The sequence below is a fragment of the Grampus griseus genome, assembly GCF_964374135.1.
Source record: "Grampus griseus genome assembly, chromosome: 16".
Lineage (NCBI taxonomy): Eukaryota > Metazoa > Chordata > Mammalia > Artiodactyla > Delphinidae > Grampus > Grampus griseus.
The window spans coordinates 35,999,137-36,070,060 of record NC_139010.1 but is presented as its reverse complement, the minus strand read 5'-3'; the positions used below and the strand labels follow the sequence as shown (position 1 = coordinate 36,070,060).

The window sequence follows — 70,924 nt, the reverse complement described above, 5'->3', positions numbered from 1 at the left end:
GCGGTCCACAGAAAACTTGGTGGAGTGTGGATTCTGTAAAGAGCGAGGGGCAGGCTGGGCCTTGGGGAGGGACCCAGGGCCCTCACCTGCTCTGCTTCCTGAAAGGGGGTCTTCACCGTCCTCCCTTCATCACACGAACTCTGCTCTCAGGGCTGAGATGCACACTTCAGGGCACTCAGTCCTCCCGGCCCCCAGGGTCCCGCTTCCTAGGGCTCTGGGCTTCCCCTCCCTCTCCCTCAGTCCAGCAAAGACGTTCCCTTCCAGCAGGCCCTCAGCTCTTTTCTCAGCTAGACTGGAAAACAACGGGGCCCAGCTCGGGGCTAAGCTCTGGCCTGGAGTTTCCAGCAGGCAGAAATGTCAGCAGAGTTCTCTAACCTAGAGGAGGTGAGGGCTGAGAGCCATAGTGACAGAGAGAGCCTTCGGGATCTTCCAACCCCTCCATTAAGTGACTGGGGGTCAGTCAGCAGCATCTGGGTAGGGGGTTGGGGCGGTCAGATGGGGACAGGGGACAATCCTCAATCTGAAGAGGGGTGACTGTGTGTCAGGAGCTGTTGTTGGAGCTGGACACGTATTTAATCCTCGCAACTATCCAATGAGGATGCGCTTTCGACTTGCCCATTTTACACAGGAGGAAACTGAGCTGGGAAAGTCATACAATGACGGAAGCCCCATGCGTGGGAAGTGGTGGAGTCTTTCCAGAACCCGTGGAGCCCAGGGGCTTTCTCCAGAACCGGTGTCTCTAGCCACTGAGCTATACTGCCTTGAAAATGGTGAGTGCAAGTGATTAACTGTGGAGAGCAGAGAAGATGCTGCAGAAACAGCAGCCATGGGAAGGAGGGCAGTGGGTTCCGGAGGAGTCCAGGGAAAGGCAGGAGGTGTGGGGAGGGGTCTCCGCCTCCGACAGGGTGGGATGGATGGACAAGGGTAGGGTGGAGGTGTCACAGCTCTGCTCATTCTGAGAGTTGCCCCTTCTGCCTTTTTTCCGATTGACACTTCTAGGCTCAGACAAGTTTCTTTTACTTGGTGTGTGTGCAAAGTGCCCAGGCCATCTTCTGGGGGAGGGGTTGGTAGGGGGAGAGCTGAGGGTCCTGAGATCTGGGGAGAGGGAGGCAGGTCAACTCAGAGGGAGCCAGGATGGGCCAGTCAGGGGAAGATGGCTTCCTCTCAGGCCAGTCTTAGGTCCCCACCTATTCATCCCACACCTGCATTTACTGAGACCTTTTTGGGTGGGATGCACCATCTCTGACAATCTTTGGGAATAGCTGAGGCACTGACCTAAGGGCTTTAGTGATGGAGATGGGGGCTGTCCAGGTGTCCCTGCTAGCCCAGGCCTCTGGTTATTTCCTGTGTGTCCCACCTTACCTTCAGGAAGTAGGTGACACTCCCTCCAGAACCTGTGTCCCTGTCCACTGCACGGACCTTGGCAATACTGCTCCCAGCAAGTGTGTCCTGAGGGGTCACAGCCACAGAAAGTCAGTCCCAGGGGCAGTGACAGATGCTCGGGGAACTGGGGTCTGGGGGCACGGAAAGGTGTAGTCAGGGAAGTGAGGGGTGAAAAAGAGGTGAAAGGTGGTGATTGACCCAGGGAGCATCCAATAGGAGGAGGGGCCTTGATGGAGCAGACACACTGGAGTCAGAGCGGGGTCAGGAAAGGGCAGAGGGAAGGAGGAACAAACAGACATCCTCCCCCTGAGAACGGCTCCAAATAGACAAAGGCTTTAAATATGAAGTGACTGTAAACAGTTAACAAACACAGACATATTCCGTATCACCAGGGATCACACACGTGCAGCTTAGAGCCAGCGCAAATATCTTTCTCCTACTGAATTAGCAGACATTTAAAACTCCCAGAATGGCCAGTGTCGGCCAGGAACCAGGAGACAAACCCTTTCTCACATCCTAGGGGAAAGGCAAACAGGTACCATTCTGGAAAATCAATCTGGCAACACCTCACAGGCACCCAGGCTTTGACCCAGCAATGTCAAATCATTCCAATTAGAGAAAGGAACTTTTATGCTCAGAGTCTGTTGTTTGGTGTTTCTTATGACGGCAAAAACTTAAAGTATCTTTAATATCCAAACATAAAGGAACAGTTCAGTAAATGCTGGAATATGCACTCAAGGAAAGCTATTAAAATCTTAGTTACCGCAACTTTACAATTACTGAGGAAAATTCTTATGTTATAAATTCAGTGAAAAATAGAATACAGAAAGCACATGTTTAGTATAGTCAAAACTATGTAAAATAAAGAGAAAGCAAGAACCTATGATCATGAAAATGATGAGGAGGAAATACCCCCAAATTTAACAATGTTGTCTCAAGCTGGAGGGATTAAGGGTGGTTTCTGAAACTCTTTTTTCCCTACTTTTCTGTACAATTCACATTTTCACGATAAGAGTACATTATAGGGAATTCCCTGATGGTCCAGTGGTTAGGACTTGGCATTTTCACTGCAGGGGGCGAGGGTGCCCCCCAAAAAAGAAAGTGCATTATAATTCTAATGGAAAATGGTCAATGAACATTCCTTTGGAATAAAAATGTGAGGGGCTGGCAACAGAGGTGGCAGGAGGACACAGAGGGGAGGGGTCTCCAGAGGGTAGTGAGTGATGGAGAGGGCTCTTCACTCCAATGCCTGGTCCCCTTGGCCAGGTCACAGGGCAGCCCAGAGGCCTGGGGCGGGAGTGCATCGACCCTGCCTGGTGGCCCCTTGCTCACCTCGGGAACCTGGACAATGTAGGGCTCCTGGATGAACCTGGGTGCCTCGTCATTGGCATCCGTCACCAGGATAGTGACTTTTTCCGCCACCTGAGAAGGGGCAAAGGGGACAGGTGTTGGAGCATTGAGACCTTCCGGGTGATAAAGGGACAATGGCCTCTAACACCCTAGGTGTATGTCTCTGCCCCCTCCTTCCCCCTCCCTTCCACTCCCTCCCTCCTTCCTTCCCTCTTTTATTCATTCATGCAGCACATACTGTTAAGGAACTACTCGGTGCCAAGCACTGTGCTCCATGCTGGAGACAGAAGACACAGTCTGATGGTGTGAACTTTGCAGGGTGGAGTGGTGGGCAAATAGCAACATATGAAAGAACAGTCGTGATGTCATTCAGGGCGGCAACCACAACAGGCTGGGCGCTGGGGGCTGGGGCCTGCACCACATGCCTCTGGGGGCACCGTGTGCCCCAGCCTCGGCAAAGGCACCAGTTTAGGGGGCTACATCCAGAGGCCCAGAGAAGAGGCATCTGACCCAGCCTGCGGTGGCTGACAGCAGGGAGGCCTCACAGAGGTGTGAGAAGTAAGGTCTGCAGCACTTTGTCAGGTGAGAGGGGAAGAGGAGGAAGGTGTGTCAGGAAGAAGCAGCAACACGGGCAAAGGCAGAGCGAAGCACATACGTGGGTTTAGAGCGCAGAAGCAGATTTAGGGCTACGCGGCTGGGGGGGTGAATGTGGGAGAGAAGGCGGGTGAGTCTGACGGTGCTCTGAATGGCAGTCTGGAGCTTGGACTCCACCCTGAGGGCAGTGGAGGCCAGCTGCTAGCGCTTTCTGAGCTGGGATCTGTGGCCAGGCCTTGCACTGCACAGTGATGGCTCCAGATGTGGATTGAGGTCGGGGAGCCTTGGAGGGAGGGGAGCCCCCAGGATTATCCGGGAAGCAGTGATGAGGGCTGGGCGAAAGTGGCAGCTGTGGGGAAGGAGGGGAGGAAGGAGGGGTCGGGTGCCCAGGTGTTCAGCTTGGGTGACGGTGCAGAGCCAGGAGCCAGGCGGGAGGAGATGGATGGGCAAGCAGGTTTGAGGAGACACTGCTTGAGGAATGTGGGTGTGCTCTCCCTCCCTTCCTTCCCCTCTCTCCTATGAGCACATTGGGGCAGATCTTGCTGGACCTCAGCTCGGGTTTGCTGGGAGCCCTGCCCCGCGTGCTGCCAGGGGCTGGCTGGAGTGTGTACTCACCAGATTCAGGCCGTCGGAAATGCTGACAATGGCTTCAATCTCGTCCTCCCTCTGTGAAGCACAAGGACAAAGTGTCCAGGAGTCTGAGGCACCATAAGGACCCCTGGAGGCTGGGTGCAGCAGAGGAGGCCCGGGCATTTCAAGGGAGCCCTGGAGCAGGGCGGAGTGGCTGAAAGCTGCCTCTGGCCATGCTTGAGACCTTATTTTGGGGCTTGGCCCATCAGGGGTTCTCATAAACCCAGAGGGTGGACATGCCAACAGAAAATGTACCCCTGTCAGAATGAGAGATGCTAACGAGTGTGCTGGAGGACCCAGGAAGAGGTTATTAATCCATTTAAAATTTTTCCTCGTTTTGCCCCTTATCTCTCCCTCGACTCTCCATATTCTACAGTTCCTCAGAGGTCCAGGTCTGTGGTGTCTCAAGCTCTCCCCTTGACACGGTGGGTGTCGAGGTTCCCACGTCCCGTAGGGTGACAGGGAGGGGGGAACAGTTTCACCTCCTCTGCTGTGTCCCCCAGCTGTCTCTGGGACCCACCCTTCCCTTTCTCTGCACTGGTGGAGTCTGCCATTGGATCAGAACTGGCAGCATCCCGCGGCTGAGGTCCAGGTACCTGGTCCACCAGCCTGGTGTGGGATCTCACAAGGGAAACATAGCCCATGCCCTGTCACCCGCAGGTTCAGAGGGCACAGAGGGGGAGGAGTTTTAGCAAACTCAGAGCCGCTTTCTAAACCAGTCTTTCCAGCCCTGATCCGCTGGCTGTTTTCTGTGATTTATGGGAGCTCTCCAAGGATGCTCTCTAGGGCACCTTCCCGCCCACAGAGCTCTGTCTACATGCCTGGCAGGCAATGTTCCTCACAGGTCCCCATACCTCTCTGTCCAGCTCTTCAATCAGGGTTATGTTTCCAAAATTGGGGTCAACCGAAAAGACACTTCTAGCGCTGGGGTCAAAGCTGATGTGGTAGGAGACGGGGTCTCCCTCGGGGTCTGTTCCATTCAGGGTGTACACATGAGAGCCTGGAAAGAGACAGTTGAGCGCTCACTGCTGGCCCCGTCCCAGCTGACTGCTTCCTACTCTTTTTCTTTATTCTTCACGACTATCAGATGGCTGTTAGTACCTGCCACTTTACAGACTGTAATCTAGAATACGAATTACAGAGGGCTTCAGGGCTGCTGGGTCTAACTCTAGGGTCTCTGCCTGGAAATGACTCCTGTCCCAGGAACCAAGACTGGGGATGCGGGATGAGGGAAAAGGGAGGAGCCTTAAGGTGGAGGGGTGACCCACGGGCAGCACTGTTCCCCATGCTTGGATTATTCAGGGAACTCTGAGCAAGTGCTTCCTGTACACTGCAGTGGTCCTTTTGCTCAGGGTTCCCAGACCAGGTGATGGAGAGGAAGTGTGAACCTCCCTCCTTCTCCCGCTCCTCTCCCTGCAGATGCCACTGAGTTCATTGTTCTGGGGCCATTTTAAAGCCTAGAGCCCTGGGGCTCTGGCACGTTAGTACTTTGCTCAAGGTCACGCAGTGGGTAAAGGCCCCAGCGCTGAGGACTGCCGCCTGCCCCTGGGGCCGGCCCCGTCTCTGGGCTCGGCGCCTGGGTCTCCAGGACGGGCCCAGCTTAGGTGTCCACGGCCGCCCGTGCCCTCCTTTCCTGCAACTGCCCCAGGGGATTCAGAGCGCTAACAGGATGTCCCGGGAGTCACGGGTTCGGTCTCTATGTCCAGGGGAACGTGGGCCGCCCCTCCGGGAGACCTACGTGGGGCAGACGCCAGGCGTGCTCACCCACAGGAGTGTCCTCCGGGAGGCTGAAGAGGGCCATGTTTCCGTTGGTGCTGCCCACCCCGTTGTCGAAAAAGTAGGGGGCGAAGTTGGCCTGGGCTAGGAAGAGAACACAGAACAGAGGACACCCGAACACGCGCAGGGACAGCTCGGCACCGGCGTGGTCGCGCGTCTGGCCCACCCGCGGGCAGGCAAGGGCTCCCGTCCCAGAGCCCAGCGCGCCCACCGGGGCCCTCGGCCACCTCCTCCCGTGGGCTCCGGCTGGGCTCGGCTTGTCAGGGACACGCACCATCTGGGCGTTTGGAACTCAGGCAGCGGCCAGTCTCAGCCCCATCAATGGGCAGACTAGGAAGCCTCGCCCAGAGAGGGGCAGTGCCCTGGTCAAGGTCACACGAGGAGTGAAAACACCCTCCCACAGCCCTCGGGGCAGCTGCCAAACCTCCGACTGCGCTTCTGAAGAAGCGGAGAGCAGCGAGAATCCCCTTTCCCCAGTCCGTGTCCCCGTCCCCCATCCCGAGCCCCATTCTGGAAATGAACGGTCCAGAACTGTCCCTGGGTCCACCCGGCTGGCGCCAGCACCCACCCCTCGTCCCTACCGGGGCCCGCGGGGCCTGCGGCCACTCACCCAGGCGGTGGAACAGCAGCCCCAGGGCCAGGACGACCCGCAGGCCGCGCCCCATGTCTCCGCGGGCGGGTCTTGCTGCTCCCCGCAGCAGAGGCCGGGCGCCGGAGCACGGAGCATGCCCTGGGCCCGCGACGAGTGCAGAGACGGGGTGGGGGTGGGGTGGGGGCGGCGGCGGGAGGCGGGCGTGGGCGGGAGCGCCGAAAGGTGCGGAGGGCGCTAAGCGGATGACACGGCTCGGATCGGCGCCCCTGGAGCGCTCCCGCCCGCAGCGGAACGAGACCAATTAGTGGGTGCAGAGCTGAGGGGACCCGCTACCAGCAGCGGGCGGGGGTGGGGGCCGGGAAGGCATTCCTCTGTGCTACCGCGACCTCTGCCCCCAGGTCTGGAGCGCAGGAGCCAAGGGGACCCCAGGGCCGCAGGGCACTGGAAAACTGGGACTTTTTCCAGGTCTGCAAATCCTGGTAGGGCTGGGCTCCACTGGAGTTTTCCCTTCTTATGAACTTCCTCTGTGACTGTCAGGGAGTTTGCCGCTCTCTTTGAACCTGACTGTAAAACAGCGGTAGGGCACGGGCGCAACCTCAGCGCGGAAGGATCCCTCCCACTAGTCTCTAGGAGAAATGAGGGCGGGGCAGAAAGGGGGTGGGTGGGCTCTGGGAAGGGCATGGCCTGAAAAATCCAAATCGACTCCAGGGATGTGGCCCTGAAGGCTTTGGGGGTGAGCTTTGCGGTTGGGAAAGGGGCAGATGGTGAGGGTTTATCAGGACCACCTCTCTGAGATCTCAACCCATTCCTGTCCTGCCCGCCCCCAGGCCAGGCTAGCTCTCCCAGAGGGTCCGATTACTAGTCTGGTCACTAGTGGGGGTCCACGTGTGTTGTGGGCAGCAGAGAGGGCCTTCAAGTCTCTAGTAAGGTGGAAGCAGAGATTGCCAGGCAGCAGGCTAGCCTCCCTCCCCATCTGCAGTGCCCAGTTGTGACCATGGAGAAGCAGCAGACCCACGCACGCCTCGCAAGGAAGGGCGAACTGTTTGAAAGCAGATTCAGGCCCCATGATGGCACAGACTTGCTAACAGAGCTGGCCAACACAGGTATGGACTGTCCCAGGAGGGGTGAGCTTCCCATCCCTGGAAGACGTTTAGGCAAGCGAGGCGCTGCTATGGGGGCCCCGGGTGCTGACAGCTGGGAGAAACACTTAAGCTCAGGAGCCTTCCTGGTTGCTGATAAGTTTCCCCGGGCTGGACCTTCACTCTCTTGCTCAGACACCAGCATCTGGTTGAAGAAGCAGCCTGTTCTCCTTATATTCACAGGGTGTACAGGGCGGACACTTCAGGCCCGAGCTTGGTCACTCTCAAGGATATCCTTGGGAGGGTGTGGCCACAGACAGAGAAGACCCCTTTGTGTGCTCCCCAGAGAGGCTGGGGTCCCAACATTTCCTCCCCAAGCGCGTTCACAGGAGTAGAGCATCCCCCATCCCCCAGGCCAGTCCCCCGCCATCTACTGTTAGCGAGAGTTAGGGATTCAGGCCAAGGAGAAGATGAATGAGCAGTCCCAGAGTGTTTGGCAATTTTCAGGCCCAATTAACCAAAACCCTTCATGTTGAATCCCCTCGGGCTTGGCCCTATCACTGAAAAGGTGCACTTTATTTATTTTTTGAAAAGGTATAACAGTTATTTTTATTTTATTTTATTTATTGAAGTATAGTTGATGTACAATATTACATAAGTTACAGGTGTACAATATAGTGATTCAAAATGTTTAGAGGTTATACTCCATTTATAGTTATTATAAAATATTAGCTACTTTCCCTGTCTTGTACAATATATCCTTGTAGCTTATTTTATACTTAATAGTTCATACCTCTTAATTCCTTACCCCTACATTGCCCCTCTCCCCTCCCCTCTCCCCACTGGTAACCTCTAGTTTGTTCTCCGTATCTGTGAGTCTGCTGGAAAGATGCGCTTTAACTTGCACAGACATTCCTGCATCATTCGTGTTACAAAATGCTGGGACAAAGCTAGGGCAAGCATTCCCTGTGTGCTACACAGAGATGAGGAGACTGCGGCTCTCTGTAGATCACCCAGTGAGCTGGAGGCACAGACAGGGTTTCCTGGGGCAAGTGTCAATGTGCTGAGAAAAGCCGGCTCTCCCTGTGTCCCATCTGCCCATCTCCTCACCAGTGGTTGTGGTGCTTTTGACTCCTTTCTCCTCAGTTCACTCAGTCAACAGACTTGTACTGGAGAGGGATAGAGAAGGAGTACCCCACATGCCGTGTGTGTGTGTGTGTGTGTGTGTGTGTGTGTGTGTGTGTGTGTGTGTGTGTGTGTGTGCTGTGATTGTCCCTGCTTTCGAAAGGAAGAAGTTAAAGCACAGAAAGGGTAAGTCACTTGCCCAGGCTCACACAGCCAGTGAGGGAAAGAGTCTGGATTCACACCCAGTTTGGCCTGGCTGTAAAAATAGTTGAAACTCTTTCCATGGCAGAGGAAGATGACCGTGAAGCTCCTGAAGCTTCAGCTCCTGAGCCCCTTTCTCACACGTCCTTCCAGAGCCCTAATTTTGTATTTGTAGTTTATATTCTTCTGTCCCCCTTCAGTTGTACAGGTTCAGATCTCTTACAGTGACTAGCGGCCTGGTTTGCCTGGGACTGAGGGGATTTCCGGGGTACTGGACTTTCAATGCTAAAACCATTAAAGTTTGACTTAAACGGGAATGAGTTAGTCACTCTAGACCGGCCCCTGTCCTCAAACAAAGCATCTGAGAACGTAAAAAAACAGCAGCTCTTTATGGAGGTTCTCACCATGATCTTGACCTTGTGGTGCTGAGGGTCTGGAAACTGCCTGGAGGGCTCAGTTTCTCATAGCTGGGAAGGAAAGTCCCACCTGCCATGAGACATGGGGCTTGGCCCTCACTCAAAGACCCCGGGCAGTCTCGGGCACACCTGTCACCTTGTCCTCCACGGGCCCGTCACCCCTGCATGGTGACAAGCTCCCTCTCCCCTGGGCCTCCTCACCATGGCACCTGCTGTGAAATACCAACTCAGGTCATCTCTAGGTCAGGTTCCGAGAGCTCTTCCTCAGGTAGATGTAAAACAGCTGGTCCCGCTGTTAGAAATTGGGAATTCGAGTGCCAGCTGCCAGACTGGGCATGCACGTGTGTTCTAGCCCCATGTGCCAGCATGTCACCCCAGGCTCTTGTGACCTCTTTGATCATATCTGATCTGAGCGTGCTAACCCGCGGTGCCTTTGCCCACATACATGCACGCACATTCGCACAGCTGCCCGAAAACACACGAGTTCTAGTCCCATTTGCAGACCCATCTGTGCACACATGCGTGCACAGCCAGCGGATCGCTCACATCTCCTCATTTAAACACGCATGCCCAGGTCACGTGTGTGCACCTGCACTAGGGGAGTTTGGGCAAGGAGCGCTCTCAGCTCTTTCTGTTGCTGAGCAGCAGAGGCCTGCTTTCGGGCTCATGTTCCTAATGACTCTGATCTAGGAGGGGGATAGGGTTGGTCTCCAGCACCCTGCTACTGCCCCAGCTGTCTGGGATGAGACCATCTGGCAGACTAACGTCTGCCCTGGAACTTGGCATCCTGAGCTGTTCTGTTCAGTTGCCGAGTTCCAACAAAATGACTGCTCATGACAGGGAAGCCGTAGTCCAGGATGGGGTTTGGTACTGAGCATGAAGGCATAGGGTCAGGGGATGTACCTTCTCTGGACACGACTGTGAGGTCCCACCTATCCCAGCCCAGGTGAGGTCCTGAGGACTGTCCTCTACAGGTCTGGGTCAGGTATACCCACCTGGCTGGAATTTGGGAGTCCCTCCCTACAGCAGTGGGCTCTGTGGGGCTGAGGAGTCCTGGACATTATCTACTCTGAAATGTGGCCACTCTCTGACCCCTTGCTGTGTCCAGGCCAGGTATAAGGTGGCTGCCTCAGTGTCCTTTGACATGGGGATGGCATTCTTCCTCTTATCTGTCTAAGGCCCGACTTGTTCCCCTAACTGAGAGACTCTGCAGGAATCTGGGGCTGCCACCTAGTCCCCCAGTCTCCATCTAGCTGGAACTAGTACCCACTTGCTGGGATTCCTGTGTCTTAATGCTGGCTCTTGGTCACTGTGGCATTCACACAGGTGGGCAGAAACTCCAGTCCTGGCGTTGCCTATTTTCACCCTATAGCCGTCTCCTTTGCTATCTCAGCCTGCCAGATGGCTGAGCCTGGGTAGGGGACATTCCCAAGAATGTCTTCTCCTCCAGAGAGTAGTATGCTTCTGTCCCCAGACAGAACTGGTCCTTACTTGGGACCTTGACAGGCCCTTAAAAGAATTTAGTGCTGTAATCTGTCTGCTTTGGTGTCTCCCCCAGAGTGCCGTGAATCATTTAGGGGAGAGACCATGTTTCATGCATAGGTTGCTTCAGTATCCACATAGGTCCTGTCCCACAATAGATCCTTGATGAGCAGCTGTTGACTCGCTGAATGATGACTGAATAAATGAATGAATGAAGAGACACCTGACAGTGTCATACGTCTTGGTTCCTGGTCCTAGTCAACAACTGGCCCTCTTCAGGCCTTTGACATTCTCCCTCCCCCTCCACGCATCCATAAATGGGTAGGCTGAAGTAGCCAAAGGGTATACACTGAAATGCCTGCTGAGCCAGGCAGGATGTGGAAAGGTGTGAAATGGCTGAGGGAAAGGCAATAGGGAGTGGTGGGAACTACTGCACACGTGTAAGCGTCCATATCTATAGCGTATTTAAACGTTGAGTTGAACAAGTGAAATGGTGGCATTTTGACGTGGAAAAGGTCTGACATCTTGTAATTTGATAAATTCCACCCTCTGGTTCATACTTTGCAAATCCTGAGGGTCAGGGCAGTTTGACAGATTAAACAGCAGATGAACCAAAGACCTCTTCCAGTGATGGAGCTGTTGATAACAAGCCTACCACCTGCCTCTGGACCGGGCCACATGTTACCAGACTGCTTGTAAACAGGCAAGGTCCAACCACCACTTGGGAAACCAGACTAGATACCTAGACACACCCATATCCTAGAAGTTTTATGATGCTTCCACTGCAGGGCAAGTGGCTCTGGAGTCAGTTGGAGGGAGTCACATGTGGGGTCCTGCGTGAACATTAACCAGCTGGGACTCTAGAAAGTGGTTTACCCTGGACAGTTGGCCCAGAGATAAGCTCAGAGATGAGTCAGCAGAGTGGGTGGGCACACAGGGCTGTAAAATGCGTGTGGTTTCCAACAGGAGGTTCTGTGATAGCTGGGGATGGAACTGGTCCCGGACGACCTAGTCTTTTTTTTTTTTTTAATTTTACTTTAATACATACATAATTTTATTGCAAAGATGTGATCAATAAAATGTTTTTCAAACACAAAAAGTATTACATTTGGATAACATTTTATGGGGAACTGGAACATAAATATAAGTTATAAAAGAGCAGTGTAGAATTACCGAATGTTAAAGAGCTCATTCATATAATTTTTTTTGAATTTTATTTTATTTATTTTTTATACAGCAGGTTCTCCACCATCCCTGCCCGCTACTTTCCCCCTTGGTGTCCATACGTCTGTTCTCTACATCTGTGTCTCTGTTTCTGCCATGCAAACCGGTTCATCTGTACCATTTTTCTAGGTTCTGCATATATGCATTAATATACGATATTTGTTTTTCTCTTTCTGACTTACTTCACTCTGTACCTGAAGACCTAGTCTTGAACGGGGGTGGAGAGGGGGAGAGTTCTGGATCCGTTTAGTTTGGTGGAAACAGATCTGGGATGACAGTTCGGCTTCTATTTCAGAGCCAGACATTTCTCATTTCCTCTCCCTAACAGCCCTCTGTGACAGGCAGTCTTGGCCTCATTTTCCAGATGGGGAACCTGAGACTCTGAGAGGTCGTCTGACCTCCCTGATGTCATACAGTCAGCCATCACCTGAACCCAAGTCCGTCTGGGAAGCCTGTGCTCTGTCAACTACACTAGGGGTCCCACCAAGTCAGGGAGTGTGGGCCCCTTCAGTTACCATGGAGACTGCACACTTTCTCTAGCGACACTACTGTAACCTGCCAGTGTGTTTAGATTCTTCAAGGAGTCAATTAAGGCAACAGAAGAATTCCAGTTTTATAACGTAAAGTCACTTCCAGATGTCTGGGTTTTCTTTGTATCCTCTTAGGGTCCCTGTGAGCCTTGAATAGCCTTATTCATAAGACTTTCCCTGTCAACTCAATACCCTTTGAGGGTTAAGTTCTTCCATCAAGTTTAAAAGCCCGTGTCACAAGTTCTGGAGAGGGCATCCCACAGGTGAGCGTGGGAAGGAGAGTGTTTGGCATTTGGACAGCGTTCGGCTCTGCATGGGCACCTCTGTTTGCTTGGGAATTGGTCTCAGTCTTTCCCTTGCTCCTCAGAGGAAGGACAGGTGGGGCAGGGTGGGCGGGCAGGTGCAGGGTCCTCAGCTCCTTTCTGTGCCTCCCACTTTTGGCCTGGGCTGTTCTGAGGGCTGGTGTCCCTGGAAGCCACTCTGGGTCACTGTCCATCTGGCCCAAGGCTGGTCTCTTTCTGGCACTCACCTCCCCCAGGCCAGTGGCTCAGAGCTGCAGGGACTGCATTCCTGCCCCTCAGAGACAGCCTCCTCCCAAGGGCCAGGTTGTGTCTTCCTTTTATTTGCGTACCTTAAATGACTTCCCTAGTGCGCCCTCAAAGATGCCAGGACTTCTGCGGTCGTGCTTTCCTGAGGAATTGTTGGCCTTCGAATTGTTCCTCCTGTTGACTCTCGAGCACGCGTGTTTAGTTTCGTGTGAGTGTTTTCTTTATCTTCTCTTGGGTACGGTGGAGTGCGGTGGAGCGGAGAGGAGATGGGTGAGGGACGAGGATCTGGAATGGCCAGCTCCCCCATTGCTGGGTGGCGAGGGGTTCACCTTGCAAGAGAGTTCCTGGTGAGAGTCCCACACAGCGCAGGAAATGTCCACTGTGGACTTGGCCCCCAGCCCATACACTTACAGAGCCTCAAGGCTGCTCCACTGCTGTTCAGAAGCCCCTGGAATCCCTCCCCTGTGTCCCTCCCCTGCTGTTCTGCCTTCGTTCCAGCTCATTCCATCTCTTCCTGATGGTCCTTCCTACCTGCGTTCTCTCCTGCTCACAGACAGCTCTGGCTCTCCATCATCCTCAGGATAAGCTCTAAATATCTGATAACGTTTGGGTGCTCTCATGGCCCCAGACTGAAAACTCCACTTACCTTTTGTCCCGCGATTTTGCTGTCCAGTTGCTAGATTCTTCTCAAACACTCAAGCCTTTACCCCTGCTTCACCCTAACACACACACACACACACACACACACACGAACACACACACACACACACACACACACACACACACCCATTCTCCCGCTGGGACTCTCCCATAACTCAGTGCAAGCATAAGCTCCTCCTCTTTTCACGTCCATTCCCGTGCCTGGTCCTCTGTTCTTGCCTCACAACTGCGTGACGATTTCTCTGCCCTCGAGGACCATATTTGCTCAGCTCTGAGCCTCACAGCTAGCACCGTCTGACCATTACCTACCCCCAGGAATGGGTGACTGAGTGAGTGAGTGAATGAGCTCGCAAATGAAGTTCCTGGAAGGAAGGCAAAGGTCTGTCCTAGGACAAGGTAGGGACTTTGAGCTTGCCCTAGGACCGCTGTCCCCATTGCCCAGGGCCAGGGAAGCTCTGCCTATCAGCCTCGCACCTGGTGGGCCTGGACTTCTCAGACGTGCCTGTGGGATGACGTGGGGAGGGCCTTCTCACCTTGCCGGGAGAATCAGATTAGAAGGCATTTACTGAGGGATAAGCCTCTTAGACCTGGGCCATCTGTTCCCTCTGAGCCTTCTCTCCGCAGTTCTGTGTTCACTTGGGCATAAACACTCCCCTAGGGTGGGGGGCAGGGAAGGCAGGGGCTTCCCGGAACCAAGCTCCTCTGTGTGCCAGGCCCCTTGTGGGCATTTTACAGCTGTCTACTTGCCGGAGCCTCATGTTAACCCTCTGAATAGGTCCTGGACTCTCCATCTTACAGACAAGGGAAACTGACTTGCCCAGGTCACACGAAAATCCTGGGGAGGACTGGGGTTTGAGTCCTGGTGCGTCGGACCAAGACCCTTGCTCTTGTCACTATTCCTCTCTCCCCTCTTTTGCTGGTTAGGGTGTGCTGTGAGGAAGGCGTGGCCTGCAGGAGAGACCTCAGGGTGTGGGGTTTCCTCTAGTAGAAAGCTGTGGCTCAGGCCCTACCACCAATTTTCTCAAGCAACCATGTGCCCTGCATTTTGTTTATTTATTTACAATTTGTTTCTTTGAGCGTTCTTTCCAGCAGATTCACATCGGGAAGTCAGGAAGGGGTTCCTTCAGGAGCCACGGGATGTGGGGCTTAGGTGTACTATCTCAGGACAGATGAACCTCTGCGTGGCTGGTTGGCTGCTCTTGGGCTCCTGTTACCCTGCACCCTAGCAGGCTCAGAAGTCTCCAGATTTGTAGCTGCCACAGGTCACGGTGGAGTCTTGACTGTCAGCGTTCAAGGCTCCAGGTGGAGACTGAGGCCAGGTGGGCTGAACCTGGCACACAATAACTCTGAAGGTTGGTGGCATGATTGAGACCAGGATCTGGAGTTCTGGAACTTTCCCAGGGCCTTTGCTGCCCGACACGAAGCCCTCCAACGTCCCAGCTCACTGCCATGAAGGTTGAAAGGGGTTAGTGAAGCCCATTGATGCCTTCCTTGTATGTTTTGTCTCGCTGGATTTTATATCTCTGAGCCAGCATGAGTCCAGAGGGGCTAAGTTACTTGTCCAGGGCCACACAACAAGACAGGCATTCCAGGACTTTGACCTTTGAATCCATGTGGTGGTTTTCAGAAGATTCTGGTTCTGGCTTTTCTAAAAGGCAGCATGAGCACAGTCCAACATGGCAGGCAAGAAATGTTGTGTTTAAGAGAAGAGGCTCAGGTTCATGGGCAGAGGCTTTGTCATCAGCCCCAACTTTGAGGGGAGTATTCTGGGGGAACCTAAGTCTTCTGGGTGTCTAAGGCACTGAGCATGAGGGTCTCGGCTATATGGAGCCTGTTTTGGGGAGCACTACACCTGTGGGAGTGCCCCAGGCACCACCCAAGAGTGGGGCTTTGGCTTGAACTTGCATGGTCTGCAGCTTCTCACATGGTGTCCTGGGAAGGAGCAGTGGGCAGACAAGACCAGACAAGAGGCAGAGAGGCAGACAGAGTCAAGGTGGGGGAGAGGGGAAAATACAGTTAAGATTAATTTTTAGATACAAATATTTTAAAAAAAAAATTAAAGCAAGAGTCAGATCTTACACTCCTTCCTGGACGCCCAGAGGGGGCTTTTCATTGCAAACATGACCAGCCCAGGCTATTTCTATCCCAGCAGGCAGTAATCTGATTTACAGGCAGAAGATGGAGAGAAGGTAGTTTACCTGTTCAACTGTCTCTGTCAAGATCAGAGTCCACTAAAGTTGAGGGGTCTGGAAGCCCTGTTTCTGATGGCGGTGGTGGGAGGGTTCACCCACACCTACTTGCAGGCCCTTGGACCCTCAGGCTGTCTCCTCCCTGTCTCAGGCAATATGTGTCTCATCTTCTGACAAACCAGTCCCATTTATGGGAGGCATAATCCATAAGGAAAAAAAAACCTGCATGCATTAAGCTAGTCTTCATAGTTTTTTTTTTGTTTTTTTTTTTTTAAGATTTTTTGATGTGGACCATTTTTAAAGTCTTTTATTGAATTTGTTACAATATGGCTTCTGTTTTATGTTTTGGTTTTTGGCCACGAGGCATGTGGCTTCTTAGCTCCCCGACCGGGGATCGAACCGGCACCCCCTGCATTGGAAGGCCAAGTCTTAACCACTGGACTGCCAGGGAAGTCCCCATAGTTTTTTATTAAGGTAATTAATTAATTAATTAATTAATTAATTTTTTGACTGCCTTAGGTCTTTGCTGCTGCACCCGGGCTTTCTTTAGTTGTGGTGAGTGAGGGCTACTCTTGGTTGTGGTGCGCAGGCTTCTCGTTACGGTGGCTTCTCTTGTTGCAGAGCATGGGCTTTAGGTGCACAGGCTTCAGTAATTGTGGCTCGCCGGCTCGGTAGTTGTGGCGCACGGGCTTAGTTGCTCCACAGCATGTGGGATCTTCCTGGAGCAGGGCTTGAACCCGTGTCCCCTGCATTGGCAGGTGGATTCTTAACCACTGCGCCACCAGGGAAGCTCCGTAGTTTTTGTTATCTATCTATTTATTTTGGATGCACTGGGTCTTTGCTGTGTGCAGGCTTTCTCTAGTTGCAGTGAGTCGGGGCTACTCTTTGTTGTGGTGTGTGGGCTTCTCATTGCAATGGCTTCTCTTGTTGTGGAGCACAAGCTCTAGGTGTGCGGGCTTCAGTAGTTGTGGCACGGGCTCAGTAGTTGTGGCCCGCCGGCTCTAGAGTGCAGGCTCAGTAGTTGTGGTGCACGGACTTAGTTGCTCCACAGCATGTGGGATCTTCCCAAACCAGGGCTCGAACCCGTGTCCCCTGCATTGGCAGGCGATTCTCAACCACTGCGCCACCAGGGAAGTCCCCATAGTTTTGTTTTTAATAGCACAAAAAAATTCTGGAAACAATCTGAATATCCTATGGTAGAGAAATGGTTAATTAGTAAATGGTACCTAGTGATGATGGAAATGTTTAACAGAGATAAAACCGTGTGATTATGAAGACTATATAGCATCATGAAGAAAAATGCTTACAATGCAATGTTAATTTTAAAAATTAAAAAATGAGGTACAATAAAAATAAAACTAGGTAAGTATGTTTGTATAAAAAAAAGGAAACACAAATGAATGAGGAGGGTTATTAAATTATGGTAATGAAATTCTTCTTTTTCCTGTTTTCGTTTCTGGATTATTATTATATGCAAGGTGGTATGATTGTTAAGAACATAGAATCTGGAGCCAGATTATTTGGATTCAAAGCCCAGCTCTGCCACTTACTTACCCACCCTAGCTGGGTGACCTTCAACAAGTTACTAAACCTCTCTGTGCTTTGACACCTCATCTGTAAAAATGAGGATAGCAAAAGTATCTAGGATTATTGTGAGGATTAAATGAGTTAGCAGATGTAAGTGCTGCACAGTAATTGCTATATAATCACTAGCTATATGAAAAATAAATTTAATTATCATAATTCATCCATAGCTTCATCTCTTAATCATAAATAAGTGCTAATATTGGTGTAATTTTCTCTTTTTCTTCCTATTTGAAAGTGCTTTTGCCTTTCCATAGTGATAACCATAGTAATATACACTGTAAACTACTCCTTTCTATTAGTATCATATTGTGAGAGTTTTCCACCAGCATTTTTGACGGAGAACCATGATTTCCTGATCACTGTTTCCCCTCCACCCCCTGTCCCCACCCTCAGGCCCCAAGATTCTCTTCTGTGGCTCCTACAATAAATACTGCAGTTAACTGACTGCAAATATGGGTGCAGTTCTCCACCCTCCCTTTGCAATGTGACTTTGCAGCTTCTCTCATCATGATAAGGGGTCTATTTCCCTGCTGCTTGAATCTGGCCTGGTGACTTGCTTTGACCAAGAGAATGCAGTGGAGATGAAGGTGGACCAGTTCTGAGGCCTGAAGAGGCCTTAGGTACTTCCACTCACATAGGAGGAGCCCTGCAGCCCCAGGTAGACAAGTCTGAGTTTGCCTGTTGGAGGATGAGACACCATGTGGAAGAGAGTCCATTTGCCCAACTGAGACCATCCTAGCTTCAGACCACCAACCCCCAAACATGTGAGAGAGCCCAGCCAAGCTCAGCAGAAGTGCCTGTCCAACCCTTGGAAGAATGAGTGAGCCCAGCCAAGACGAGAAGAACCATTCAACTGACCTGTTGACACATGGAAAATGATAACTACTTATTGTTTTGGGCCATTGAAGTTGGAGGTGTTTTGTTATGCAGCCGTGGCTGACAGGTATAATCACAAGGAGCAAGACTGCTGATCTGAGTCCCTCTGATTGGTCCACTGGGCAGTATGGGCCGGGCACCCTCTCCACCTCCTCCTTTCCTGCATCCATTGTACTGAGCCCTTGTGTCCACCCTGCTACCACCCAAAGTTGCCAAAATTCTCAAGTCATCACACTCGTGGTCCTCAGTGGGTAACCTTTGTCTCTGCAGTCTGGGCTCCTTTCTGAAGACAGTGGCAACCCCACGGTGGGGAAGAAGTCTCTCTGTGTCCCTTTCAGCCCCTGTCTCCCACTATGGGTCAAGTCATTTTGCTGGGCTTCAAAGCAGCGAGGGTGGCACGGAGCTCTCAGGCCTCGGGAAGTCTGTGGGATAGGCAGGCACACTCTCAGACTCGAGGGACCCTCCCACAAGGCCGCCCCAGCCTTCCCCAGGAGCTCCCTCTCACTCACAGCTTCAGGACACATGGATGGAGGGCAGCTTGACAGAGTCCCCAGGGTCACAGAACTTCCCAGCTGGTGGGGTCTAGACAGCTGTCAGTCTGACCCCAGCCTAAACCTGGGGTTCCTCAAGTGCTAACAGAATCAACAAATTGAACATTCCTTTTAAAAGTGCTGCCATATAGATTGCTACAAACTTTTCAAATGCTTTATAGAAAGCCCTCTTTTAGTAAATTGGTAAATGTGGTAAGTTCAGCAAATTGGCCACTCAGCACATTGATTTTTGACAATGGTTTTGTCAAATTGACCCAGAGTCCTGTGCCCGCCTCTTCCTGTCACTGCCACGGTCCTAGAAGAGCACATAGGTAAAAGCCATGCTCAGGAAAGATGCCTTAGATTGGAGGGTAGGTGATATTGTCCTGCGTGTGTCACAGCTGGTGATGTCAGCTCAGGGACATCCTCCAGGCTGCCCCAGGTTACCTTCTCTTTTGACAGACATGCGCAGACACTCCTATGTCAGTGAACTGGGATAGAGAGGCTGAATTCCCAGAGCCTGTCACACCCAGTGTCCCTGCTGTTGATTCCACAGCATTGAGTGAGCCCCAGGGTCAGCCCTGGAAGATGGCGAGTGGAACCTCCAAGCCTGGGCAAGCTCAGACTTCCTCCACAGCCACGGGAGGGCAAGTTTATGGGGTAGCTGGTGCCAGGCCAATGCCTGGCTTTATAGTCATGACCCCATGGACAATGAGGTAATAGACTCTATGAAAATATAGAGTCCATTATTATACCCTTTCACAGGTGAGGAGACTGAGGCTTAGCAGAGCTGGGGTACCTGCTCAAGGGCGCACAGCTAGCCAGTGGTGGAGCTGAGATTCCAACCCAGATGGAACTTTCCTTCCAGAAAGTATGCAGTCTCCCTTGGGCACGCACATGTCTTCATAAGCGTGATGCTGGAAAGTTCTCTCTCTGGAGGACAGCGTTTGTTGCAGTGGAAGGAGGAAGACAGATCCAAGTTCCTGGCTCTGCCTCATAGTCTTTCTGAGCCTCAGTTTCCCAATCTGTAAAGTGGTGACCGTGCTTCCCCAGGGTGGTTCCAAGCATTTAAATGAGACCGCATGACAGGGACCTAGTAAAAATGTTTTTTGCTCTTCTTGTTCTAAGTTGTTTGCAAATTCCTGCAATGGAATTTAAAAGACATATACACTACAAGAAATCCAGACTCAGCATGGGAGCCATGCACTTAGATTATCCTAAAGTCTTGTGTGACTGAAAAAAGAGCTGCCATTGTACTGTGCACAAGGAGTTAACCCAGCTGTTTCCTATGAACCGTGTGGGCTTGTCTGTGCGTGTGTACATGTGTGCGCACGCACCATGCATCCTTAACTTCTTTTATGTTTATTGTGATGAAAGAAATTTTCACAGGGAGTTCCCTGGTGGCCTAGTGGTTAGGATTCTGGGCTTTCACTGTCGTGGTCTGGGTTCAATCCCTGACCGGCGGACTGAGATCCCACAAGCTGTGCAGCGTGGCCAAAAACTAAAATTTTTTTCACATATTGAGAAATAGGGAAGTCATTCTGGCTTATACGCGAGTTAACTTGAATTTTATGCTGACTAAAATAGCCTGTGTGTGGCCTTATCAAACATACATTGTACATCTGCTTTGAATAGTAAAAGGGCACATTGACCAGAAGTAAAGAATGTCCATGTTTAAAATATAGATTAAATGCCCCTCTTCCTGGGATGCCAGGGCTGGTACTCCTTTGATTAGCATTCCTTCCCAGGTGCCAAGGTCATACTGAGTCGCTGTGTACATGCTGGTCTGTTCTTTTTTTTTTGAAACCTTGAAGAAATGCAACCCTGACTTTTTAATGTTCTTTGCTCTGACAAGATAAAAAACTGCTGAAAACCCTGCTTCTCCACATTTTCTCAGAGTAATCTGGGAGGCGGGCTTCTGGGCTAGTCCTCAGTTTGGCTCAAATCAAACTATTTTCTATTCTTATTATTGATTGTTTATTGATTATCTTCATCGACAAGGGCCTCTGAGCAAGTCCATCCTGGGGAGGGGTTGCAGGGTCTGAGCATACCCTGCCCCTCCCTATGGGGAAGGACTCACACACCTCCTCCTCCAGGCTGGAGCCTCCGGGGAGAGCAGAGCTGCAGTCAGCCAGCCCCGGCCGGGCGTCACACTGGGGCTCAGTGTGTGAGAAGTGGTTATTTTTACCCGGTCCCAGCGGGATGTGAGGCCAGTCTCAAAGGAGGGGCTGTCAGCTTCTCCAGAGAAGTGGCCCGAGGCTGAGCCGTGCAGCCTGCCTCCCTCCCTCTGCTTCACACCCAGGCCCCCACCCGCCCCCAGCTTGGTGCACAGGACTCTTGGTAGCTGGGAGGGGTGTGGGAGCTCGGCTCTGATCACAGGTTCCCTGGGCCACCGCCCCAGAGGAGCCAGCAGGACTGGGGCCTTCTCCGACTTCTGAGAAGTGGCCTTAGGCTGCAGGGGCCGGGGGAGGGGGGGGGAGTGGGGGGGGGCAGGCAGGCAGGAACCCTGGGTTTGTGTCAGGCCTGGCTTGCTTTTGCCATGGGAGCTCTGCCAGGCCCAGGCTCTAGGACCCTCCTACCAAAGGCCAGCAGAGGTCCAGCTGTCCTAACCTTGCACCCCGGGTCAGGCAACTCCCATGCGTCAGCCTGCCCCTGGCCTGGTGCCCCAGTCCTGGGAGCTGGGTGCCTGCAGCCCTCTGCTGGCCCGTCTCCCTCACTCCCCAGTCCCCTCCGGCCTTGGAGGAGAGGGCAGCCTTGCTCTTCGAGCCCTCACCCTGGCAGGGAGCCCGGATCTGCACCTCTAGCCTGGCGCCTTGGACGGGCGCTGCTTGCCCACAGCTCTGGGACTCCCTGGACCTGTGTGCCCCATCCCCTCTGGTCACCCTGCCTCACGTGCCAGCTCACTCATGAGGTCAGCCCTGCCTTGGTTCGTAGCTTCCGTGAGTGCCTCCAGACTCCCCCCACCCCACCCCTCTTGCCCATTTCCTGCCTGCTCGCCTGCTGCTTCCCCTGCCTGCCCTGTCCCCTCCACACTCCGGGTGCCAGTTCCTTGTCTTTCTTCAGGTCGCACAAATGTCACCTGCTTTGATGCCTCCCACCCAGGGTAGGGGTCTTCCCCATCCCATTTTCTAATTGCATCCTGTTCTTTCCCTTGTGGGAATGTATTCAGTTCAAGGTGATTAATTGTTGACTTTTGTGGGGGGGGTCAGTTTCCCCCACTAGACGGGAAGCTCAGTGAGGGTGAGATCAGGTCTCTTTGTGGCCCTTCCGCAAAAGTGCCTGATGTCCCCCAGGCACGGGGGCCAGGGGGTGCATACACGGCCTGTCTCACGGCCTCCCCAGAGCTTCTCCTTACACCTGGGCAGGTGCGTGGTGCTTACCTTTCCGGGTCATCACGTCAGGGCCAGGAACTCGGGGACAGCAGGGCTTGCCTTTCCCGGGCTTGGCAGGATGACTCAGATGCTTTCTCCCTGAGGGCAGACACAGGAACAGAGACCCTCTCTTAGCGTGCTTGGGGATGCCAGGGACTGGGTCTGTGCAAGAGTGACAGGAGGGAACTTCAACTCCCAAGGCTGAGGGCTCAGGAATGTTTATTCAAGGAAACTCAGGATGGGCCAGGCTACAGGAGGGCCCGTGGGAAGAGTGGGCCTTGAGGTGATCTATTTTCCGTAAATAAAAAAGTCAGGGCTTCCCTGGTGGCGCAGTGGTTGGGAGTCCGCCTGCCGGTGCAGGGGACGCGGGTTCGTGCCCCGGTCCGGGAGGGTCCCACATGCCGGGGAGAGGCAGGGCCCGTGAGCCTGGGCTGCTGGGCCTGCGCGTTGTGCTCCACAACGGGAGAGACCACAGCAGGGAGAGGCCCGCGTACCGCAAAAAAAAAAAAAAAAAGTCAGTGTGGGGAGATACTCTGCCTCCAGAATACGTCTTCCTCGTGTCCCTGTCCGAGTAGCAGTTCAGCACCGTCACTCAGAAGTGTCTACGCCTTTTGACACTATGTACACACATGATTTTTACCATATACTTAAAATAGTGCAAAGTTGTGACTCACTTGAATGTCTAAACATGTAAATTCATCACAGCACATTCACCTGATGGCAAGTTATACCTAAAAATATTAGTGAAATAACACCACTTTGGGGAATCTGCTGGATATGCTCCTAAATGGATAGGAAACTTAACGAGGAAAGGTATTCATCTTCATTGAATTGTCATTAAGGTAACATTGGCAACCTCTCACTTTTCCGACAGAAGAGGTCTGATAAATTGCATTGCTATAGACTGTGTTTATGAGGAACTCTAATCACTGTTTTCCATGTTGTATATGTGGCAATGTTCATTGCAGAAACTTTAGAAAACAAATACTTTCTATAATCCTACCGTGCAGACAGAGATGGTTGTTGTTGACATTCTGGTATAAATGCTTCCAGATTTCAATCATAAGTATTTTTGGTGACTATAATAATATAGTGATCAATAAAAGAGATACGAGATTGAACACACAGAGGGTTTTCAATTACAAAGATGCTTGTATGCACACCGAAAAGAAATAAACAAAATGTTGAACATGGCCATTCTTGAGTCATGAAACTATGGGTGTTTTTCCCTCCATATTTATTTCTATATCCCCAAACTCCAATAAATGTTAAAATAACCATAATTGCTAAAACAAACAAACAAAAAAAAGTAGGCAGTTTTTAGAGGGTTAGGCAAGAGTAAAAGCTAAAAATATTCAGCGATCTGAATTGAGAAAGACAGAAGAGCTAAATACTCATATCCACGGAAGGGCAAGGGCTGTCTCCCCCAGTTCCAAATGCACACGAACATGCCCCCCACCACATACTCTCATCCCATCTGTCTGCCACAGGTGTTCTTTGTGCGTGAGATTTGGGGGTGTTCAGACTCAGATGGTCTACTAGTTAATTTATTCATTCACTCAACACAGATCGTGCCCCAAGCTTCATGCACGTGTAATAGAGCGGCTCCAGAACTTCCGGCAAGGGAGGACTTCGGTGCATGAAGCAATCTAGCTGGCAGGTTGTGTGTCCGAGTGGTCAGCACACTGCTTTTACTTAGTTTTTGTGTGTGTGTGTCTGGGGAGCTGGGGCTGTGGATGGAGATGGCAGGGGTTTAAAACTCCCGAGCCACCCCCGGTGCTGCCACTGTGGATAGAGGTGCTGTACAGGTTCAGGGGTGACAGCCCGTCTTTCAGGGCCCAGCACTGCCTGTGAGGGCCTGCCCTCCAACATTTCCTGATTCCAATCTTCCCAGACATGGGAATCCCTGTTCAGGGACCAGCACCTTGGGCGGGGGAGGGGGATAGTCCTACCTTCTGCGGAGACGACGGACAAGCAGAGAAGCAAGATGCAGAGTAGGCTGGCGAGGGCTAGAAACCTCATGGTGGCCGGGTGGGAACGTCACGTCCCGGGGAAGCCGCTGTGCCACAGAAGTCCTCCCTTGGGGCCACCGGGGACCTTTATAGAGTGGCAGAGAGAGAGGTGTTTCCTGGTGGGCAGGGCACCAGCAGCCTTGGAATTCTCATAAAGGGTAGAGTCAGCCCCTCCCAGGAGGAAAAAACCCTCAGCTTTTCGAGAAGTTGAGAGCATTTCATGAACTGTAAAACAGAAAGCTATAAATGCCCAGCCCCAGGAAGGAGCTCCCGACAATGGCCTCAGAAAGCTCCTGGCAGGGAAGAGCCACTTCTCAGGGTTGAATATTAACTTTTAGTGTCAGTATTCATTCCATCAAATACAGATTTTCCTGTTCATTCCTTAGATGTGGCAGGGAGGCCCATAAAACCCCTTGCAAAGCCTCAGGGAAGAGTCTTGAGCAGTGAATGAAAAATAGGGAGCACACTGCTAGGAATCAGATGACCTGGGTTTGAGTCCTGGCTCTGCCACATATCCGCAGTGTGTCCTTGAATTTGACGTTGAATAGCTTTGAATCTGCTTCCCGTCTGTGAAATGGGCACAGTGCTCTCTTTCCCACAAACCTGAACGAGGACATGTGTGAGGAGCCGCCTGCGACATGGCAGATGCTTGTACGGCTGGAAAGGAGGTGGACCAGCGGCTGCACCTTGATGGGCGTTTAAGACGGTGATGAAGCAAAAGAACATGTCAGGTACAGAATCAAACTGAGCCAAGATGTGGAGAAAGAGAACATCCTACAACGGCAAGCATGGGGGAAAGTCGGCTAATGGTGCAGGAGCCTCAGGAATCACCGTATCCATTGGACACACACCATGGGCTAGGCTGTGCACCTGGCCCCAGGGACACAGAAGACACTGCCTGGCTGGTCTCAGGGAGCTTCTCGTGGTGGAGGCAGTCATGCAGACACACAGAATTTGCATCTTCCCTTGAAATATTATGTCCATCTTGTCCTTTCAGAAGTGTGCCCTTCTAACCAAAGAGCTGGTTCCCAGCCTCGAAGGGTAAGTGGGAAGATGATAGTATCAGGTTCAACACTCTAGGATCATCCTGGCTCCCGGCAGTCAATTCAGACAGTCCCCACTGCCCGGAACTGGCTCTATTCTCTTGCTAGAGATTAGAGATTCAGGATACATCACATGCTCAGACAGCTTGGTGAGCAAACTGTTTGCCAGGGGATATTTTGACAGTCAGCCTGTATGCTTTCATGTGTTCCCAAGAACCTTAAAACCAATCCACACAAAGAAACTGGTTGGGGCGCTTAAGGACCAAAATGTCATACTGTGTTAGTCACCTGCCCAGCCCTGGCCTGATTCCCTTTCCAGGCTGCATTCTGAATCCTGCTCTCTGTGGTGAGCGGGCAGGGGCCATGGCAGACGGTGTGGTCAGGAAGACCCAAGGGGTCTACCAAGGACAGCTCCAGAGCTGGGGCCCAGGAAATGCTTGAGGCGTGGCCATTGTACGAAGGAGCGTCGAGAAGAGGATGGGACTTGTCTTGAGTCTCCATCCGTCAGCCCTCATGCTGTTTTTTCTTAGATTGCTTGTTATAGGTTCCTAAACCCAGCAAACTTTCCCAAAGATGCTTCCTGAGATTACAACCATGACCCACATCAAGGACTATTACCACTATTTTCTGGGGTCATTTAGGGTGCCCCCACTGAGTTCTCTGGGCAACAGCCTACCTTTGGCTGCCACTCACTCGTTACCTGCTGTAACAGGTACTCTTTGGATTGGCATGGCTCCTTCTTCCTTTTGGCAAGCCATCATCAGAGGGGAAAAGAACGAGGTACTTGGGCAGAGGGGGCAGGGATTGGGCCGCATATTCAAGCTGAACTCTACCTGCTTAGCAGTGGTGCAGAAATTAGGAGAGAGTCCCAGGCTAGTGAAGAGAGAGATTCGTTAGGAAACACAGTCAAACAAAGCCAGGGCTTGGGTAATTTTCCCAGAACCCTCAGCCACAGAGTCAGAAATAGACTCTGTTAGGTTAGGTTCTCAGTACAGCTAGGTTCTGTACTGCTAGGTTCGGTTCGGTTCTCAGTACAGCTTTTTGGGGGGCACTGAACAGCTAAGAACAGGAAGAACTTGTAATCTCAGGGGTCTGTTCCTTACACACTCACACATACAACTCACGGATTTGCAGGTATTCCCAGGACGACGTGTTTAATGGGAAGAGCAGATTCAGAGGTCAGAATTCGACCTGCTTTTTAAATGCTTCTAAAAAATTACTGAAGCCATCTATGATGCATTAATTTGAATAACACAGGGTATTAAGTATAAGTTCCATCCAAAACCCCCCTCCCCAGAGACAATCCCTGTTCACAGATTTTCACCTGCTTTTTTAACATTTCAAAGATAACTGTCAACTTCTTACTTTAAAAAAGGAAGAAACACCTCTGGCTCTTTAGAATATTTGAAATCTCATGTTGAGCTGAGAGAGGTGAAAATGAGAAGCATTTTAACAGGAACACCTGTTAGTTTTAAGCACATGCAGTTTGGGTACAAAAATAATCAAGTTTGAGGCTTTGAATCATTTCCAGAGATGATTTTTGAACACTTGGCAATCTTCCTGAGAAAAAAGTCTCCAGAGACACACCTAACACACACGGGAATTTACAAGGAAGAAAAAAATTTTCAAGTCAAATCTGTGATTTCTAAGGTCAATTAGGAAAATGCCTGGAGTTCTTTATGGTTAGAGCATTTTGACCCATGTCCCTCCTTCACTCTTGGCCACCATGCTCTTCTTTAAGGCTGTTATATGGGCCCTGTGATTGATCAGAAATGACTCTCCATCCTTTATTTGCTCAGGAAATTGCAGATCAGTTTATAATAGAGGGGCCAGCATCTGGTGTGATCCTTCAGTTGTCTTCTCATTTAATTCTCCTCCCACCTCAGGGATGCAGGCGTTTCATTTCCATCTTACAACAAGGGAAAGGGAAGTTTTCCTTCACCTAAGTATGTTATGGCAACTTCTCACCTGGAACCAGGTGTGTTTGCCGCCAAACCAGAGGTTCTTTCCTGACAGTGGTACCGTTAGAACTCATGAGTAGTTGAAAAGAATCCACTACACTTAAGTTTAGCTTACACACTACCCTCAAATTGTACCAAAACCTGACAACTTCCTCTATTTTTTACAATGAATTTGAACTTCCTCATAAGCCTCCAACCCACTGGATCTCGCCTGCCTCTGGGTGTCCCGCTGCTGGGGACAAGGCTGGTAAATTCAGGGTCTGTTGCCTCCACTTTCACCCTTGCTGGTCCCCTAGGTACTCAGTGATGCTGTGAATCCACCCACTGTTACTCATGCCTCCTTCCCCACTGGTGTGGGCTACCCTGCCTCACCATGGTGGCTGCCAGCAGGCCTGCAGGCTCCTCCATGGGCATGTGCCACAATGTGACCTTCTCTTCCACACCACAAAGGCACCTGGGGAGGCTAGAAGGCACTGTGTTCTATCCTGTGGCCACCCCATGCTGGTGCTGGAACACCTGTGAAGCCACCATCTCTGAGTCCCTAAAGGGAATAGTCCCTTGGCTTTCTGCTCTCTCTCTGGAGTCCCTGGCCTTTTGCCTCCACCCCTTCACGTCCACCCCATGGTCTTAGCCTGGAGTAGGGGACTCAGGACGCTTGCTTTCTATTTCTGTCTCCCTTACTCCCCTACAGTCATGAAAAGCACAGGCTCTATAGCCACATGATGCAGGTTCTCAGCAGAACACTTGGCAATCTTTAGCTGTGTGACCCTGGACAAGTTGCTCAACTTCTCTGTTCCTCAGTTTCTCTCCTCCTCAGTAAAACAGTAACTGAAGTTGGAGAGGAAGAGATCCCTTTGATGAAAGTGAATGCTAAAGCATCGTGCCCTATGAAAAGAAGTTTTTGTTATATTAGGCAGTCAGTTGTCAGCAGTGGGGAGCATAGCTTTCCCTCCCTTTTTTAATAACCTGTCTCCAAGAAATACCAATTCCCCAGTTGTGCTCAAGGATGTATGACGCTTCTTTAACGTGGAATGATGACTGTCTTTTCTTGCCACGATTTGGGGCAAAGAAGAAATAAACACTGAAATTCAGGTCTAAAGGACTGATAGCAGACTCACCCACACGTGTGGATTTTGATGGAGAAGGGTGAGAGGACCAGCAAAGCAAGTGCCACTGACTTGGGCAATGGGGAGGAGGGAGGATGCCAAGGTTTCCGGCTTTTGCCAGCGTTTGGAGCTGGAGAACGGCAGGTGGGGTTGGGATGGATCCTGTTTGTCAGTGTCTGTTGCGTGCTTTGCAGGTTTGGCAGCAGGCTTCCCAGAGGAGAGGTGTCCCCTTCCCTTACTCTTGCCCCACTCCTGGAAGCACTAGGACCAGGCGGATGCGCAAGGTGCTGACAGAGCCCTGCCATCCTGGGCTAAACTTCAACCCTGATGTCACTGCAGACACAGCACCTCAGGGCTAAAAGGGCCTTGAAGGTTCTGGGTTCAGTTCCACTCAGAGGTGAGATGGTGCCAAAGGCCACAGGGTGGAGAGAGTTTCTGCTTTCCCACTAAGTTCCTAAAATCTGAAAAGCTTCTTTTGAGGTGTTCAATGTATTTTCTCTCCATATGGACTTACTTTTCTAAAAAACTACTTATGGGCAGATATAATATACTGAAAAAGATACTGAACACCCCATTTCCCTTCCAAATGCCCATTTTTTCTGCCACTCAGAAATAACAAGAGTGAAAATCTTGTCATAATTTCTCCAACTTTGTTTTTCTTTCTTTTTTTGGCCGTGCCAAACAGCATGAGGGATCTTAGTTCCCTGACCAGGGTTCGAACCCGTGCCCCCTGCAGAGGAAACGTGGATTCCTAACCATGGGACCGCTAAGGAATCCCCCAACTTCTTTTTAAATACGTCTTCTACTTAAATGAGGTAGGTGACCATACTTCTTTTCTGAGGCACCCAGTATAAGGGTGACATAATTTGTGAGCACACAAGTAGAGTCACAAACACATTTGGTTTGCAGGCGGAGAAGGCTGGGTTCTCTGCAAAGTAGGTCCAGATGCTTCCCATGATGCTTTGCGGGAAGGCTGCCCCGGACATGCCCCTTCCCACCAAAGCTGGGAGCCCCCTCCAGCCCCCAGCCTTTCTGTGCTGGTGTGTGTAGGACACCTGTGTTCCTGTGGGCACTCAGCATAGTGAAACTGCCCCCTTTCTCTGAACTCTTGTAGTGAGTAGTCTCCATAATGCTTTTGTAGTTTCTCAATAATCACTTCACAACTACCTTAGGTCATTTATTGCTGTTTCTCATATTTTAGCAACATGGTACCAAATAGAGTGCCTATCTCTTGACCTGATCTCTTAAAAAAAGTGACTTGTAAAGATTAATGCTGTTATGGGGGTAGGAAAAGGGATGGACTGGAAATTTGGGGTTGGTAGATGCAAACTATTACATGTAGAATGGATAAACAACAAGGCCCTAATGTACAGCACAGGGTATTATATTCAATACCTTGTGATAAACCATAATGGAAAAGCATATAAAAAAACTGTATATAGGTGTATAACTGAGTCACTTTGCTGTACAAAGTGACACATTATAAATCAACTATACAGCAAAAAAAAAAAAAAAAAAAAAAAAATTAATGCTGCTGTGTTCAGGCACAAAATTCCCCACCAACAGTAAGGGTTTCTGTCTCCAGCATTCCCTGCTCAAAGGTCAGCAGGGCCAACGGCCCTCTCTCACTATGAGATCTCTCCTGGCCACCACCCACTGCCTCTGCCCATCTGATGCTGTCTTCTAGCTGACAAGCTCCCAGCCAGGCTGTGACAACAGGGTGAAAAGGGTCTCATTCACCCTGGTTTCTCCCCACAGTTGGTGCTAAGAGTTCATTCCTTCAAGGAGTACTGAACTGAACCAAGTCGTTAATCCCTTTTATGAACAGCCAGATCACGCCAAACCACAAAATCTTTCTCTCTCAACTTCTACTGGCATTCCTGTTTGGGAGTCATTCTGCATTGCTGGGAAATCAGTCCAATTCAACCTGTATGAAGTACGTAACTGGGTGGGGCTAGGTTGTGGAAGATTCTCTCTGAATCATCAGATACCAGTTCCTACAGGACAATGAACTATTAGAAATGGAAAACAAATCATTGAAAAATGCCATTATTTCTTCAATTCTAAGATGCCACTGATTTAAAGATACGCTGTTTAGTTTGGTGGAAAAAAATCATGAAATGGAACACACATTTCAGAAATGAAGTCTGACAAATACTGCATCTTAGAACAGGTAGCATGACTAATGAGCTAATAAAGACACGACACCCTTCCTAGGAGATCAGATGATGTTTCAGAAAATGAGAAATGGATTTTTTTTTTTTTTTGCCTAAAGCCCATCAATTTGCATGTCTCCACTCTTCCCTTGAGTGATGTGAGGAAAAAACCCCAGTGGTATGTTAACAGTAGCCAAAGAAATAGTGATTTTTCTTCTGTTATCATTTAAGTCCTATTATAATATTTTAACTTATATTCACATTTTATATTGAAGTCTTCACTGTCTTAGCAAAATCAGAAAAAGTGCTATAATAAAATGCTGTCATTAAAAAAAATAAACAAAAAAACCCCCTTTATTTTCTAGATAAGCCTTTGCCTGATACCACTGTTGAAATTATATCATTTTGTGTTGTGTGTATATCATCCCAACATAAGGATATAAACTTTGTGTGCTAAAACGTGACTGACAACAACAGGACCGGTAAGATTTCACTCTAAGATCACACTGTACAGGGGCTACGGTAGAGAAGGGAACACACAGAAGTTTCATAGATCTTTCTTAGGAAAAAACCCTTCAAAACCAGCCAGCAACAGCAGCTAAAACTTACATAGCGTTTACTAAGTGCCTGCACATTTCACCTTAACCCTGAGGTAGGTTCTGTATCATCTTCATCTTACAGATAAGGAAATGGGCACAGAGAGGTTAAGTCATTTGCCAAAGGTCACGTAAGGAATAAGTGGAAGAGCTGGGGTTCAGATAAATGCAGTCTAGCTGTAAGGACCATAGTTATAATCATACCATACTCTATGTACTACATCAGTAAGGGATTAAGTTGCTTTCTTGAACAAATCTCCTATTCAATAACATGCATATGGTTCAGCTGGAAAAATTACAGACCAATCACCATCTGGCTAGAACCATTATTATTTCAGAAATAGGCATCCTATGTAACTTGAGGTGGGGAGAATAGTTATTTATGGATTACTGTAGTAAATATTTGTCAAAACACCAACTATCTCAATAATCATACACTTATTTCATTCATAAGAACTTCCAAAAATAACTCTTCTGTATCAAAAAACTTATAAATGGCACAAGAGAGTTAAATAATGGCCTATGGAGGAAAGGAGAATTCTGCTAGGGGAAACTCTAGTGAAGCATTTTCTCCATTACAATTTTGATCGATATAGTTCACGAAAGAAGCCTCGCTTTGCCGCCTTCTTTTTTTAAATAAATTTATTTATTTAATTTATTTATTTTTGGCTGCGTTGGGTCTTCGTTGCTGTGCGCAGGCTTTCTCTAGTTGCAGCGAGCGGGGGCCACTCTTCGTCGAGGTGCACAGGCTTCTCATTGCGGTGGCTTCTCTTGTTGCGGAGCATGGGCTCTAGGCACACGGGCTCAGTAGTTGTGGCTTGCGGGCTCTAGAGCGCAGGCTCAGTAGCTGTGGTGCACGGGCTTAGTTGCTCCGCGGCATGTGGGATCTTCCCAGACCAGGGCTCGAACCCGTGTCCCCTGCATTGGCAGGTGGATTCCTAACCACTGCACCACCAGGGAAGCCCTGCCTTCCTTTTTTTAGTGATTCCTCTGAGAGGGAATGCAAGAAACTAAATCTGAGGGGGAAAACTGCTTTCATAATCTCAAGTGTAAACCACGAATAGGCTTTTCTGATATAAAAGTTAAAGCCTGAAGAGATAAGAAAGGCAAGCATTTATTCCTTTAAACATTTCAATAAATTTGCAAAAATATTCAGCAACTATGCACATATTGTTTGTATACTTAAAATGCAACAATTTTCCTGCTTCGAATATTATTTTCCTGAGTGTTTTAAGGATATTTTGTTCTACTAGACGATTCAAAAGTAAGACTTACACACACACATAATATATGTAACAGGAATTCTCCACATGATTAGCATCGTGGACTCTCCTAACAGTGTCAAACAATGAGAAGCCAAACATGATCACATCCACGTCGTAAGGAGAGCCTGGAGAATCACCTATGTCTTTGTTTTCTGCTCAGTGCTTCTGATAAGTTCAGCAGATGTACAGCCATGACTTGTTTCCAAACATCCAGACCCCCTCACTGGCTCACCACAATTACACAAGTGCTAAGTTCTAAGTATTCAAAGAAAGACTGCAGGTGTCGCTTTACTTCTCTCTGGTCCCTTTACCAAACCCCTACATCACTTATGACATTACTTGCTAATATTCTGCAATCCAAAATGAAAAATGCACGTATACAAGTTTGCTAAATTTCACTTAACCAAATAAATTTAAAAATAGATAAAATACTTAAATTCCTGCAACACAAAACTTGGTTTTCATATTCATTAGAACATTTTAGAATTACTCAAACACAAGAATTGAAAATGTGTGTGCTATTTGGAAGAGAACTACTGAATTTATTCTCCAGAAGAAAAAGCAGACCTGAAGCATCACATTACTGGAACACCTGAAACATGTTGACAAGTTCTTATCTTCTAAACTTCAACGAAAGCTGCTTGCACAAACTATTTAAAGAATATCTGCCCCTATTAAACAAGCCAGATGTATTAAGGAAGTCAGAAGCTGAGTCACTTCATTTCTTTCTGTTGCCTCCAGTTGCTAGAATACTGGCAACTCGCATAAATATGTTTAATGTATCCATGTAGATTCCCAGCATCCTAGGAAAGAAATTATGCCTGTTAAGTATGATGTAATTCTCGTAACAATGACAAAAACTATTTCGTAATGTAGGAGAGAAGAAAGCGCAACACTGATTATTTGTCCCAGGTATATGAAATGGAAATTTTAAAAAAGACGCCAACTAAGGAAGTCCTAGACTAGAAAACTATCAAGATTTTTCTTTTGGCAGATTAATCTTTTAAGTGTTAAAGGGCAGTTTTAAAAATCATTATATTCTCTGACACTCTACTATGAGTACAGTATCTTGCTTTTAAAAAAAAAGAAATGGGTGATAGACAATGAAATAATCAGAATAAAAACCAAAGAAACACCTTCACAAAAATGTGTCAGACACAAGTCTGGCATTTTAAAATATAACACACTCCCTCAATGCCTCCCCTGATTACCCCCAAAAAACCTGCCACAAATCTGTGAGCATTATAGCAATGTTTAAAAAAATCATTACATTAAGTTTTAAAGAAATAAAAATAAATTACTTTAAAAAATGTGGTAGACACCATGAAACTCAAGGAAATTACTTAAATAAAATAACCTACTTTGGTGGAGAGGCCAAGGAAAGGAAAAAGCATTATTGTACAACACAACATCAGCTACAGTTGAATATCTCCAAAATGGAATTTTCAATTTTTAATAAAAAATTAAAAATTGAAGTGTTTCCAATTTTTAATAGGCTTTTCTATTAAAAATTTCAATTATGTACACTTTCCAAAAATAACACTTGACTAATACATCTTTTCTTCAGTTTTAAAGTCTGTTAAATATAAATTACACACACGCAAAATTAATTGACCAACAAAAGCACTATAAGGCTAATTAACAAAATAGGTAAAATACTCTGAATCAATTGAATATATACCTAATTATTACACTTAGTTGCAATATAATCAAATGTTCTGTGTATACATAGCTTACTAAGGAAAGAGAACAGACCAAATAATAACAGAAATAAAATAGTAAAATTCAACAAAGTCATTGTTGCAGGTTGAACTCAAAAGATATGTTCAAGTCCTAATCTGTGGTACCTGTGAATGTGACGTTACTTGGGAATAGGGTCTTTGCGATTATAATTAAGATGTGAGTTAAGAAGAGGTAATACTGGAGAAGGGTGAGCCTTAATTCAATATGGCATCATTATAAGAGACAGAGATACAGGGAGAACATCATATGAGGACAGGAGTAAAGATTACAGTGATATATCTACAAGCCAAGGAATGCCAAGGATGGCTGGCCATGACAAGAAGCTAGGAGAGAGGCATGGAGGAGATTCTCCCCTAGGGCCCTCAGAAGGTACCAACCCTGATGATACCTTGATTTCAGACTTCTGGACTCTGGAACTATGAGAGAATAAATTTCTGTTGTTTTAAATCAGCCAGTTTATATAATTTGTTATAGCAGTCCTTGGAAACTAACACAGTCATAAAACAAAACAGGCCAAAGCAACACAAATGTCCTTATGCAACAAAGAAAAGACATTAAAGGCTACTTACGAATTGATGGGATCATATTTTTGAACTCCATACACTGGTACTACTTCTGCACGCTTGATTACTTTCTGTGTATCATACAGAAGAAACATGCTGAAAAGAACTAATCCACCATAAATTGCCACCGAGTACAGCGTGGCGCCAGCCACAGTGGTAGGTGGAAGAAACATAGATCCTGAAATCAAAATGGGGAAAAAAAGTTTTTCTGGGAAAAAGTATTTTTCTGTAACTGGATTTACAATCAGCATCACTTAAAAAAGTTTTCTTCTTTGGCATGTTGCACAGATAAGGAAACATCCGAGTATGTGCTCTAATTTTACATACATTCAGTTCAAAACCCATTATACTCATTCTTGCAATGGGTCACTTGCCCACATTATAGGAAAGTTCCTGCATCAGAGCAATTTTCATGTTCTCCAGACCAACTTTCCCATTTTACATGTATTTGGTAAAACCAATAATAATGGTTTGCCATGATGCCAAACGAGCAAATCCAGTCAAATTAGCATATATGTTTTAACCAACTTTTAAAAATGACACTTACTAAATTCTCTCCATTAGGATACCTGAGTATGTCAGATGATTTTAGGACATCATGAACCAAGAACCAAGCGTCAAAGCACAGTGGCTTACCTAGTGAGGACACAAAGACGACACCCAGGCCCACGCCCAGGGGTGCTCCCATGTTCAAAAACTTCTCACTGGGTGCACACATGGCCACAGTGGAGAGGCCTCCCACAACACCAGCTGTGTACCATGCAGCTCTGAGGAGAAGAGGCCCCCCTAATATCGTCAGAGGAGCCACCACTGCACCCATCACACCTGGAGAAAGAGCAAGCAGGCAGTTAAATATTTACTAAACAACAACCAAAAGGAAAATGCTTCTTCTAACATGCCATCTGAACATATTGTAGCTTATAGTTAAACAATGTGATTACAAAAAGTCTTCTCCTTATTTAGGTGACGCTACCTCAAAACCCCACAACTAAAACTTGTACCTATCCAAATTCTAAATCACAACTAACACGATTCCTAGTCAATCAGTCAAAACTCACACAAGTAAAAACACTAATCTAGAGTTTTAGTAACTATGTCAAATTCAGTGTAGTTCATTATTTGGATCTGAGTCTACCAATAGTCTTTATAACAATATTCACATTTGGAAGAACTGAGATGAAAGGCTTAAAATAACTGAAGGTCAAATCTACTGTGCTGAAAGAGAACACAGTAAAAGGAAAGACTAAGTATATGATGCTAATCTTAAAGTAGGAACTTCACGGACAGATGCTGCTGTTACCTTGCGTAATAGGGAATGTAATCACAGCTTGGAAAAAAGCAATTTTAGTTGTTAGATATTTATAAACATGTCCACCCAAAGTATAGTAACAATAATTTCATTAGCAAAGGTAAATAGAAATCTTTTATTTAAAAAAAAACAGATCTCAGATAAGGCATTCTTTCCGTATTGAGTAGAACAAGCTATACCCTTTTCTTTTTTTTTTTTTTTGGGCAGTACCATGTGACTTGTGGGATCTTCGTTCCCCGACCAAGGATTGAACCTGGGTCCCCTGCAGTGGAAGCATAGAGTCCTAACCACTAGACAGCCAGGGAATTCTCAACTATACCCTTTTCTTAAACATTAAATGTGCATAGTTGAACTCATGGAATAAGCACAGAGCTACCTTCACACTGAAATTTTAATACCAGTGTGTCTCTTGAGACTAACATTTCTAGATCAAGTAATAGGGCATATTTTATCATATGATGATGAAAAATTAAAAAATTTTTGGCTCTAGGAAAGACATCGGATAGAAATTCGTCTGTATGACATTTCTATCAGAATTCCTATCAGTTTTGCAACTGACAGCAAAATTTTAAGAAAAACTTTCAAGGAGATTATTGAGATTTTTTCCAGTGATACTGATAGAAATCTTAAATGGCAATAGATGTTTGCTGCTTAAGGACAAATCAATTACAAAACTAATAAGAATAGCTCAACATTATTATTGTGAATGAAAACTGCCCTTCAGGAAATTAGTACATCCACTGGGGAAAACAAGTATGAAGGTTCCTCAAAAAATAAACACAACTATCATATGATCCAGCAATCTCAATTCTGGGTTTATAAGCAGAGGAACTGAAATCAGGATATGAAAACAACCCAAGTGTTTGTCAATGGATGGATGGATAAAGAAGATGCGGTATATATAAACAATGGAATATTATTCAGACTCAAAAAAGAATGAAATGTTGCACTTCTTGACAATACAGATGGATCTTGAGGGCATTATGCTAAGTGAAATAAGTCGGACAGAGAAAGACAAATATCGTATGATCTCACTTATACATGGAATCTAAAAAAGTCAAACAGAGAAACAGAGCATAGTGGTGGTTACTACGGGCTGGGGGGAGACGAAAATGCGGAGATACCTGTCAAGGGGTACAAGCTTCCAGTTATGATTAACAAGTTTGAGGACGTAATGTACATCATGATTACAGCTAATAATACCACATCATAAATGCTGCTAAGAGAGTAGATCTTAAATGTTCTCATCATAAAAAAGATACGGTAAATACGAAATGAAGGTTAATGCTATGGTAGTAATCATTTTGTAATATACAAATGTGTCAAATCAACATGTTGTATGCCTTAAACTTATACAACATCATGTATCAGTTATATCTCAATAAAGCAGGGAGAAAACACAGAAGAGACTAGCTTTCAGCGAGCGTTTCAGTAATTCTTGCACAGTATCACTTAGGCCTGATTGAGACCACAGCTGTGTCCACAAGGTATTAAACATCTGTATGAAAAATGAAAATAGAATGCATTGGGATGTTTATCCTGGGTCAAAACCTGGCTTTGATGTCTCTTTGACTCTGTGAGTGGTTGCCCTTAGGTCATCCACTTTGGATTAAAGGGGTCTGAAACTCCATCATGCCAGTGAATGAAGAATTAGACAGAGAGTTGGACTTTAAGAAATAACATTAGGGGCTTCCCTGGTGGCACAGTGGTTAAGAATCCACCTGCCAGTGCAGGAGACATGGGTTCGAGCCCTAGTCCAGGAATATCCCACATGCTGCGGAGCAACTAAGCCCGTGTGCCACAACTGCTGAGCCTGCGCTCTAGAAGCCACAAGCCACAACTACTGAGGCTGCGTGCCACAACTACTGAAGCCCATGTGCCTAGAGCCCATGTTCCGCAACAAGAGAAGCCACTGCAATGAGAAGCCCGCACACCACAACGAAGAGCAGCCCCCACTTATCGCAACTAGAGAAAAGCCTGCGCATAGCAACGAAGGCCCAATGCAGCCAAAAATAAATAAATAAATAGTAAGTTTATGGGAAAAAAAGAAAAGAAAAAAAGAGAAATAACATTGGGGGTGTCAGTCTTGATTTTGGCACTTCCTGCTGTGTGACTTCACCCAGCCTCAGCTTCCTCATCCATGAACATATGGACAGGCTAATGCCTGCACACACAGCTTCCCAAGATGTTTATGAAGAATAAAGCAAATTCTGAAAACAAATTAAAAAAAGAAAAAAATGGCATTCATACTGCGCAAGAAAGGGTTAACAGAGCAGACCTAAGCCTACCTTTACCGAGACCTGCTTGCAAGGTTAGTCCTTGGCTGGCATCTGAGAACTTGGCACTGGAACCATTCTCTAACCTTAGGGTTAGACTATTTATGCAAAAAATGAGTTATGCTGAATGCCTGCTTTCCTTCTGGGAGTCTGGATTTTGGTAGTTGCTAGGAGGGTCCCTAAATGGTCAGCCCCCAATAAAAACCTTGGGTGCTGAGTCTCTAATGGGCTTCCCTGGGCAGAAACATCGTACATGTTACTGCACATTTCGCATTCTTGCCGTGTGCCCTCAAAGGGGGGAGACAGCACTGAAAGCCTGTGTGTGGATTTCTCCACACTCTAGACTTTGCCTGTATCTTTCTCCCTTTCTGATCCTGTTGTGTATCCTTTCACTGTAATAAACCTTAGCTCTGAGTATAACTATATGCTGAGTCCTGTGACTCCATCTAACAAACTGCTGAATGAATGGGTGGCCTTGGGGACTGCCCTCCAACACACATAAAACACCCAGAACTGGGCTTCCCTGGTGGCGCAGTGGTTGAGAGTCCACCTGCTGATGCAGGGGACACGGGTTTGTGCCCCGGTCTGGGAAGATCCCACATGCCGCGGAGCGGCTAGGCCCGTGAGCCATGGCCGCTAAGCCTGCGCGTCCGGAGCCTGTGCTCCGCAACGGGAGAGGCAACAGTGAGAGGCCTGCGTACCACACACAAAAAAAAACAACCAAAAAAAACCTCCCAAAAACCACCCAGAACTTAAGTAATTTATATGTTACAATAATATCAGATAAGAAGAGGTTTTCTAAGCAACACAGGTAGAAAGGCTTACTTATTCTAGCTCGAATTAAAACTACATAGCTACTTTAATTCAACAAGTGGATCTACTATTTATCAGAGATAAAATGACACTGAACCTGTTTATTCAAGGAAACAGTGTCTAAAATGGGAAACAGGTGTAGAACTCTATTTACTGGCTAAGACGTTGAATAATCCTTGAATATTTATATGGCACTAAGAGATATTAAATTTTATAGCAAATGCACACACTACGTTTTAAGTAATTTTTTTCTTAAAAGCATGTTACTGGTATTAGAAGAAAATATTGGGACCATCGCCCTCCCAACCACAAAAGTTCTGTCTTGTAAAGGTCCATGGAAAATATCTATGGTTGAATTACCTAAGACCTAATGGAAGAGAGGCTTGAAAACCAAGGCTGGGAAGTCATGCTCTCTCACATTCACCAAAACAAAGCCAGCACATGAAGAATACAAATGATGTATTTCACACTGGAAATTCATCATACTGGGTACCCCAAAACTAATTTCCATTTATTAACCCACGTTAAAAACATTTCAGTCTGTCTCCCTGGAATTTTCATGGAAATGCTTATAAAATTTCTCTTGGCTTGTGGTAAAGATCATGCATCTAGAGCATTTTTGTTTCTGCATCTGGTGTTCTTTACTCAACCCAGAGGCACAATACCCTGGGATACTTGCAATGGAAAATACTTTATGTAAACTTTAAAATATTTGTCTTTCCATAATTAAGGAAAATATTACATATACCTAAAGGAATATTAATACTGTTCCGCAATACCAGGGTTGGACAGCCTCTGTCCTGCCCACAGTAACTTTGTGCCAAAAACTATCTACTGACCCAGCTAACCGCATCACACACGGAAGTGAATTTCCAAAGATCTTTTTGACTGCTTTCTTCTTCCCAATGCTCCACTGCAAAAACCTCTGCTCCTATTCTTTCACACATCTTACGTCCTCCTTCTCTGGTAGAGACCCCCAGTTTCTTATTTTTCTAAAGATATACAACAAGAACAATTCTCAAGTGATGTGTATCAGATCTGAAATCCTCCTGGTATTAGACAAAATACATAAAAGGAAATCTCTGCATATACTAGACTGTCACCAGAGGCAAGTGTAATACTGGGGCTGTCCATGGTCTTAGTATCAGAATCATTAACTTTCCAGAGTGGAGATCTGGCAATAATACTACCAGGAATAAGTGCAGAAAACCGTAAGTATTTAGCAGACATGAGGCTTAATTAAATTGTGTACTGTGAAGAGCCATCAAAAAAGGCAGTATTTAAGATTGTTTAACAACAATTGTAAAACAGAACATACCAGAATGTAGTAACCAAGCAAGATGCTTTGGGCCTGGGCTCTGGTCATATGATATCGACTGGACCAGCATTCCAGCTCCAATCATGGCTGCAAAGGTTGCACCAATTGTCTGAAAGACATGTATTACTAAGAAAAATTGATCCTTATACAACAACAAAGTAGAAACTCACAGGTTCCAAGTCCAGTTAGTCCCTCCAATAAACCATGTTTAAAAAGATGAAGGATAATAAACAGAATCCTATATTTTTCTAGCACATTAAAAGGCCTTGTGCTTATTTCAGTTTGGTCAAATTAGCAAGAGCACCCCCTACTATCATACATAAAGTTTTCCAGACAACTTTAAGTGAATGAGTAGAGCTCTGGAAGATAACATCATCTTTAAAAAATTTTATTCTTGTTAGACAAAGGTATAACAAAACCCCTTTAAAAATCCCAGAATAATTATTTTTAATTATATTTATTTTGGTATAGCACAAGTAACATTAAAAAAGTTAGTCATGATACACCAATTAGAATATATATATATATATATATATATCTCACATTGTCTCAAACTCTATATTTGCTAAATGAAAACCTGAAAAAAAGCAGCACATGGAAAAGATGAGAAATAAGATTCTACATTTCTATCCTCCCAATTTTCTGGCTGAATTGGCCCTCATCTCCTTTCTTTGTCTATCTTCGATTATCCATTGTTATACATTTAAATATTCCTTGTGCATAACAAGGAAGAAATGTTTGTAATGAAAGATGATAATCAATCTTCAGGAAATTTAAAGCAGAAATTGCAAACTTGCAGCCCTTGGGCAAGATCAGGCAGCAGATGTTTTGTTTGGCCAACTATTCAAAAAACAATTGAGCGAGAACGCATTTAGTTGGAAGGCTTTCTCTAGATGCCAAAATCCCACGTGACATACCAGGCCTGCCTCACTCATCTGCATTATGTCTAACCCATGGGCATCTGAACGGTCAGCCTCTGAGGTAAAGTACAGGTAAACATAACAGCTGTTTTTGCTGAGAATGCGAAAGCCTTCACTCAAAACACAGAAAAGCACGCTGGGTTCTACTTCACCACCTTCCAATGGAGAAACAATTACTAAAAGCTACTTCATCTATCTCTATGCAAAGCATTTTCAGGATATTTAACACAATTATATATTTTTCTTTTAAAGTCCTTCATCATCCAGGTTCATTTTTTGCCTTTTACCTTCCCATACTCTACACTCCAGGTACACTGAACTGGTAGGCTGCGAACATGCCCCAGTTTCACACCTCTTTAATTTTGTTTATTGTGCCTAAAAATACCTCCTTCCTATCTGGTTGACATATTCAAGGATTACCTCTTTGCCTGAAAAGTTTTTCTGGTAGTTACCCTGGCTGTAATAAGCAGTGTCAGATGTCTCTACTCTGTTCCAAAAGCACTTGGTACAAACTTTGACATTATCTGTGTGTATGTCTGTCACCTCCCAAAGGCTTCTTCCTCTCTGTAGCACCTGTCTGGCTTTCTAAACTATTTTACTTAAGCAGCCCTAAAGGCAGGTGAGACTGATCTTATGCCCACAAGCACCTGAGAATATGGCCCAAGCACAAAACCTCCTTGAAGTCTTATTTTAGGGGCTAAACTCTTTTGTATATTTTAATCTTTCATGTTTGCTTTATTACAAAAGCATTGCTTTAAACTGTTTACCTCTGATTAAAACTGACATACCTGATGAGAATGCAACAAGTTGATTCTGTGCCTTCAATAACCTCTAGGCTAGGAGATTCATGACACCCATCTGAGAAGCAAGACCCTAATACTGAAGTGTCTAAATGGCTACACAACTGAAATGGTTCTCCTTTTGGAAAGTACAGAATAGTGGAAACATTACAGATTTGGAAGTCATAGGGATCTGGGTTGCCCATGGGAAGAATCAGTGGGAATTTGCTGTGGGAAGTGTGTGTTATATAAACTTTCCCATCTCCCATTCCCTTCCAGTCTCACACTCGATGCTCTAGTTTGCATTACCATCATTTTAGACCTTGAAAAGGCACAGCTGGTACACTTGCTTCCCGTCTCTTCCACATTACTTCTTAAAGCTCAAATACAAATCATACTTTTGCTGCCCTAGTATCTGCAATGGCCTCTAACCGCTTAGGTGCTCTCCTCAGCTCGGCAATCAAACACACCCTTTCTAATTGTGTCTTCTTCACACTCCAGACCTCAAACACTTAAACTTCACTTGAATGGGATTATAAAGTCACTTGTAATGACTACCTCCTCTCCTTTGCCCAAGCTGTTTTTTTTTCGCAAAACTCGACTACCCTGTCCTCTCCTACTAAAATAAAAAAATGCTAGTAAAACAACAAATGCTCAAGAAACTCTCACTGAATATAAAACCTTATATAGGGTCAAGAAAAGTTCAGAATAGTGCCAGCACTATTCTACTCCTAGTAGTATAGAGTGCTTGGGTTTTTGTGACAGCTATTCTCCACTGACCTCCAAGATGGATTTTTTTTTTAACATCTTTATTGGAGTATAATTGCTTTACAATGGTGTATTAGTTGCTGCTGTATAACAAAGTGAATCAGCTATATGTACACATATATCCCCATAACTCTTCCCTCTTGCGTCTCCGTCCCACCCTCCCTATCCCACCCCTCTAGGTGGTCACAAAGCACCAAGCTGATCTGATCTCCCTGTGCTATGCGGCTCCTTCCCACTAGCTATCTATTTTACGTTTGGTAGTGTATATATGTCCATGCCACTCTCTCACTTCGTCCCAGCTTACCCTTCCCCCTCCCCGTCCATTCTCTGCGTCTGCGTCTTTATTCCTGTCCTGCCCCTAAGTTCTTCAGAACCGTTTTTTTTTCTTTTAGATTCCATATGTGTTAGCATACGGTATTTGTTTTTCTCTTTCTGACTCACTCTGTCTGACAGACTCTAGGTCCATCCACCTCACTACAAATAACTCAATTTCGTTTCTTTTTATGGCTAATATTCCACTGTATATATGTGCCACATGAGATGGATTTTCATCGGCTTTATTTTTTAGTAAATTACTACAAAATAGAGCTGTTTGATATCTGCTGCTAGATAAGTAGAATGTTCCTGTAAGTTTAGGTTCCAACATCTTTGCTGCTACTAAAATACATATTCAACAAGGAATAATAGCTGACTTGCCTAAGAAGGTATTTCCTACTTTGTTTCAGCTGCACTAATAATTCATATATTACTTGAACAAAGATCTGTTTAATATAGTAAGGTATTCTTTCCATTTAATCCCCTCCTCCGATAGTTTTCATTTAATCTTTTGCTATTTAGTGGGAAAGGAAAACAAAAACAAGCTAACTTACCACCCAAGAGCCTCTCATCATGAAGTTCATGAGGGCAGGAGTTCTATTCACTGCCAGGGCAGACAAAGCTGTTATGCCGATACTTCCTGCTAAGTACATATAGGTGGTATGAATTCTATCCTTCACATAGTGAGGCCAAATTCTGTAAGAAACACAACACAGTTAATTTATAGAATTATGAATGTGAATTTTGGTTGAATCATTTACTAGGTGGGAGATCTTGAGAAATATCACTTTATTGCTCTAAATCTTATTCCAGTATCATGGAAATAATGATGCATGTTGGAGTTACCATAAAAAATTAAGTAATATAAAACATATAAGCCCTTGGCACATATACAAAACAACACATTTGCTTCTTGCTTAAACATATATAACCTTGGTAAAAGATTTTTATTTATTGTTTGAATAAATATATGCCAAGGAAATGAGAGATTCTATTTTTTTTCATGTATATTTCCACATAGTTGGAACACTGGACACAAAATACTCCAAAAGTGGTGAAAGATAAGGATGAGAAGAAAACTGGAACCTTTAAGGCACGAATTGTTTGAGAACAATTTACTTACACGGCTTTTTCAAGAGCTCCAATCTCATTAGACATTCCCAAGCCATAGTAGCACAAAGCTCCAAGACCAACAGCAGCCCCTCCAGCAATAAACCATCTTCCCATCTGATCAACTGCAGAACACAGGAGGAAATGCAAGTTAACACTGCTGTCTTGACTAAAATGATTAGACTTAATTAATCTTTAAGTTCACTCTAACAAAATTTGCGGAGGTGGTGTATCTGTAGATGTAGGGGTACTTCTGTGATATGTTATTTTATTCATAAGAGATGTGTGTTCTCGTGACATTCTTAGAAAATAAAGATGAGAAAAACATGTTAACATCACATGTTATATTTAATATTGTGTCTAAAGTGCTATTAACAAAGATGATGCTTTACATGGAGTCAAGAAAAAAATGAACCAAAGAAAAATGTAATTAGTGTTTATGCAGCAGGATCAAGGGAGAGGGTGCTCTTGTTTTTTAGAGTACCGAGAGGAAATAATTTATCAACTCTTAACTGGACGGAGGTATTCACAAAGAGCATCTTGCTCCCTTTAGTCAAAGTTTGTTCCCTAAGAATGTTACTACACTGTTGCTATGATTCATATAATTTGGTTTCTAGGGCCAACTGACCGACAGAAATGCCCTGAGGGATGCCAACTAGGGCTCTCTCCCATTTTAAAATACAGATGGTCTCCAACTTAAGATTTTTAAAAAACGATATGCATTCAAGTAGAAACTGTACTTTGAATTTTTAATTTTGATCTTTTCCTGGGCTACTGTCATGCAGTACGATACTCCCTTGTGATGCTGGGCAGCGGCACCCAGTCAGCCAGTTGCTCATGAGGGTAAACAGCCGATACACTTATAACCATTCTGTACTCACCCAACAATTCTATTTTTCACTTTCAGGATTCAATAAATCACAGGAAGGATTCAACACTTAATTATAAAATAGGCTTGGTGTTAGATAATTTTGCCCAACTGTAGGTTAATGTTAAGTATTCTGAACACGCTTAAGGTAGGCTAGGCTAAGCTATGGTATTTGGTAAGTTAGGTATATTAAATATATTTTGAACTTCAGGACATCTTCAACTTATGATGGGTTTATCAGGACATAACTCCATTTTAAGTCAGGGAAGATGGGTATTGACCTTTTGCAAGGCTGTGAAGGAGCAGTAGTGTTCTTTGATTTTGGGTAGATTACCAATCTAGATTCTGAACTTGCAAAGCTGAAATCCAAACTGTGAACCAAACTGATGTCATTAGGGTACTGCTTCCTGAGAGGCCCTAAATGGGCAGCCAATCAAGATGACCCCTCTTGAACAACTAGCTTTTTATTAACATCTATGTTTTGGTGATTTACTCTTGACCTGAAACATATACAAATATTATGTTTGAAGTAAGATTCTACGTGGCTTCAAATGAACTTCAATAACAGATTATAACTTTCAGATCATGGCACATTACCTAATAATCCTTAAAAAAAAATGGTGAAAGTAAAATTTTTTTCTGGAAGAAACGTGACTGGGGACCACTGAGCTCAGTGTGAAGTACCAACCTTTTCAGGGTCATCAGATACCTGAGGATGACTGCCCTTCTTCTCACAAAATGCACATATGTACAAGTTTGCATATACTTTAAGGAGGCTGTTCATGGACCTTTTTTTAAAACACGAGTTTACTAAAGGCTGGCACCTACTTTTAAATATTTTTTCCAGTGATGGCTCCAAAGCTGCCTCCTTGAGTTCTTGGCTAGTTTTCCCACGACGAATTCCAAGTCTTGTCTTGGTGGCATATTCCTGATACACATGGAAACAAAGACACACACCACCCACACCAAAAGAATGTTAACAACAAAATAAAACAGAGAATCTCATCACTCTAGAAAACTCTGTATAATGTATGTAAATCATACATACTTCACTATGAAAGTATGTTAGCCAATCTAAAAAGTTAAATGTAGACCCTACTTGTGCTCTATCTTCGAAGTGATTCACTAATTCATTACAACCTAACTTCTTAGTTCAGGTTTCAGAACTGTTTATTTCATAAACTACAAATTTTATTTATATCTCTAGAATTATCATATTTTAAACACTAACTTTTAAAAGATACGCATTCAGTAAATATTAGCTGCATTTTTTCATCTGGGAAATGGGCTCAATCCTTCCTTTAACACAAAGCCAAAGGGATGGATGACTACTACCTCTATTTTAGCTCTTTTTCAACAGTGGAACACTTAATTTAAGAGAAAAAAGTTGTCTCTTCTAGCTTCTGTATATTTCCTTATCTACCTCACATTTCAAAATTTATACTCCTAATTTGAATGCTAGAGCAGAAACCTACTACAAAAGGAAATGGGTTTCTCTCTAACTTGACAGATTTTGTTTTACCATTCTCTAAACAAGAGCTGAAATGACATGTTTAGTAACTTATTAATAAGTTATTGGCCAAATCGTAATATTCTTAAGCTTTTGAAAATAGGCTCCACGATCTCTCTGTTGAACCATACAGCTCTCAATCCTTCACAAATTACTCTAAATTCTCTGAATGAGAAATTCCAAGAGCTGTAAGTAAAGGAGAAGTTACAGGAGTTCTTTTTCATATATGATAAAGATGGAACAGAACACTAATAGGGAGAAAGAGCTGATTTGGTACATTTTCACCGCTGTTTCAGTAAATCACTAATGGTAGAATAGGGAGCGTCACAATCTGTCAAAAAAATGGTCCCAGGAGCATACAGAGAGACAGACAATATAAAAATATTCAGATTATCTTTACCCTGCTGGGTGGTAAGAGCCACTGATTTTTCGTGATGGAATTCTTCACAACAGGGGAGGCCTTGGTGAGAGCTGGGTGGAAAACCCTGGAAGGTAGTGTCCGGAGACACACAAGTCTTGCGGCCAGCATGGTGGTGCACCAGGTTTACCAAGCAGATCTGAAACGCTAGTTAGAGACAGAGACAAAAAAATCACCCATTAACCAACCCACCGGCTCTAAGAAAGAACCAATCATCTCTTAGGAGAAAAGGTGAAATAAAGTGACCTTTTAAAATGATAATGATGAATACTCTGCTCGTCCCTTGTTAGTTCAAGATATCCATCCCACAGAACTGGTTTGGGATGGACCACCAAAATGGGTTTAAATCCCAATCGGAACAATAACAAGAGGAATGACTTTTATGTGTCCAATACAGAGTGGATTTAATATCAAGAGAATTAAGGGGTGTGTGATGGATTTTATACATGTGGTTTTGTCTGAAGATTTATACCAGCATTCAGTGGGAAAATTTAAAAAAGGGCTAAGAATAACTTCTGAGCAGAGGAAAAATGTCATCCAAGAAGTGATTAACTCTTCAAGGTCATACTACATTGCAAGGTTATACAACATCGGTGGAAACCAAGCATGCGAAGTATTACTTCCCTTCAAAATATGATGTAAAAATATTCAAGGTATTGAAACCACCTGGGATGTACCTTAAAAATGTAGATTCCTAGGTCTAACTTCGGTCCTAATGATTTAACCCCTTGGAATAAGACACAGTAATATGTATTTTAACTAGCACCCCAAAAGCTAAGAATCTTTGCTTTTAAATACCTATCTGAATGTACTTCCAACTCTGCCACGGGATCTGCGAGGGGTGTGCAAAACTGACACCTATTCTTTGGAAAAATACCGAATCATTCTAGCACTTTCGTGGCATTACATCATCTCAGCCTAAAGATGCTGTGCCTCTCATACCTCAACACATCTACTGAGGAGCACCAGCTCAGAGAGGCCTCCAGAGTGGGAATTCTACTTCTATCACAGGCTAGAAGTGGCCTCGTGCGAATGTTTGATCCCTGAGACTCAGGTGCCTTAACTACAAAATAGATACTATTACCGACCCCGTACGCTTTCGTGTGCATCGATGAGCTCGGATCACAAGACTCGGATGAGAGCCCGGCAGCAAAAACTCTAGCCTCCCAAAGTCAACGCACTCCACAGCACACCAGCCACAGGCACCCCCTTATCTACCACAGCGGCGCCTGGGCGGCCCGGCCGCGGGGATGATTCAGCACCTCGCTGCCCAGGGAGAAGCAGGCAGAGACAGCGGGCCCCTGCCCGCCTGCCCCAGGCCCCGAAGTCGCCGTCCCCTCCACCCGGTCACCTGCAGGACGGCCCTGACACGCCGCCAGCCCGTGACGCAGCCCGCAGCGCCGCCGCCTCCAGTCCTCCCCCCACACACGCAGCGGCCCAACGGGGCCGGTTGTCAGTAGTACGGTGGATCGCGGTGCCTCACGGCCCGGGGGAGCCTTAACTCAGTCCCTGGTCAACTCAAGCGCGCAGCTCCCCTTCCGGGCCGGCGAAACGCAACGACCACCACCTCTCGCGCCCTCTGCCCACCTCTTACTGATTGTGAGCGCAGTCTCTTTAGCTCGCTGCGTGACGCAACATCCGGAGAAGTCGCAAACACTACGGACAGCCAATCATGAGCGGAGGCCTAACGGAAGGGCGGGTAGTAGGAAGGAGGGGTTCCTAGTTGTAGGGGCGGGGCCAGTGGAGGATTGTTGGGAGCCTTGCAGTCAACGTCCATCGCGGGTGTGGGCAGAGAAGGCATTTCAGCCATTTTAGCTCTGGGTAGCGGAGCTCACCTTAGTTTTTCTCTCAACAGTTTCACTTGCAGCAGTTAAAAAATTATTTTAAAATTGAAAGAGGGTAGTATGAGAATTAAAAATTATTCCTTCGTCCCGTTTCTTTCCTCTTGTCAAGAATTTATTTCCAGATAGTGTGCCAAATTGGCAGTTTCAGACCGGAGCCAACGGGTTTCTTGCGGCCGATGCGAAATCTACAAAAGGAGCTGAGTCGCACGAGGTGGGAGAGCCGCCTGGCCGGATTTTAGGAGTTCTTTCATTGCTTTGTGACCTCCCCATGACACATTTTCAAGGTTCAGTGAATACTAGCTAGTATAATAGGTTGGTACAACAGGCTCTGCCTCTTACCCAGGGTTGTTTTGAGATCTATTCGTATGCATGTAATTTGTAAGTTGAAAAACCATTTCTTGGCTACGTGAGGAAGATTTTCCCCTCCTATCATTCTCATTTACCCGTTAAACAAATATTTACTGAGGCTCACTTTGTACCAAATTCTGTACTAGGGATACATACAAATAAAAGACATATTGTACCATTGTTTTGGCAAAACAAACTCCTTGCCCTTATGGCGTTTACTTTCTGGTGGAGACAAGAAAATAGACAAAATGTTTGTTAGTGATAAGTACTAAGAAGAAAAATAAATCTGCGTAAAACCCTAGACGGGCACTATTTCGATAAGGTGATTAATAACATGTAAAATTCATGAACCTAATCTCCTAAGCTATTGTTAATTGTGATTTACGATAATCCTCTAACCATGTAAATCTTGAGAAACAAAAAGGTTTGCGTTTTATGTGGGTAATAAAACAGCTTGGCAGCACACAGGTCTTATTCACTCTGAAAATGGCAGGAAAACACTGGAGAAATCTGTCGCTTGAGATAGTGAACAGATCGAGCATGATCAATTTAATCTTACTTTAGATCTTCACCCAATTTAATCAGCTAGCAAATAAGTTCTCTGTTTAGTTCCCTTAGTGCTGTTTTCCCCCTAAAGCTTCTGTTACCAGCAAAGAGAAGGCATTCACAACACAGTACCTGAATAAACGAAATACCTTTTTAAGTCTTAGTGAATTGCTTCAAGATTATTGATTAAAGTTTATTATCTTCAAAAAAGAAGAAACATTTCTGATTTCATGTTTCCTTTTCTTACCTATGGGGCTAGTGTTGTTTCCACAGCTGTTAAATGTTTTGAGGCAGGAGAGTTACCTTGTCACATCCTTGGGAAGATATGCTTAGTGTGGAGGGAGGAGAGGTTTCATTGACTTTGAAACCAATTGGGAATTTACTGCAATTGTTTAAGCAAAAAGTGATGAAGGCTGGAATTAAGACAGAGGGACAGAGAAGGGGTGTATGACAGAGATAAACGACTAAGGAGGAATTTACAGGTTTTAATGACTGATGACTATCACTGATAAGGAAGAGGGAGGCACCCAGGATAATCCCTCTGTTCTGAATTGAGTGAAACTGTGTGGATAATTGCACCATTAGTTTAGAGATAGATTACAGGATGAGGTACAAATGTGGGGGAAGTAGATAAAACTCAGTATGAAGTGTTAAATTGTAATTTCTCTGCTTCTAAGACCTTGGAGCATAGGACAGATAAGATAAAAAGTCATGAATCACAAATCCTAATGCTGTATATACACTACAAGTTTTATTAAAGGCTGCTGAGTGGTTTCTTATCCTCCACTTGCTGGCTAAGTGGAGAGTGGGTTATAGAGGAGAAAAATCAGACTCGAGGACTAAAAATATTTTATTTCTTTTTAGTTAAAATAAATACCCTCACCCTGTCTTACTGAAACTGAGCAGGATGCTGAAGGGCCCTTCTGCGTGCAAAAGCCTTTCCAGGTCCCTCATTTCTTATTTGCAGGATAAAGGCTTCAGCCTCCTAGATCTTCCCTGAGCTCCAAAGAGCAGATTCAAACAGTTGCCAATCAGGGAAGTGGGGGAATGCAGAAACAAGGGAGGAGCAGTGAAGAAACAATAATGCAGCCTTGGGGCAGGTTCCTGGTTCCTTCTCATGGAATGTACATAATATCTTTAAGTTCTTCTGCAGGAACAAAATCTCCCACCCATGTGGAGGATGGTAACTTCAGGCTGAGCTCTTGATTCCTGGGGTATCGCCCTGTTGCCTCACCACCACCCAATCAGAAGAAAGTCACACACTCTGCAGCCCTCCCCGCAAATTTTGCCCATTAAAAACTGCTCCCTAAAAACCATTGGGAGTTCGGGGTTTTTCAGCATAAACCACCCATTCTTGCTTGGCCCTGCAATAAACCTTTCTCTGCTTCAAACAAATTTTGGTTTGTTTGGCCTTACCGTCCACTGGGCACACGAACTTGTAAGGCCAACTGGCCCGAGGCAGGGGAACACAATCAGATTCACAGGTTGCATCAGACCGAAATTCTCCGGACCACCCAGTTCCAGGAACTGACCTGGGGACTTTGAACCCAGCCCAGCCTTCCCGCCTTTCGAGGGGCGGGACAAACGGTCCCCCAGGATACCCGAAAAGACCACCAAATAAGGAATACCCTGCGCCCTCCCAGATTCACCACACCCCTTTCCCTTCTTCCCCTATAAAATCTTGCCCAACCCTCGCCCGGCTGCACTTCTCTGGCCCCTTTCTCTAGGACCAGTGAATCTCGCCCGGGAGCGCTCCCTAATAAAGCTCACTTGAAGCTTTCCTCTGTTTCGCGGTGCCGTTTGTTAAGATCCGACCTTACAGAACTTATGTTCAGTAACACTACTAGACTTTTCCATCAGGAGATGTGGTATGGCTGAAAGAGAGTTGAAAAGGGAATTTGTGACCTTTATTCTCTGCCTTCCCCAACGGGGTCTCATGTGGTCACCGTGTTTCCCAACAAAGGTGCTCTTCTCTGAAAGTTTGGTGACATTTCTGAACGCAGGAGACCAACTTCTCAAATAGTGTTTAAGTGGCAGAAAACAAAGCAGGTATGAAGGAGTCAAGATCTTCCTCACCCTGTTTTCTCTTGGTCTTAAAGTTTGCTATGTCAGAGAGTCCTAGAATCCCTGAGGCCTGGATAAACTCAAGACTGTAGCTATGAGCATGGGCCAGCTTGTTTGTACCCTTCAAGACACTGCTCAGTAGTGAAGGGGTCACCAGAAATATGCATGGGCAAGACACCCAGATGGGCATCAACAGACCATGGCGTGTTCTATATGACAGAGCCAGCATCTGACTCTGGGTGAGAGACAAAACTGTGCCAACCTCAACAGTTAAATCCTCCCAGCAACTGAAAGAAAATGAAGCCATGGGTGAGAAGGGGGCTGCTCCCTCGGAGATCTGCTGAAGGCATCTATCCGGGAGCCAGTACATGGAAGTAGAATGGAGGGATAGAAAACAGGCCACACCTTTTTCCTCTTGTTTAACATGGATGTTTCTTCTTTCTTTCTTTTTTTATAGTAGTGCTGCTCTTTATTTATTTGTTAAATTAAAAAGTTTTAATATATTTTATTTTATTTATCTATTTCTTAAAAATTAAAAAAATTGTATACAATTTTTAAAGATTACTTTCCATTTGTAGCTATTACAAAATACTGGCTATATTCCCCATGTTGTACAATACATCCTTGAGCCTATCTTACCCCAACAGTTTGTACCTCCCACTCTCCTACCCCTATATTGCCCCTCCCCACCCCCACTGGTAACCACTAGTTTGCTCTCTATATCTGTGAGTCAGCTTCTTTTTTGCTATATTCATTAGTCATAAGTTTTAGATTCCACATGTAAGTGATATCATACAGTATTTGTGTTTCTCCATCTGACTTATTTCACTTAGCCTAATGCCCGCCACGTCCATCTATGTTGCTGCATATGGCAAAATTTCATTATTTTTCATGACTGAGTAGTATTCCTTTGTGTATATTTATATATCACAACTTCTTTATCCATTCATCTGTTGATGGACACTTAGGTCATTTCCATACCTTGGCAATTGTAAGTAATGCTGCTATGAATATGAACAGTGGAGTGCATGTGTCTTTTTGAATTAGTGTTTTTTTTGTTTTTTTTTTTGATACCTACCCAGGAGTGGAATTGCTGGGTCATATGATAGTTCTAGTTTTAGTTTTTCGAGGAACCTCCATACTGTTTTTCACAGTGGCTGCACCAATTTCCATTCCCACCACAGTGTATGAGGGTTCCCTTCTCTCCACATCCTTGCCAACATCTGTTATTTGTGTTCTTTTTTTAAAAAAATTAATTAATTAATTAATTTGTTTGTTTATTTTATTTTTGGCTGTGTTGGGTCTTTGTTGCCGTGCACAGGCTTTTCTCTAGTTGCGGTGAGGGGGGCTACTCTTCATTGGGGTGCGTGGGCTTCTCATTGCTGTGGCTTCTTTTGTTGCAGAGCACGGGCTCTAGGTGCGTGAGCTTCAGTAGTTGTGGCATGCGGGCTCAGTAAGTGTGGCTCGCGGGCTTTGTTGTTCCGCATCATGTGGGATCTTCCCAGACCAGGGCTCGAACCCATGTCCCTTGCGCTGGCAGGCAGATTCTTAACCACTGCGCCACCAGGGAAGCCCTTGTGTTCTTTTTAATGATAACATTCTGACAGGTGTGAGGTGATATCTCTTTATGGTTTTGATTTTGCATTTCCCTGATGAATAGCAATGTTGAGCATCTTTTCAGGTGCCTGTTGGCCATCTGCATTTCCTCTTTGGAAATATGGGAAAACTGGACAGCTACATGTAAAAGAATGAAATTAGAACATTCTCTGACATCATATACAAAAATAAACTCAAAATGGATTAAAGACCTAAATGTAAGACTGGATACTATAGAACTCCTAGAGGAAAACATAGGCAGAACACTCTTTGACATAAATCACAGTAATATTTTTTTGGATCCATCTCCTAAAGTAAAGGAAATAAAAGCAAAAATAAACAATTAAACTTTTTAATTTTTTAAAAAGCTTTTGCACAGCAAAGGAAACCATTGACAAAAAAAAAGACCACCTACTGAATGGGAGAAAATGTTTGCAAATGAGATGATCAATAAGGGATTAATATCCAACATATATAAACAGCTCATATAATGCAACATCAAAAAAAAAACCCAACCAAATTAAAAAATGGGCAGAAGAAATGAATAACGTGGATGTTTCTAATCCATATGGGGCCCAGCAGAGGAGAAAGTGCTTTGAACTTCTGGTGGAGGATGGTGATAAGTCCTAAATATGACTGGCAAATTGTCAGATTGTCCTGAGCTTGCCAGAATGGAATAAACTAAGCTATCTGCTTTAGGCTGACTGGGGGCTCAAAAGCAACATTGATGCCAGATTGAGAAAAAGTGTAGCTTATTTTTGTATTCATTTTATTGGCAGCTTTTCAATGTACACCACTCACAGAGATGCAACCAAATACTGTACATATGTCAAAGGGCAAGTCCATTAATGGAATAGTAACTGTGAAGGGGCAGAACACTGGAGGAATCTTGAGAATCATCTCACACTTCCTGGTCAGATTGTAAGGAGTAAACTAAGACCCAGAAATGATAATAGCTTAAGAAAACCTAACAAGGTAATGGTGGATCTGGGTCTAGAACCTACATTCCCAATGAGGGTAAAAACTGGTTCTGGAGGGGTGAAAAATTCTTTATACACAGGCAGACCTCGGAGATATCGTGGGTTTGGTTCTGGACCACTGCAATAAAGGGAATATCGCAATAAAGTGAGTCGCATAAATACTTTGATTTCCCAGTGCATATAAAAGTTATGTTTACACTATGCTGTACTCTATTAAGTATGCAATAATAGCATTATGTCTGAAAAAAACAATGTACATACCTTAATTAAAAAATACTTTATTGCTAAAAAATACAGACTGTCACCTCATCTTCAGTGAGTCATAGTAGTAACATCAAAGATCACTGATCACAGATCATCAAAACAAATATAATAATACTGAAAAAGTTTGAGATTTTCTGAGAATTAAACAAAATGTGTCACAGAGACATGAAGTAAGCAAATGTTGTTGGAAAAATGCCACCGACAGACTTGCTCACCGCAGGGTTGCCACAAACTTTCAATTTGTAAAAAGTGCAGTAGCTGCAAAGTGCAATAAAGTGCAGTAATATGAGGTATGCCTGGATATATATATATACATATATATATCTCACAGCTATACATTACATACAGTACATGTGCCAGTATATCTGTGGCATTAAAATTTCATGGGGGAAGGCAATTATGGCTCCTTAGGGAAGCAGTCATGAGAAATTGGTTGAGAAACTTTGGTCTAGAATCTAGGACTCCTTTGACTCGTGGTGGCCCACTCTGGTAGCAGACCTGCTCAGCACAAAAATCTTAGTTTTCCATCTATGATTCTATCAGTGAGATGTAATCTGAGGTAATTTTATGACCTCTTGATAAAAATTCCATATCTGTATTCTTTGTGTTCCAATATATTATTTCTAACTGCTTTGGGACATCTCCATCTAACTTGTCTAAAACCAAGTTATAGCTAAGGGGTGGTCCAGCGGATTGCACGTAATAGATGTACTCCAGTATTCGTTTCTCCCTGAGCCTTCAGATTCCTTTATAGTAGTGCTCTCCAAGTGTAGGGATTAATAGGTCCTAGGTCCTCGTGCCAGTAGCAATGGCATCACCCCTGAGCTTGTTAGAAATGCAAATTCAAGGCCCTCCTCAACGTGCTGGATCAGAATTTCTGGGTCTGGGGCCCAGGAAACTGGTTAACCAAATCTACAGGTGATATTTATGCATGTTAAAAATTAAAAATCACTTTTCAACAGTATGCTAGAGAAATTTTGCCATCTCATACTCATAGTATAGGTTATTGTTCAGTCCAAGCTTCAGTTAACCAACTAGAAAGCTATAAAGACACTTCCACAAGCTCACACTAACACATTTAAATCCTGAATGCCAGGGAAGTGCACCCCTATTGATAATCAAACCATACATTTTATTTTCTTTAATACCCTTAGAGTCTACTTCCATAAACGCTAACCAGACTCCTGATCATACCAATTGATGAGATCCTATTTCTCCTTGGTGTGTAATATGTCTCTCCGAGAATAGGCTTTGTATTTCTTCATCTGGGCTATGCTGAAATCTGACTTGATTTATAGGAATGGAGGGTGTGCTTGTAATAAAGCACAGTCACCCAGATATTTCAGTTCTGGGCCACATGATCAGAAACCCAGAAGTGTGGGGCCCACATGGATCTTAAAAAAAAAAAGCTAACAGTGGTGAAATAGTTTGTTAGCTATTAGAATTACACCGTTTTAGCAATAATACAGAAAGTAGGACAAAAGAATAGTTTAATAATAGCTAAAGCTTATTGAATTCTACTATGTGCAGACATTACTAGTTTTTGGTCACTTTATATTTATTATATTGTGTACTCTTGTAAGATGGCCTCAGAGGCTTGACCCTGCCCTATCCCCTGTTACCTCCCCGCCACCGCCACTACCCGCTCCCCACCCCCACCCCCAGAGAATTTAAATCTCTTGATTGGATTTGACCAAGGATGCTTTTTCAGGTGTTGTGTGGGTCGGTAAAAAGGGCAAACAAATTAAGGGTTTTCAAGGGAGGGATTATAATGATGGACCATAGGATCTAGGCTGGGTCAGGATGAATGTGAGAAGGGTGAGAGAAACTAAAAACCTGCTATAGTTAATGGGCTGGAAGTTTTCGGATTTGTATTATTGCTAGAGTTAGTGATTTCAATGAAATGAGGTTGTAGTAAAAAAAAATTGGGGTATTTGAAATTCAGATATTGGAGGAAGTGTGATTGATGGTAACGGCAAGGTCATGAGTATGGCCATGGGATAAGTGACTGAAGTATGGTGGAAGAAAATATGATTATTAGTGACAAAGAGCTGAGAGGTCTAGGTGTTGGACAGATCTTCCAATGGATGCTGATACACTGAGAATGGCGACAGGACTAGGGGTGGAAGGGAGGGTGGGTATGTGAGTACAGTAATGGCCCCCTAAAAATGCCCATGTTCTAATCTGTGGACTTTGTGAATATGTTTCCTTACATGGCAAAAGGGACTTTGTATATATTATTAAGTTAAGGATTTTCAGATGGGGAGTTTACCCTGGATTATGGGGCTAAGGGGCAATAAGTCACAAGGGTCATTGTAAGAGTGAAGCAATAGGATCAGAGTAAGAGAAGGAGATGTCATGATGGAGACAGACATTGGAGTGATATGGGGTTATGGCCCAAGGAATGTGGGCAGCCTCTTGGAGCTAGAAAAGGCAGAGAAATAGATTCTCCCCTTCTAGGAGGTAGCACCTCCAGAAGGAATGCAGCTCTTTCTGAAACCATTTTAGACTCCAGAACTGTAAGGTAATAAATTCGTGTTGTTTTAAGCCAATAAGTTTGAGGTAATTTGTTACAGCAGCCATAGGAAATTGACACAGCAGATGTTAGAGTCATTAATGAATTAGGGAGAGTGATGGTAGTGGTTAGGAGGCGGGGTGGTAAAGGACGGAATTAAGGAGGTACACCTGATACATACATTCAAATGTTGCTGGGGTTTTAGGAGGAAGGGAACTTACAGGTGATGTATCATGAGTTCCACGGCTCATGATGGAAGGTTTGGGAAATAGGATCAGATTAGGATGGGTCTAGATCACTATAGGGATATGTTGATGGAGAACCTGGAGATTTTGGGTTTCTGTGGCACCTGGAAAACAAGGAAGAGAGACAAGAGTCCTGAGGTCTGTTATCTCCAGGTAGTTTCATTTATTTATTCAACATATACTTATTCAGCACCTACTCTGAGGACGGTCTGTTATGGGCATGAATGGTTTGGTGACCCACGGGAAAGTTAGTGCATCCTTCTGGGGAATCCTGGTGACTGTTATTTTGAATGCCAGAAATTTGAGTTGCTCTAAAATATTCCTTTTCCTGTTCTGTGGGCAAAGTGGTCTGACAGGCTGGATGGGTTGAGGGGAGATGAGAAGGAAAGAACGTTGATGGCAGCGATGTCTTATTTGGAATAGGAAGCTTGGGACTTTCACTTTCTCCAGTGGCTTGATGGGCTCCAGTGGCTTGATAGCCACCTAAAATGAAAGAAGAATCAGACTGGCATCAGATTTCTTATTCACAACATTAGATGCTAGAAGCCAGTGGAGAAATGACTTTGAAGCTCTGAAGAAATAGAACTGAGGACCTGGAATTTTATACTAGGCAAGAATATAGATCGAGTATGAGTGAGAGCTGGACTTTGCTCTGGGATAGATTCCTTGCCTTTCCTCCACTGTGCTCTGTACTGCAGGAGACTTGTTCTGTAGGTTGCGCTTCCCAGGCTCCTGTTTTACTGCCTTCTGGTTGGGTTCAAGCAGTGAGAGAGCACAGAAGGAATGAAGATACCAGGATATAATTCCTCCCAATCCCTCCCACCCCTACCCCTGCTGTGGAATCTGACCTTTGCTGTGTGTTCACTGTGGCTCAAGTTTCTCCTGGTTTAGCTGGCCCAGGGGTGGGATCTGTGAACACCACCTCTTGCTTTGTCCCTCGAGCCTAAGGATGACCGTGAACGTCCACAGTCTGTAATAATTGCGTTGCTTTTCTCCTTGTTTGGTTGCTTAGTTCTTCCATTATTTATGTAACCAATTTTTTCCATGAAATTTCCTCTGTTTAAATGCTCTAGTGGCTTTACTTTTCCTGTTAGGAAGTTGAGTCATACGGCAAGATAAAGATATTTTTGGGAATTCATGGAATCAGAAAGTTTATCTCTGGCATAATCCTTCTCAGGAAGTTTTATGATGATATACTCTAGAAAAGCAAGGGAGGAATTCACGAAAGAGGCTGGATCCACTCCAAGAGGACAAGAGGGAGCAGTGGATCCAATTCTAGAGGGCAGTGAAGGAAAATCCAGGATAAGAACTATGCCCCAGGCCTGTAGCACAAACATATCAGCTTGAAATAGGAGTACAGAGGACTCCAAAAAAAGGCAATTTAAAACTCCCCCCCCCCAAAAATAAAATCTATGTAAGACCACAAGCTGTTGTGATCCAAATTTGAAGCAAAATAAGATATGCAATGATTTTAAACATAATTGATAGACTATAAGAGAACCCATTTCACCTTGACACAAGGATCATTCTTCTCACCACGGCCCAGGGGTTGTGACATTGGACTTGTAAAAAAGGAAATATAATCATAGCATTATATTTGGCTTTGCAGTAAAAAATATTGAGTCATATTAATGTAAATGTTCTTTATTGGTTTTTTTAGCTCTGAAAGTCAAACTAAGTACAAAGAATAGGCGAGCTGATTATGGTTGCAGCAGAGAATATAAACGTTAACAACCTTTGTACTATAAAAGTAAAAGTGCAAATGCAGAAGGTCAGGGGAAGAAAGTTGAAAGGAGGTATGAGGAATTAATATTCTCATTTTGCAAAGGGAAGAATGAGCCAACTAAAGTTGATAGAATAGGTAGAGGACCACTATATAATTTAAAATGATTAAGATAACCAATAGTAGACTTCGAAGCAGTATTGTAATTGTCAAACATTATGAGATGCAGGAGTAGTGTACCTGATTTCAAGAAATACTTCCTCCAATTGTCAAATCAAGAAAGAGGCTGTGGAACTTCCCTGGTGGTGCAGTGGTTAAGAATCCGCCTGCCAATGCAGGGAATACGGGTTCGAGCCCTGGTCCGGGAAGATCCCACGTGCTGTGGAGCAACTAAGCCCGTGCACCACAACTACTGAGACTGAGTTCTAGAGCCCGTGCACCACAACTACTGAGCCCGCGTGCCACAACAAAGAGTAGACCCTGCTCGCTGCAACTAGAGAAAGCCCACGCGAAGCAATGAAGACCCAATGCGGCCAAAAATAAATAAATAAATAAATTTATATTTTAAAAAAAAGAAAGAGGCTGCTTCTGGGGTAGGGGCTGTGGAGCAGGAATGGCGGGGGTGGGGGCAGGCTATGTTTCTTTCCAGCCTCAGTTCTCTTTTATTCTTTAATTTGTGTCCACGAAGTTTTGAAACACTTTGGAGTAGAAGAGAAAAACAGTTATCAGAATTTATCTCTGGGGGCTTCCCTGGTGGCGCAGTGGTTGGGAGTCCGCCTGCTGATGCAGGGGACGCGGGTTCGTGCCCCGGTCCGGGAGGATCCCACATGCCGCGGAGCGGCTGGGCCCGTGAGCCATGGCCGCTGAGCCTGCGCGTCTGGAGCCTGTGCTCCGCAACGGGAGAGGCCACAGCGGTGAGAGGCCCACGTACCGCAAAAAAAAAAAAAAAAAAAAAAAAAAGAATTTATCTCTGGGAAGTAAAACTGTATTTTCCCCCTTTTTTTGCTTTATCCTTTGAGTTATCTATATGGGCATCTATTTACTTTTCCATGACAGTATTTGTTTACTTTTATAAAAACAAGAGCAAGTATTCCACTTTTCTTCATGCTGGAGAGTTAAGTCCAGACTCTTTATTCCAAGAGCCAGTAGTGGGTGGTGGTTCTGGGCATGGTTGAAACCTTACTGGCTATGTGATCTCAAGTCAAGTTATGTAACCTTGCTATACTTCAGTTTCTTATCTGTGAAGCTGAGATATTAAATACAGTACCTACCTCTGAGGATGAGGATTCTGAGGATGACATGAGTTAATTGATAGAAAGTTTGTGGACTGGAACCTGACACATTGCAGACACTATGCAAGTGTTTTCTATTTTATTACTTTGCTGTCTAAGATTCGTTATGATCTGGCTCCAGGATACCCTTCAAATGTGTCTCTCTTTCTACTTTCTTTCTGAACTGTTTGCTATTCTTCATACATAAATTGTGTTTTCCCACTTTTCCCTTTTGTCCTAATCTCTTCATTTCCAAATCAAACTGTTCTTCAAAGTCCAGCTCACGTACCACTTTTCCATGTAACTTTACCTGATCTTCCAGCTAGAAGTACCTCCGCTACACATCACAGTTTTTATCTGTGCCATGAAGAGTTTTATGGCATTTAATACTTCCTACGCTGTTGGATGCTCCAAGGACAGAGTAAGTATTTTATTTTCAAGTACTTGGCAGACAGTAGATGTCTCCAAAATGTTTTTTTTTGTTTGTTTGTTTGTTTGTTTTTGCTGTACGCGGGCCTCTCACTGTTGTGGCCTCTCCCGTTGTGGAGCACAGGCTCCAGACGCGCAGGCTCAGCGGCCATGGCTCACGGGCCCAGCTGCTCCGCGGCATGTGGGATCTTCCCGGACCGGGGCACGAACCCGTGTCCCCTGCATCGGCAGGCAGACTCTCAACCACTGCGCCACCAGGGAAGCCCCAAAATGTTGTTTTGAATGTACGTTGAGTTAGAGAAGAAAAGGACAAATAATGTGATACCTTAGTTAAAATAAAAGGCTCAGTAACGCTTTACCCCTCTGGTAGAATTGTGCTTGTTTCACTTTTGTTTTTCTCTTACAATAGGCTGGGATAAGACTCAGAAGCAGCCTTGATAATAAACCACATTTTCCATTTCTAATAACCCTTTAGTAGCTCAGTGCTGAAGCTCATTAGAGTGAGGTCTCTTTGTTTACTGAACAAAGACCACAGTTTTTCACTAAAATGATGACTCATTCCTTTATGATGTTTGATCCGGTTCAGTTTTTGCGGAAACAGCCTGTTTGCTGTTAGCACAATTTTTTATTTTTGTTTCTATAGGTGGCGCTAGCTGTGTGTGTTAAAGCCACAAACCGGGCTGAAAATGAACCTTGTTTAGAAATAATTGAATGTCCATTTGCTTTTCATTCTTTCTCTCAAGCTTTTTGCTTCTTTGTATTTATTTACTCTTAGAGAATTGCTCTAAAGCAATGCTCTGGAGATGCTGCTCTAAGATAGGTCATTAAAACCAGGTCCATTAACAAGGGATCACCTTCAACATCTTTGGATAGTTCAGGTTTTAAGGAAAATATCAATAATAAAAAACTTAAATTATTTATAGTGATTCTGAATCTATTATGCTATAACATTAATTTAAACAAATCATGTACTAATCATGCCTAGCTAAATACAGAATGCTAATTTATTAACATTAATGGAAGTACTCCTAGCATTTCATATTTGATAATACTTCATGCCTAACCTCCCTGCAGCCTTTTTATTTTACCTCTAAGTAATAATGCTGACATTTCTTCTTTCAATATTCTTTTTGTATTATGAATGTGAGCATTTGATATTATTATGCTGAAGGCAATATTTTATGTTTGAAAAATAATGTACATCAAGGATTTAAAGGTGAGCATCTTGTGCTTTGGCCCATGAATCCATGGTCTAAAGAAATCTAACAGTAAGCTCATTGAGATTGGGTAAATGAGAGTCAGTATTCTCTACTTCTTTTTGCAAAATGCATTCCTTAGTGTTCTTGAAACACACACACACACACACGTGCATGAACATACATTGTCTATATGTAAGAAGTTGATTATGTTAGCTTAATGAGAGGGGAGTAACATCAGGGAAATCATGGATTCATGGAGAGAAGTGTAGCCAATATACACGGCACTCACTGCAGGAGAGGGTGAATAACATTTCTATAAGCAGGGATGTCTTCATGGGCCTGCGATCTACACAGTCACATAGGGCCCTTTGCTTAGAGAAATCCAGTACTTGGTTTAATGTTCTGCTTTTGCTGTCATGAAAATGTTCAAAAAGTATTAAGAATTTCATCTTGCACTGGACCTCACAAATCATGTAGGCGGTCCTGTCTTTAGGCTTAATAGCTTTCAAGACAGTTGCAGGGCTAGAGTGGAGAATTTGTAATAGATGTCATGCCCTATGTGACTAGCTTCAAGGCTTTGAGATTGAATGAAATGGAGAATCAATGAGATTCCCTGAAAATAGCCCCAGCACAGGGTCATTGTCAATGGGCTGTGGAGGAGCCTTCTCTGAAGAGCCTGAGCAGATGGCAGCTGAAAACTCTGCAACTAGCCTTCCTCACCCAGGTTTCAAAACACACACTCAGCATGCTCATGCTGAGAACTGTTTTAAATTAAGGATTTTTGACACTTTTCCAGAAATACTCCTATCACCTCCCGTTGCATTCAATTCCTGAATGGATGTCTGAAACACTTCTTTTCTGGTAGGTAGAGCATGTTTCCTGGACATTCCTGCTAAGTAAGACAATAAAAAAAGGCAGAACTAAAAGTCACCTATATATTTAACCTAGTGCAGTGGCAACACACCTATAATTGCATTAGCAAATAAGGTGGTTTTGAACTTTGGAATTGAAACTCATAACTACATTGCTGGTATCCTTTTGCCGAAAGAGATGACTTTTATCAGCTGTTCACATGGTTGTGTTCATCAGCAGAAAATAAATGAGTCTGTGCTTAATACAATTTCTCCTTGGAGTGAGCTTTCCCTGAAGTTTTAAAAATTAGATCTGGGGAAAAAAATCTGAGCATGCCATGGTTTTCCCTCCTGCTCTGTATTCTAGATGCCTCTCCCCGTACGTTGCACAGGGTTTCAGGGCCTTATCTATTGCAGCTATTTACATTTATATTTAATAAGAGAATCTTCTCTGTTCTAGGCTTTATAATATATATTTCAGCAGGGATTACCATGGACGTGGGAACAGGGTTTTTGTTTTGTTTTGTTTTTGACTGCACCGCGTGGCTCGTGGGATCTTAGTTCCCTAACCAGGGATCGAACCCACGCCCTCAGCAGTGAAAGTGTGGAGTCCTAACCACTGGACCGCCAGGGAATTCTTGGGAACAGAGTATCTGAGAACATATTTAGCGTGTTGGGGTTCCTGACCCTTGTCCTCAAAAGAAACTAGAATAATATTTAGATCCAAATCCTTTTTTTAAAAATTAATTCTTGTGAATGCTTCAAAGTTCAGTCTTTATATATATATATATATATATATATATATATATATATATATATTTATTTATTTATTTATTTATTTATTTATTTATTTATTTGGCTGTGCCGGGTCTTAGTTGTGGCGTAGGAGATCTTCGTTGCTGCATGCGGGACTTTTGTTGCTGCACAGAATCTTTAGTTTCAGCATGCGGGATCTTTTAGTTGCCACATGCGAACTCTTAGTTGTGGTATGTGGGATCTAGTTCCCTGACCAGGGATCGAACCCAGGCCCCCTGCATTGGAAGGGCGGAGTCTTAGCCACTGGACCACCAGGGAAGTCCCCAAATACTTTTCTATGCGGAAGCATTTACGTTCATCATTCATTCATTCTCTATTTGCCATTTATTCTTAGTTCTTGATTTAGAAATGAATATGGATTTGAAGCTTCCCTTCCAGAGAAAGGAAGGAATTTGTTAAAAGCTGTAGGTTTACTAGTATCCACTTGAAATATGCAACTTCCTTCGAGGCTAATTTCAAGGAAGGAAGTCATCCTATATTACAGAGCTATCAGGTTTTGCATAGCAGATTGGCGCTAAACAGCTTGCACAATTGCCATAAGATTTGGATCATTAAGATAGTGGAGATATATAACATTTGCTTGCTGTTGCCAGTGTATGAGTACTCATGAGCCAGTGCCTCTGAGTGGTAGAGTGGGGCTTTTTGTTCAGAAGTCCTTAAAGACACACACACTGAGGAATCGTCTATGAATAATTTTACCACGAAGCAATTCTTTATCTTCCCATTTTTGCAAACAATCTTGATATTTAATTATACATTTTTAAAAGTTTGTGGTCAGAAAAGGCAACATGGAAAAACTGTCAATTTCAGTTAATTTCAGGTGTAAGATAAAAACACCTGAAATAGAAACTAGGGTTAATATTTTCTTCCTAATAAGGGTTTCATAAATATAAGATAATAATGCTGTTCTTATAGTAAAGAACTTTATTTGCAATTTTTATAGCCTCATTTTAAAAAGTGATTAAAATAATAAAGGAAGGAACTATGGAAATATTTGGGAGGTACCTGTCAGATAAAATCGGTATTTCTATAGAAAAATATGCTAAAAGTTTATTTTTCTTTTCAATAAAAGCACTTAGCAAAGGTACCCAGATCCCTTTGATTTTCTTTGTCCCTTCCTTAGTTCTCTGTGACAAAATTCCAGGTCCAGGAGGAATATTTTGTCATTTGGTTTAATTTTTTTCCTAGAAAGGATGCTGTCTAGAGGTGGGACATCCAATGAGCAACCAAGGTTATCCCAGAGACTTGTAAAAAGTAAACACGCTGCAATAAAAACAAAAAACAACAATAAAAACAAACAAAAACTATTAATATACACAACAACATGGATGAATCTTAAAATAATGATGCTGAGTGAAAGAGCCAGACCCCTCCAGAAAGAAGAATATGATGCCATTTATATAAAACTCTAGAAAATGTGAACTATTCTGAAGTGAAAGGAAGCCAGTCAGTGGTTGCCTGGGGAGGGCGGAGGCAGGGAGAGGCAAGAGGAAGGGGTTACAACAAAGGGGCATAAAGAAACTTTTGGGGTAACAGATATGTTCTCTATCTTGATTATGGTGATGGTTTCATGTGCGTGTACATATGTCAAAAATTTCCAAGTTGTACACTTTAAATATGTGCAGTTTTTGTACGTCAATTATACTTCAAAATATACACATTTTTTGGTGTTAATTATACCAAAAAAAAAAAAAACCCTAAACTAAGTGCTCTGCGGAATTAAACATAAGAAAAACAAAGCAACCTATAATCCCAGTGGTCAAAGATAAACACTGTTAATGTAATGGTTAGGTACTTCTAGAACCTTTTCTGTGAATGTAGAGTAATCACTGTTGGTCTATCCATCTATCACTTTCATTGATCTATCTTCCTGTTCTCCCAATATATATGTATCCATAAGGTCATTTTACTACTTTTGTTTTGTTTTCTTTTGCGGTACGCGGGCCTCTCACCGCTGCGACCTCTCCCGTTGCGGAGCACGGACTCCGGACGCGCAAGCTCAGCGGTCACGGCTCACGGGCCCAGCCACTCCGCGGCACGCGGGATCTTCCCGGACTGGGGCACGAACCCGCGTCCCCTGCATCGGCAGGTGGACTCTGCGCCACCAGGGAAGCCCCATTTTACTACTTTTAGGACAATTGCTGTTTTCATGTACTCTGCTGTCCTCTCCCCTAGAGAAGGGATGGGGTGAGATTGCCCAAATCTTCCCCTCATCCCTTCCCTTCTATGTCTGAGGTGTTTGCCCATGAATGTGAGCCTGCCTGGGAACTGCAGCTCCGCACATCCACATCTACAAATCTACCTCAGGACCTTCGGCGACAGAATAGTAACTCTAACTTCAAAATGTTGGCATCTTCAGACATGGCACTCTTGAGTTTTGAAAAGTGGTATTTACCTGACTGTGGACAATTTCTAGAGCAGAGTCCGTTGCTAGCCTTGGGCGTAGTTGCTGTGATCCTTTCTGTCCAGGCAATTTTACATCTGGTTCCGCTGGCTGGAATTGCAGGGTGTTCCACGGCGCTCTCCAGCATTTCAGGAAGAAAAGCTTTCAACGGTATTGCAGTCCTTTCTGGCCCACGATGATTGCTTGTCTGCTCCTGGGGCTTCTAGTAGCTCTTTTCCTCATTTGAGTAAGAAGTTTACCCTTCTGCTACTTCAAATTGCTATTCTTTAAAAAAAAAAATAGAGGTTGGTCACCCTGTACTTCTGCAACCAAGAGAGAAAGGAAAAAGAGACAGGGATTGAGAAATAGAGAATTTCATTTGCTGTCTTCATTTCTTTTATTTCAGAACCCTTCACTTACCTCCGGGCCCATCTGTCTGTTCTCTCTGCTCTCTTTACTAAGGCATTAGTTTTTAAAGGAAAGGATTTGGGGACCCAAAAAGTCAATAGGACTCAAAGAATTGTCAACATACACATATCCAGAAGCGAACCAATCTCAATCAACCTCAGATAAACACATCTAACACTTGTCTGTAAAGAAAATGTATTTCAACTGTTTGCCAAAGCATAGATCTATGAGCCATTTTATTTGCCATCTTCACAGACACCATGTTATTAAAGTAATTCACCTGCTGGGAATATTTTCAAAAAAATTATTCCCCCATGGGAAATTATAAAAACTTTAGAATGGCACATTTTAACTACTGAATATTAATGCAACCTTTTCTAACTACTAATAAAAAAATCAAATCCCTGTTTGTGAATATATTAAAAAGTTAGACCAGGCTATTTCATATGCAACCAGTAATTTTTTCACTGTGACATTCATTTTCACTTTAGAATTTAGACAGGACTGTAATGGGACTGATAAAAGCAGAACTATACACTTTGAAATATGCGTAAGTGTGCACATTTTTGGCTTCATGACAATTGATTTCAGTGTTTGCTTTTGAGGTGAATGAGTTCAGAGTCCTCAATTCTATGTGTGACATACACCATTATAGGGTATCACTCCCCATCAAAAGGTTCAATTACGCGGGTGGTAAGATTAAGTTGATTACCTTGACTTAGCTATGACATGTGATTTGACATAATTTGGCTGTTCCAGTGAATAGTCTGGAATTATATTGATTCAGTAAAGGCTAGTGGTTTAGGAATTGGGAAACCTGGAGTTTAGTCCTATGTTCATTTATAATAAAATTGGGCAATTATCAGTGGGTCTCGTGTTTTGTGTGTGTGAGTGTATATGAGTGTGAGTGTGTACGAGTGTGTGTATTTGTGTGTATGTTTATAAAAAACGGTACAAGGTAAGACATTTAGCGTAGCTGAAACATTGGGTGTGTTATGAGTAGTGGTAGAAGATAGAGGTGTACGAATAGGTCAGATCATAAGAGACATTATATGTCATGCTAAAGAAAATGGATTTTATTTTACAGGTACTAGGGAAACACTCATGTTTTAAACCTTTTAATCTGAAATAATTTTAGACTTATGTAAGAGTTGCAAAAATAGTACAAAGTCCCGTATGCTGTTTACCCAGCTTCCTGTAATGTCAATGACTTATATATTTATCAAAACTGAGAAATTTTCATTGGTACAATACTAATAACTAAATGATAGACTTTATTTAGATTTTTATCAGGTTTCCCATTAATTTTTTCTTCTGTTCCATGATCCAATCCAGGATACCACATTGCATTGGGTTGTCATGCCTCTTCAGTATTCTCTTATCTGTGACAGCTTTGCAGACTTTCTTTGTCTTTCCTGACCTTCACATGACTGAAACATGCTGGTCAGGTGCTTTGTAGCTGTCCCTCAATTTAGGTTTGTCTGAAGTTTCCTCACGATTAGATTGAGGTTATGCTTTTTTTTCGGCAAGAATACTACAGAAGTGAGTTGCCCTTCTGAGTGCATCATAGCAAGTGGTACTTGATGTTGATGTTATTATTGATGATTTCAACCTCATTCATTTGGCTAAGGTGGAGTATGCCAGGTTTATCCACTGTGAAGTTATTTTTTTCTTTTGTGATTATTAAATATTCTGAGAGGATGTTCTTTGACATGATACAAATATCCTGCTTCTCCTTAATTTTCTGCCCACTAATTTTAGCATTTATCCATGGATCTTACCTGGAGCCATTATTATTGTTGTGTTCGAGTGGTGGTTTCCTATTTCCATTATTCCTTTTACACTTATTAATAGGAATTCTCCTGTAAAGAAGAGTCAAAATTATTTTGAGGAATGATTACTGTGATGCTAATATGTGGATGAGAGATTGGAAGGAAGCAAGACTGGGGGCAGAGAGACTACAAGTTAGGAGACTTGAAATAATTTAGGAGAGATGACAAGAGCATGGACTGAGGCAAGTACAACGCAGGTAGGTAATTAATATGAGAACTATTTCAGAAGCAGACTCAAGAAAACATGATGACTTATTAGATGTGAGCAAGGAAGGCAGGCATCAAGTATGGCAAGAGGTTTCTGTCTCAGAGATAAGGAATAGTGGAGGAATAAGTGATTTTGGAAGAAGAGAGCTAAGAAAAACTCAAGTAGGGACATGCAGAGTGGAGGAACCCTCATGGGACATTCACAGAGGGTTGTGTGATAAGTTGGTCATACAAAAGTCTGGAGCTTTGAAGAGAGGCCTGGCACAGAAATACAGAGCTGCAAGTCATCAGTGGGTTGGTGGGAGTTGGACTCATTGAGATGCATGACCTCATCCAGGAAAAGTATGTAGAGGCAGGGGAGTCATAGCAGGCTAAGGATCACCAACATAAAGGCAGGGAGAAGAAAAGGAACTCACATAGAATGAAAATGGGCACCTAGAACAGTAGGAGGAAAACTAACACAGTGGGAAAATGCAGGCCAAGTGAGGAAAAGTCTCATGGAGGGGGGAATGTTCACCAGCATCCAGGTTACAGAGAAGTCGGGTAAGAGAAAGACTGAAACAATATGGCAGCTATGAGTTTACATCAGCAGAGCAATTTCAGCACAGTGTTGAGGGCAGGCCCTGTAGATTCCTAAGGGAAGTAAAGATAGAGAGACTGTGTGTACAGACAACACTTTCAGTGAGTTTGAAGGAGCTGGGAAAGAGATAAGCGTGGCAGGAGGGGAGGGGGACCAATTTAGGAGATTATTATTATTATTATATTATCTCCCCTTTTCATACTCGTAAGTTATGGTTGTGAGTATAATATTTATTCTTTATACATTATCACATGTAATTTCCCTTATTTCTCTGGGTGGTTTATATTAAAATACACACACACACACACACACACTATTATCTGGTGACATTCTAGATAATTCATCATTCCACTGAATGACTGTGCTTCACCTGGCTGGCACAGAATCGCCTACAAGCCTTGCATTATTATATCTCAATTCAGCGTGTTTGGATTGAGTATTTGGCCAAGGTCTCCATGTACTCAGCGGACAGGTCAATTTGCTTTGCTTGGCGAGGCTCCTGAGTGCCCCCCAGTCCCCAGCCTTACAAATGCATCATCATCAGCTGAACAGAGAGCAAGGTGAAAGGAGAAAGGATAGTTCAGGTCAAATCTATCCCCATGAGAGAAAAAGCAATTCAAAACATACGCCCTGCTCACAGAGGAGCAAAAGCATTATCTTTGTACAACATTACTTCAGCATAGAGGTCAAATTTTCCTCAGTAAACTCAATTACTTCCTTTATTCTATCTGGAAAGAAAATTTTGCCTGTAGAACAGCCTGTGAGCATGAGAAATTAACCCTGGAATATGAATCATTTGAGCTAAAAGTATAAGATATTCTGGAAGCTGAGTTTGGCCTTGTAGCTATTTATTAACATTTATAAGGAACTTCTTTTGATTGTAAAAACAATGTAATAATTTTATAGAAAGTTAAGAAACAGAAAAGGGAACCACTGCTAATCTTATTAGCATAGTTACTATTCTTTTGGGGTATTTTTGTGTTTCTTCTATATGCACTCATATTTTTGCATAATTGCAATCATACAGATTATATATTATCACTGGCTTTTTCAGTTGACTCATAAGCATTGTTCTGAGTTGCTAAGTACTCTTTATAATTATTCTTTTTATTCTTTGTAAATGATTGTGTAATATTCCATGGAGTGTATGTGCCGTAAGTTAATTAAGCATTCCTCTACTGCAGGACATTTAGTCTGTTTCTAATTTATCATCATCATAAATAAGGCTGTATTAAAAATATTGTATGCCATGGTTTCATCCCTATATTTTGTAGTGTTTTCTTAGGTTGTATTTTCAAGAGTGAGATTGCTGAGTCATAGAGGATGAACATATAAACTCTTCATATTTTCTTCCATATTGCCTTTTAAAAGAGTTTACTTATAATGATGTCACCAACTAAGGTTAGCTAAGTGGGTGGGTGGAGGTGTTCAAAGGCCAGAGCAGGGTCAGGTAGGATGGCTCTCCCATGTGGACAGAGGTGGAAGGGCACTGCAAGTTCCATCTAGGGATCTGCTGACAACAAACATTAGTGAAGCTGAAATTCTGTGAACTTCAGACTGGAGGTGGAATTCCAAGTAGGAGGAACAAAAGGAAATAGGAAGTAAAAAAAAGGTCAAGGGCTTCCCTGGTGGCGCAGTGGTTGAGAATCTGCCTGCCAATGCAGGGGACACGGGTTCGAGCCCTGGTCCGGGAGGATCCCACATGCCGCGGAGAAAATAAGCCTGGGCGCCACAACTACTAAGCCTGCGCTCTAGAGCCCATGAGCCACAATTACTGAGCCCGCATGCCATAACTACTGAAGCCCACGCGCCTAGAGCCCTGTGCTCCGCA

The 70,924-nt window shown here is 44.6% G+C and overlaps 3 protein-coding genes across 6 annotated transcripts in view; all 3 read right to left on the bottom strand.

The window, feature by feature from the left end:
• The window catches only part of CDHR1 (cadherin related family member 1), a gene marked incomplete at both ends in the record, with an annotated part of 19,131 nt that extends 12,733 nt beyond the window's left edge, over positions 1-6,398 (bottom strand). The window contains 7 exons of one of the 2 annotated variants that reach the window (XM_082673624.1): positions 1-33; positions 1,363-1,449; positions 2,716-2,805; positions 3,943-3,993; positions 4,812-4,957; positions 5,722-5,817; positions 6,344-6,398. The exon at positions 1-33 is cut by the window's left edge and continues 84 nt beyond it. In XM_082673624.1, the coding sequence (XP_082529750.1) occupies positions 1-33; positions 1,363-1,449; positions 2,716-2,805; positions 3,943-3,993; positions 4,812-4,957; positions 5,722-5,817; positions 6,344-6,398 (558 nt within the window). Of the gene's footprint in view, positions 34-1,362; positions 1,450-2,715; positions 2,806-3,942; positions 3,994-4,811; positions 4,958-5,721; positions 6,011-6,343 lie in introns of those variants that run through there. The other variant, XM_082673623.1, reaches the window with a different exon arrangement.
• Positions 6,399-14,672: 8,274 nt separating this feature from the next.
• On the bottom strand, positions 14,673-24,208 carry GPR15LG (G protein-coupled receptor 15 ligand). The gene is made up of 3 exons (XM_082673494.1): positions 24,096-24,208; positions 22,153-22,242; positions 14,673-15,522 (listed from the first exon to the last, which is right to left on the bottom strand). The coding sequence occupies exons 1-3, from the start codon at positions 24,163-24,165 to the stop codon at positions 15,437-15,439; spliced, it is 246 nt and encodes an 81-aa protein (XP_082529620.1). The 5' UTR covers positions 24,166-24,208; the 3' UTR covers positions 14,673-15,436.
• Positions 24,209-31,641: 7,433 nt separating this feature from the next.
• Positions 31,642-48,628, bottom strand: GHITM (growth hormone inducible transmembrane protein). 3 transcript variants are annotated; one of them, XM_082674214.1, is made up of 9 exons: positions 48,496-48,628; positions 46,975-47,141; positions 45,893-45,992; positions 44,210-44,321; positions 43,641-43,782; positions 40,305-40,413; positions 35,225-35,413; positions 34,595-34,766; positions 31,642-33,085 (listed from the first exon to the last, which is right to left on the bottom strand). In XM_082674214.1, the coding sequence occupies exons 2-9, from the start codon at positions 47,101-47,103 to the stop codon at positions 33,001-33,003; spliced, it is 1,038 nt and encodes a 345-aa protein (XP_082530340.1). In that variant the 5' UTR covers positions 47,104-47,141; positions 48,496-48,628; the 3' UTR covers positions 31,642-33,000. The 3 variants fall into 3 exon arrangements, with proteins under 3 accessions (XP_082530340.1, XP_082530342.1, XP_082530341.1); XM_082674216.1 differs by having other exon boundaries at positions 46,975-47,139; positions 48,580-48,599; XM_082674215.1 differs by lacking the exon at positions 48,496-48,628 and adding an exon at positions 48,344-48,483 and having other exon boundaries at positions 46,975-47,139.
• Between the last annotated feature and the right edge of the window lie 22,296 nt (positions 48,629-70,924).

Excerpts from the sequence above, each read along its gene's own strand:
- GPR15LG (XM_082673494.1), bottom strand. The coding sequence starts at position 24,165 with ATGAGGTTTCTAGCCCTCGCCAGCCTACTCTGCATCTTGCTTCTCTGC. Across the intron at positions 22,243-24,095 it reads GTCCGTCGTCTCCGCAGAAG|GGAGAAAGCATCTGAGTCAT; the intron begins GTAGGACTATCC and ends GTCTGCCCTCAG. Across the intron at positions 15,523-22,152 it reads TGACGTGATGACCCGGAAAG|GACACCATGTGAGAAGCTGC; the intron begins GTAAGCACCACG and ends GCTCCTTCCCAG.
- GHITM (XM_082674214.1), bottom strand. The coding sequence starts at position 47,103 with ATGCTGGCCGCAAGACTTGTGTGTCTCCGGACACTACCTTCCAGGGTT. Across the intron at positions 40,414-43,640 it reads TGATGAGAGGCTCTTGGGTG|ACAATTGGTGCAACCTTTGC; the intron begins GTAAGTTAGCTT and ends CATGTCTTTCAG. Across the intron at positions 33,086-34,594 it reads AAATATGATCCCATCAATTC|GATGCTGGGAATCTACATGG; the intron begins GTAAGTAGCCTT and ends TTTCTTTCCTAG.